This window comes from Oreochromis aureus, linkage group 7 (genome assembly GCF_013358895.1).
Source record: "Oreochromis aureus strain Israel breed Guangdong linkage group 7, ZZ_aureus, whole genome shotgun sequence".
NCBI classification, from domain to species: domain Eukaryota; kingdom Metazoa; phylum Chordata; class Actinopteri; order Cichliformes; family Cichlidae; genus Oreochromis; species Oreochromis aureus.
The window spans coordinates 5332392-5404093 of NC_052948.1; the positions used below are offsets into that span (position 1 = coordinate 5332392).

The window sequence follows — 71702 nt, forward strand, 5'->3', positions numbered from 1 at the left end:
TGCTCGGGTTTTGGAGGCGGGGGGTGATAGTGCTGGAGAGCAGGCTTTGAAGGAGGCTCCAATGACTCATTACCCAACAATCCACCCATCCTCTATGTCCTCTACACCCTCCAAACATCTCCATTCTCACCCCTGCCCCTGCTCCTTGTCCTCTGGCTCAGACAGTGGACACACAACTCCTTGCGAGCTACACACACATACATACTTGCTCGTTGATGATTGATAGAAGAAAAGAGAGACTGTGTGGCCTGAGTTCTTGTGAAAGACTCTACTGTGTGTTTGTGTGTGCGTGTATTCATGCATACTGCGATGCCACATGCACAACCTCCGCACTACATTTTCCAATATTTCGACATCATTTGGATCAAAATCAGTTTCATCTTGCATACTTAATACTTCAGCCTTTCATGTGTAAACCTGAAAATCTAACATCTGGCTCCATCTCTCCTGCTGGAGTAATTTCTTCATCTTTCCTCGGGGGTTGTGTAAACCTACGCCACCTACTCCTTGTTCCCACAGCTCATACAAGTCAAACTCCAAATTAAGGTTGTGTGAACACACACAGCTCAGTTCACCTCTTGGGAACAAAACCAGACATCTGCAGCCATGTTTTAGTCATTGCTTCAGAAGATGTGTATGTTTTTAACATACTGCTGTGTATATGTATACACTGTGCTCATTAAAGATGACATCCATAGGAGATGACATCATGGCGCTTCCTGTCTAAAGCGAAGGACACAAATGACATTTTCAAATAAAAACTGATTTACAAAAAGCCTGTGCAATTTTTCTTTACATAGGTGTGTCAGTAAGTAAGTCAGATGCAAAGTCTGTGCAGCACCTTTAAACTAAGTCAATATGACAGGTAAAGCAGGGTTAGGGAGAACAAAAGGAGTCAATGAGGATGCTGGCATAGAGGGGTACCACCATCCATGGTGTAAAAGAGAGAGATTCTTATACAAAATGTTTTCCAAAAGAATGGATAAATATACACGGATGTTTATTTTAAAACTACACTTACTTGAATTGAAATCCCAGTAAGTTCAAGAAGCAGAGATTATGTTACTTTCATGCAAAAAAAACGCTTTTTCATAGCTGAGGCCCGTTTTTTTCTGCAGCTGAGTCAGATTGACTCTGTAAATACCGTTGTTTACATTGTGCATTTTAAGTGTATAGTTGGTCTAGCATATATGGCAAAAGGTTGCCTCTGTGCTCAGTCTTGGTGCAGCATGTGAACAGAGAAGACCATTGTGCGTCTTGGGAAAGACCCTTGAGCCTCGAAAAACAGGACTTCCTCTTATTTCAAGCTTTGGTCTTTCCATTTCCTCTCTCTGTAGGGGAGTTATAAAACAGCCACTTATAGCTGTGTAATTTATGTTGTTACAAAAATTCAGCAGTCAGCGTTCAGTTTTTATGAGGCCACATTGTTATTCTGACTTATGCTCAACAAAGCTTGAGTTTTTATCAGAAATTTCCATCAACAGTTCAGGTTGTGAATCACATAATATAAGAAGATAATAACTACCCATGCGAATAAAACCAAGGGTGTTATTAAGCCCCATCTGTTTTGTTAATTTTAAGGTTTTAAAGTTTAAAGGCACTAGACAAGCTGCCTAAATTATTAAAGGTGCACTATGTAAAATACTTTTTTTCTAGCAGGATTTACAGTCCCGCTGGAGTGCTACTCTACTTGTAACTAGTTTTATTTTAATCAAAGCTGCTGGTATTTGATTCCAGCATGACCACACACTGTTAGAAATACTACAAATAACAAATAATCTTCATGATCGCCCTGTGATACCAGTGTTATGTTAGTAAGCGCCACGTGAAAAAGACAAGCCCTAGCCAGCTGGCCTCACTGTAAATTCTGCTTTACGCTGGCCACTTGCTAAAAGCTCAAAAGTACTGACCAGGATTAGCTATTCATTTAGACTTTCAAGTGTTTGTATTCCAGTTTTTATCCAGTGGAAAGATCTCATGATTCATTTAACAATACTATCTGTAACCACACCCTTCTACTCACAGGTCACTTCATTGAATACACCTGTTCAACTGCTTGTTAATGCAAGCATCTATTCAGCCAATCACATGGCCATGACTCAGTGCATTTAGTCATGTAGTAAGGGTGAAGACAATCTGCTGAGGTTCAAACTGAGAATCAGAACTGGGATGAAAGGTGATTTAATTGAATCAGTAAGACCTTTTTCTTAGCGGCAGATGTACTTGCTAGAGTATTTCACAATCTGCTAATCTACTGGGATTTTGCCATCTCTATGGTTTACAAAGAATAGTCAGAGATAGAGAAAATACTCAATAAGCAGCCACACAGATCCCAGTGGCCAAAGAAAAATTACTACTTTGACTTTATTAGAAGGTAATAGCAACTCAAATACCCACTCATAAAAACCAAGCTATGCAAAAGAGTATCTCTGAATGCACAACGTCTCACAGTCACCTTTTTCACTCACTGTGTGTTAATAGACCTCTCTGCATTAAATCGTACTTGTTATTAATCTCTCTCTCTCTTCCACAGCATGTCTTCTAACCTGTCTTTCTTCTCTCACCCCAACCGGTCACAGCAGATGGCCCCGCCCCTCCCTGAGCCTGGTTCTGCCGGAGGTTTCTTCCTGTTAAAAGTTTTTTCTTTTTCCTTCCCACTGTCACCAAAGTGCTTGCTCGTACAGGGTCATATAATTGTTGGGTTTTCACTCTGTATGTATTATTGTAGGGTGTACCTTAAAATATAAAGCTCCTTGAGGCAACTGTTGTTGTGATTTGACACTGTATAAATAATATTGAATTGAACTGAATAGGTAGTAGGGCCAGAATTTGATAAAAACTACATAAAAGCATGAATCCATCCTGCAATGTGTCAGTGTGGACCAGAATCACTGAGGAATGTTTACCGCACCTTATTAAATCTGTGCTATGAAAGACTGTGCAGTTCTGAAGGCAAAAGGGATCCAAACTGGTTCTTGTAATGTATACATAATGAAGTGGCACTTGACTGTATACTACCATAGTCATACATACAGAAATTAACTGATAACACTAAGACTAGACAAGAAAATCAAACTTCCAATAAAAGTTTAAATAGAATCCAATGACTTTGAGTAATACATAAGAGGTCACAACAGAATTACTGCGCTGCTAATTGTTTTGGTTTTATGGCTTATCTTTCTTTTTTTTGGTTCACTCTTACTGCTCAGCAATATGTTTATTGACCTCAACAGACATTACATATTGCTGATACATTTATTAAACACTCAACTCCAGTAGTAAAAAAAACAAATAAGGTTGGCAAAGTGAAAAAGCTGTATGTTTCCCTCTGGGCTTGATAATCACCAAAAACAGAACTGCAAGAAGATTAAGAGAAAGACTTGTTTGCTAAACTATGCGATTGCTGTTGTCTGCTAGATTTGTTTGCAAGTATTTTTAAACATGTCAGATAATAGGTTTATGTATCATTCACTAACAAAAACAGGATGTGCCACATATCATTTGTCAGATAATTCAATTAAAAATCATCTCAAAGGCACAGGCATGGTTGAGAGGTTGAGTTCAGTGATTCGAATTAGTCACTCCAGGAAGTTCAGTCTTTAACATACGCCATGGCTTCATTTGTCAGCCCTTGAGGTTGCTGCTTGGGTTTCCTCTAATAGGAAGAAACGAAATAAAAGGAACATGAGTAAGCTTGCAAAATATTGTGTCTTTCCATTAACTTCCTGGTCTGAATTTCTTCTTCTCATCTAATCCAGCCATTCATAGGGTAAAGGTATATCTGCATGGAAATAAGCCCCCTCAGGAGTGTCTTTCAGCAATGCACATCTGTTGTATTCAGCTATGAGTGATGGAATAATTTGCTGCTGTGTCTATACCGTACTGTTGAAGTGATCAGGGAGCGGGAGCCATGCAGCGAAACAATACAGAGGATCTGGGACCCCAGGAATGCATTGTGTGAAAACCTGTGCTCTTACTGTGGGACTTTCCAGCTTCCCCCGCCTGCATCTTGTCATCCCATCACACTGAGAAAGGCATTTTCAGAGCAAAATAGCCTTTTTTCTGTTTCACAGCTGCATATCCTGAAAATATCAAAATGGAACATCAAATGATGGTCAAATTACAAATTACAAAAATTATGCTATGTAATTCAAAAAAATATATTTAAAAATATCGTAGGCTTGAGATAAAAGAAGATGTTGCATATATGTTAGATCTTCTAATATGATACTAAATTACCTGGAAAGCTTATCTGTCTACATTATAGGTGTTGCTTGATTTCTTTAGAAAGACAGGGTGAAAGATTGATTGAAAATCATTTAGATGATTATGAGAAGGCTGCATTACTCCTGATATGTTACCAGCCCAATACATTGTTCCTGGCATGTTGTTAATTTTGGTGTGGCACAGGGGAATTCCTGTATTCATTTTTCGCCCCTCCAAGCAAACTCTTCTGCTGCTACCCGCGATATTATCAGTGCTGAAATGTTTCCCTCCCTCCCTTTATGTGTTCATTTATCTTTCTTTCATTCTCACTTGCTTTCCTCTTGTGTAATTTCTGCCGTAAACTAATTTCCTCGTCTCTGGGCCTGGGGTCATCATTACAGGTTATTGAAGCCATTCGTTTCACCTTCAGTTTCACGACAGGCAAAACCGATCACGTTGCTGGCTTATTTGTTGCACTGACAGTCAGATGCAACTCGCAGAAACATGTGAGCAATGGCATTTAGTGACACTTGAAAAGAATCACACGACTATGACTCTGTGTCACCTGCACCTTGCCCTCGTAGTTTTACTGCCACTCTTTCACCTTCTGACTTTGCATCTCCTTTCTTTATCTGCGCTGCTGTTATAAAGTTTGTTTTATAGATGATCGGTGTAAAGCGTGGGAAGAGTTGAGAAAAAAAGCTTTTATCAGACAAACAGAAAATCTCCACGCTTTTCTCCAGACATTGTAATAATGTCTTACACTAAACCCAATGAGAACATGTTTTCTGTGTTCTCTTCTTGGCCATCTCTTCACACACCCACACAGACAGGTGCTGGTAACTAAACCTCCCCTCAGGACCCGCAATAGTCTGTGATCAGACTTCAATTGTAGAGAGCAGCTCCAGACCTGCAGACCAGCTGCTCAGCTCCGCTGCTCTGAAACACATATCATTTAAATTAAATAGACAGAAGTTTCCAGCCAGACAGATAATGCTGTTCGTTTTGTGAAAAGGTGGATAAAACGTCTATGAGATTTCAGCCGCCACACACTAAAAGAAGTGGAGGGAAAGGTTTTTTCATCTGTTTTCCTCACAATATTGGAAAACAGATATTTCAGAAGCAATTTTTTTTACTTAATATTTTGGATGAATATGATGGGAAATATCTGAGCAGTAAAAAAGGGTCATTTCTGTTGCTGTGTATGGAGTTATTCTAGTTTTGTGGATCAGGAGGTGGCAGGATTGACATGAGTGCATCACTTTGCTCCAAATCAGAGACTGTGGATGAAAGATGAATGTACTTTCTGGGTCTGAATAATGAAGCCAGTGTGGAAATGACTAATGGGCAGGGCTGCCCATTAGAAAGTCTTATTGTATAGAAGTCTCTGAGAAAATGAATCTCCTGCCACTTGATGCAATGACTCAGTAAGCAGTTTCATAATGAGTTTATGGTCTCTGACAGGGTATAATCCAAGGTGTGGCTACCTTGAAGTTAATAAATTATAATGTCTTCATTTTCTTACTTAGATCCACCCATCACTTGAACGAATAATGACTTTGTGAATTCCTTCACAGTAATAAAAGTTGTAGGCCTCAGATTGGATTGAAGGCCTGATAGGCCTATCAGACTTTGATCAGGTGACATGAACCATCCCTTTGTTATGTTGCCCATAATGTACTGAGCATTTCTTTTTCACGTCACTTTCCTTGTTTCCATGTACCACTACTGTATTTTATCTTTAGTAACTACTAAACTCTGGGTGCCCTCCCTGAGCCTGGCTCTGCCGGAGGTTTCTTTCTGTTAAAAGGGAGTTTTACCTTCCCACTGTAGCCTGTAGTGCTTGCTCATAGGGGGTCTTCTAATTGTTGTGGCTGCTGTTTGTTTTTAATTTAATAATTTTAAATAAAATTTTAAATATTGTAAATCTACAGTATAAAGTGCCTTTTGTGAACTAGTGCTATTTAAATAAAATAGAATTGAATTGTAATTGAATCCATTTTTTATGATTTGTGGTGTGGACTGGAGAAGTTAAGCAGTTATTAGAGAGACTTCCCTAAATTTTGGTTCCCAGAGATTATATCCTACTGAATTTGGTTAACCTGTGACTTTTTCTTTTGTGCCCCCTCAGCAGTTCAAGGTTTTCACTAGTCCTGTAAAATATTTAAATATTCATGAGATAAACCACAAAGCACGGTGGTACGGTGGTTAGCACTGTTGCCTCACGAAGAGGATCCTGAGTTCAATTTCACCATCTTTCTGTGTGGAGTTTGCATGTTCTCCCCGTGCTTGCGTGGGTTCTCTCCAGGTACTCCGGCTTCCTCCCACAGTCCAAAGACATGCACTTAGTGGGGATAGATTAATTGGAAACTCTAAATTGCCCATAGGTGCGAATGGTTGTCTGTGCCTATGTGTTAGCCCTGTGACAAACTGGCGACCTGTCCAGGGCGTACCCTAACCCTAAGACAGCTGGGATAGGTCCCCCCCCCCACCCCCCACGCGACCCTGAAAAGAATAAGCAGAAGCAAATGGATGGATGGACGAGATAAACCAAAAAATGTCTTTATGCACAGTGCTTCTAACCAGCTTGGGTGAACCTCACCTAAGTACCGTTTGGTTTGAATGGCTCCACATTCATTAGATGAACTTGTTTGGTAAATGATAGACTAGTCCTCATGTATTGCTTTCCTGCTCTAATCTCTTGAGATCTGAGGATAAAAGGATTTTTTCAGTTTAACTTTTTTTGTGATTTTTGTGTCGACTACAGAGGACACAAATGCTTAGGCTGGGTCTCAGGAGGCTAACTGAGCACTCACAGTGTTACATCCAACAAGCCTCATTCACATATATATAAACTCAAAAATATACTCTATGCTTTTAAGCACTTTCTTGCTACCACATACAGTCACACTTTGATCCATCAAGAGCAATTTGGGGTTCATTATCTTGCCCAAAGACAGGAATGCAAACTGAAGGCACTGGGAATTAAACCACCAAACCCATGATTAGAAGATAACCCTCTCTACTTCTTGTGCTTCACCTTCCCACAAATACACGTTTGCTAATCTTTAGTATGTTAGGAATTTATTATTAAAGGAAATTAGCCTTTGTAGTGCTTGGTTTATTGAAAAAGATAATACCAGGACATGTGACGTTAACATTGTTGTCACAACAGCCTAATCAATATTTTTTAGTCCCAAAAGTTTAAAAAAGTCAAAATTAGAGACCGTTTCTGTTTTCAGGTTTAAGTTAAAGCTGAGACTGCTCTTTGTCTAAAGTTTAACGTCTGCACTGATACTAATCTTTCTGTTTCCTGCTTCCTCAAGAAACAGAAAGCATTCGGAGCTCTGTCATCCTCAGTTTTCCACCCACTCACTGCCTTGTAGACATTCCTAACAACGTCTCCTCTCTCTGCTTGAAGCTTCTCCTCCGGACAGCTGGGTCTTAAGCAACATGATCCCACCCTTCACCCGCGCAGGCCCTGCCAACACTTTGTCTGTATATATACAGCATGTGTGTGTAGTCTTGTATATCCAACACACGTGCATGTCATGGATATAAGAGGTGCCGAATTCATAAGATTCTCTCTGAAAAACAGGCTTACAGCGGGAGACATTTGCTGATTGTAGGACAATATCCCCCTTAATCCCACATATGTTGACAATGTTGAGGAAGCTTGTGGTTTCAGACTCTTTAAAAAAATAAATATTTTTGATAGCACATTTCGTCTGCATGTAGAAAGCTAGGTTGCATCAATGAGATGTCTCACAGATGAGTACCCTGCTCCCTCCTACTGTTTTGGTGTTACTGACTCCAATGAGTCCCGATTGCAGGTTTCAAAAGTTGTTCCTGTGAAACTCAATGTTTCTATTTATCTTGAGTTTGGTGTTCTTATTCTCAGTGTTATTGTAATTACTCATATTTATCCTTTATCACAATCACAGTCACAGGGTGGGCAGACAGAGCTGAAAATGCAACTCTGGGGAGTTCTTTTCCTGTGACTCAGCAGACAGTAATGGATACCCACTTAAAAACAAACACGGTCACCATAGTTGCACACAATTAGGAGAATGACGCCTTTATGGATAAGACGCGGGAGGATAGTTGTCCATTTTACCCACAAGACCAAATCTGGGAATCAGATGACCTTTAGTGTGATAAAGGAATGAGAAACAAAAAATGGCTTCACAATGCCTGAGACATGCCCCGAGGGCGTGTGGGTCTGTCTAGAGTTACTGAAGTATGTGCTCAGGTATTTTCTCACCTGAGTTATGCATCACAAAGACAAATTCCTAAAGAGGTTCCTTCCAGTAAAACAAGCCCGTCAATAGCATTTCTCTGAGATAATCCCATTCCTGTGAATTAACTAAGCAGAAGATCTCATACACTGCTGCCAGCTTTTTCTGATGGTTATAATATTTCAGGCTCATCAGAGAGCTGTTAATTCACTGTGGTCCAAAATAACTAGGCACTATTAGCGTGACACAAATCTTGGAGGTTGTTAGTAATCAAACCTTCTCCCATGGCCTTGCCTAACATCCTCTTCTGTTTGGGTTTGGGAAGTTTTTATTTATGTGAAGCACTAGTGTTGTGTCCTACTGGCGTCAGATTAGCCTCTGACGTGAAGAGCGAGTGGGCAAATGGCACAACAACTTAAGATGGAACAAAGACAGAGCTTTCTACAATACTATATCAGTTTACGGGAAGCGGAGTGAGCCTAATTCTTTGTAAAGCTATAGTGAGTCATGACGCACACCTGAGCAAACCTGTACTGTTAATGATGTAAAGTGGAGTGATCAACGTCACATCAAGTTCTTGATGAGCTCTAAGCCCACATGAGGTAATATTTGATGTAAAATTAGAATCATTGTTACAGCCTGAATCACGGCTTATCTATATTTAGCCTCTAAACTGTCAATCCAACACACATAAACCCTTTAATATTCCAGTAAAGACAAAGAAAATTTGATTTCTTGCTAGTCGATCCTTTTGCTATGTAATCACTTACATTGTATAGTGTTTAAAACTCAGGACGAACTTGCTCTTTTGCTCACAGCAGATGGCTACCCTTCCCTGTGCCTGGTTCTGTCTGAGGTTTCCTCCTCTTAAAAGAGAGATTTTCCTTCTCACTGTCACCAAGTGTTTGTTCAAATGGGGTCATCTGATTGTTCTTTACCCTACAATATATAAAGCACCTTTAAGTGACTGCTGAATGTGAATTAGAGCTACGTAAATAAAAATGAATTAAATTGATGCTGAAATGTGCTGTTAGGGAGGGCCAGCATGTCAACAACACCACAACAGGATCTAGAAATATAATTTAAAAAAACACCAAAACAAACCCGTCTGAAGAAAAAGAAAATTTCAAAGTTATTTATTTATACTTGTGTAAAATTTCCCCATTTCAAGTTTTACAATTAACCTTTAAAATGTACAATTTTAAAAAACAAAAACAACTTCTTTCTTTTTCAAAGTAGCACATACATCCTATCGACTCGTTTGATATCTAGTGTAACTTTACTGCTCCATGAAGTCTTCTCTCACATTCATTTATATTTTTGCTAATCCTTTGGCTTTCCCACAGACTGTGGTACTGTGGCCTCATATTGAGACACACTACTTCTCCCAGAGAATCAATGGGTTATTACTGGCAAGGATGTGAGAGGTGTTTGTGTAGCAGTGCTGTTAAGTTTATCTTTTTGACAAAATGGAGTGTTTCTTCCATGATTCTTCCTTCACCTTACAACGCATGGTCATCATCTTGCTTCTGGTGTTTATAATAAATGCCTCTGAATCACCGATTTTGTCCAGCTCAGTTTAGAAAAAATGAAGATGTAGGGCCTAGTGTACACGTGTCTCATTTCCTCTGTGTGCATGGAGAGCATAACAATGCACAGAGCGTTGCGCAGCCATGCTTCTCTCACATAATGACGAAGTCTGAGGGGATGACGCCAAGGCTACAAGTATGGCCTGAGTGTGTTCCAGTGCTGCATCAGAGGATGTTTACACAGCCCGAGGTCGGGTAGAAGACACAATGTGTGAGTCGCTCCGGTTGGTGGTGTGGGTCCAGAAGAAAACAAAATAATTTTACACCCTGTGGCCAGATGCAGAGCAGATGATGACGTCTGCTATCAGCTAATGGAATTAGGTGAACTTTTAGGAGTCACTTAAACACAGAAAGTTTAGAAAAAGCCACAGTTGGATGTTGGTGCTGTCTAAAATAAGTGACTGGTAGCCCTGGTGAAAAAAAACCAAACTGTCTGGCCTTTGGCTCGGGGGCCAAAGGTGTGTACGTGTGTGTGGTGTAAATTTGTGAAGAAGTATTTTTAGAGAAGATTGGCCGTCCACTTCTGTAATACTCCACAGATCAACCCTTTGATGTGTTCATTGTAGCATGATCCTACTTCAAAGCTGCACACATGGACGGGATGGTAGAGGGCGGGGTATGATTCCACGATACACTTCATTATTCCTGGTCAGAGAGTCAGCTTTCTGTCACCTCCGACCCCTGACCATTTGTGCTCATAACACACTTCCACTCTGTAAGATTCTCGACTGGAGATATTTATGTGCAGCGGGGACAGTGAACACTTTCAGTTTTATCCAGAGTACTGAAACAACTGCCCCTTCCTGTACATACTGACATTTCATTTCTGACTTCAGTGTTTTACAATTATTTCTTTGATGTTACTTCTCTATGGTTTCTCATTTATTTTTTTAGTAGACAATACTGCATTCTATGTGAACCTTATTCAGAAAGGTACTGTAGATATAAAAGATTTCTTCCATTATTCACTTTAAGTTTCTAAGCTGGATATCTTTAAAAGGCCTGGACCAGTTTTTAACTGTACAGCTGGATGCAGTTCCCACTGTTCTACCGTCTTCATAGACTGTCTATGAACATAAAAATACACTAGGAAAATTTGCATCACATATGACAGCTACATACCGATTTATTAGCTTTTTTCAGCTCTAAGTCTCACGGAAGGTTTTGAAAAATGCCCACCGACTTACCTCATGTCTTTATAGCGGTAATCAAATAGGTGTGTATCTAGCGTCACATTTCATGATAGCCTGGTATAAAGATCAAAGGGACCTGATAAAAATGGTGCAGAGGCGTATTTTATCAGAATATGGTTCCAAATCGGCCCTAGTATCATTTTAAAAAGATCAGCAGCGTGAAGCACATAAGCACAAGAGTCACCACTTAAAATAAATAAATTGTTGAGTTTTACATCTTCTGCGTTTCTATCTCAAGGGTTCCCACTGGGAACTGTGAACCTGCCACACCTTAGAAGCAGGTATGTTCAAACGTAGTTTAGTCTTTTAAGTGTCCCGTGCAGCTCTGCTTATCGGTTATGACTCAATCCTGTAACCCTACCCAGCAATAAAGCATCACATTCCACCTGACACCAAAGAGGAAAGGGACTTTCCTGTCCTCCACTCCCTTTTTACGGTTGCATGTCTGGTATTTACTCAGAAATGTTTCCGGTGAAAAGTGCGCCCGAGTGCCAAATATACTGTAACTGACTCCACAGTTTTGTAATGAAATACCAATGGATTAATGGATCTTAAAGACAAGTGACAAAATAAATGTCATTGATAAAAAATGACAGAAAAAACAACAACAGATGAGATCGTAGAAGTATGTCAAAAAGAAACTGATATTTATTCAAATAAATACACAGATGACACACACTGAAATAATTTAAATGACATGAGCAGTTTGCCAGTAACATCATACTCTGGAAACAAATAAATTAACATCGTGGTTTTAGGAGTCATTTCTCCCCGGAGAGCAAACATGAAATAGTTTTGACAGTTCGTGAGTTCAGTCCTGTGTGGTGGGGTCTGTAAAAGTGACGCTTTAGATCAGTTGCCCCGTTTCTCCGAGAACTTAATCCCGAACAATCCTTCATCTCTGGACCGGATGACCTCGTCTTCCTTTTGGTCCTCATATTATTTCTGTATGGTCCACAATGGCACTGTGGGAGATTAAAATCATGCCGTTAGTTTAAACTTAAAAATACTTTTGCTGATTAGTACCGCGGCCGATTTTATTTTTAGCATATATGACTCATATTTTTATTCATATATTGTGGCAGCCATGTTTCATAATGTGTCTCTCACCATATTAGGAGTAGTTCAGTGCCGGCGTTCCCATGGCGGCTCAGGGCGCTCTCGCCATGCGCCTTTCCTGCTGTCCCGGTGACGCGCTTTCGTTGTCCTGTCTCGTTTTAAAGTCCTGGATGGCTTTTCTGTTCTGGTAATCAATCAGGGCCATGGTGATCACTGCGTTCCAGCAGTTCTCCTCTCCGGAGCACCGGAAATCGATCTCTTTATTGTCTGTGGTCACGATGGTGAAATAGACGAACTTGCCGGTGCGCTCCACGCAGTCTACTTTCTTGATGGACTGCAGTTTGAGTTCCTTGCCCTTGGAACGCTTCTGCGTGTCAGGGTAAATGTTGAGACTGTCCGTGGTCAGGACGCACGTCTTCCTCTTCCAAAACTGGAGCAGGTTGTCGCTCCTCTTCTCCAGCTCTCCCTCCTTGAGAACCTGGCAGATCTCTGCCGCTGACATTTTCATCGTTTATGTTTGGCACGTTTGTGAACCCTCTGCTTTCCTACTGGGTCATCCAAGCCGCTTGTGGAAGGATCTTCTCTACAGATGCTTTGGTAATCCAGAGTGTGGTTGTGAATGAACCAAGCTACCAGAGGGCATTTATAGTAGCTCTGGCCTCAGCCCTTCCCTCTTGACGTCAGATTGTTGGAGAATGCATCAACAGTTGCCGCTGGAGTAATTCAAGGCTGTGTGTGGGTGGAAGCAGGGGCGCAGGAGGGGGGGGGGCAAAGAGGAAGTCCTAACTTGAACCTAATTACACTGGCAACACGTTAATTAGTAATCCACATCCTACTGCGGAGATTAGTTTGAGTATTTGCCCAGTCTGCACCGCGTGATTCAATCTTTTATTACCAGATGTGCACACAGAGTGACTCTGGGCCAGGCATAAGTCTGACCTCTAATATCAGCAGTAATTTCAGAGGAAGTTAAGTTCTCTGTTGAGATTTAAAAATCAGCCCTTTTCCTGACGACCTGGCACTTTATTCTCTTCATGTCCCTAAACTGTTTTCAAAAAGTATTACTTAGATTAAACGTGCTTCATGTGAACTTTGCTATTCCTGTCTGTGGATGTCAAAACAAAAAGCAAGTATTTTTACCTCAGTAGCGACACCAGTGAAACATTCTAGGATCAAACAAAAAGTGTGGTCTTTAAATGTAGAAACAGCAATTCAGTGTGAGGTGGTTAAGTTAAACTTGATCATCTCAAAAGTGTCTCACAAGTTTGAATCAAATGTTGGTGAGTTAGCCCACAGACAATTGGCTAACTGTTTTCACAGTTTAACTGAATATATATATATATTCAAAAAGTGTTATTATTAGCTCATAAAACTAACTGCACGCTATATTTGGATCTAAAAATAGACATTCTCTAGCTAGGGCCTGCTTTGGGAGGTGATTCATGGTTTTGATAGTTTCATCTTTGGATGCCAGTTACTAAAAATGAAAGCTGTACCGCATGACTGATGCAATTTGATAACGTTGCTAAGGTGTGTCGGCTCGGCTATCACCTTATCTCCTGCCACTCCCAAGTTGTGCTTCTTCACCAACCGACCAGTCACATGATTGACTCAGTCCTGTTTGTTCATGTCAAACGGATATTCGCAGACACTGGATACGTATCCCTGAACCCTTGGAGCCTGTGTGACTCAGCAGGAGGAGATGGTAAGGAGGCAGATGTCATCGACTGTTCCACGCAGCCTGTCCTGTCCCCCTGGGGCTTCAGCCACACCAACACAACACTGACCTCAGTTCATTCATCTCTGTGTGTGCGTGTGTGCATAACTGAAGAGATGCTTATAGCACCCACTTCAGGCTCTTCTGTGTTGACTTCTCTATCTGTCTTCCCTCAGAGACATTGTGGAAACATCTCCCCTAAAGATAAAAAATGTCATGTGTCATCACCCCTCATCACCGGGTCTCCAGTGTTGTGCAGTAAATAGTCGGGGGACCATATGGATATAAAAATGCTTTGTGTGGCCATGAGCCTACCAAAATAAAAAGGCCTCACACATCAACGTCACCACAATCATTCAGATCTGACAGCACCAAAGATGTAACTACGGCAAGTAATTTCAAACAGATCAACATCCAGTGTTTTTTTTACAATTCCTGCGTGAGTATGTGAGGATGTGGTGGTCAGTTTAATCCTCTGACCTCAAAGAAAACAAAACTACACGTGTACCGAGTTAGCCAGCTTCTGTTTAGTGAAAAGGTTCACCAACGCCTCTTCACTTCTTTGCCTCTTCCTTTGTTTCCAGGCCTTTGCTTTATGTCTCTGAAACATACATATATGTGGGCTTTTTGTTTGATGAAGTAAAGTGGTGGAGACTCACAGGCGTGCCCAGGCAGTGACTCAGGGAGCTGTGGAGCAGCTTACTTTGGAAGAGTTTGCTTGCCTAAGGTGGGCCGGGGGTTTGGGTGATTTTTTGTGGATGAGTGTGTTGTGTCAGTCTGTGTGTGTAAGGATGACTGTTTATTTTACAGCAGGGTTGGGGTATAATAAATTATGCTCAGCAGCATTATTGTAGAGTTTGTAAAGCTCTAAACTAAGTTTGAAGAAGAGGATTGAAGCAGATATGACCAGTGTCCGCAGCCTCGCTCTGTCAGTGCACAGGGTGGCTGTTTCTTGCCATCACAGTGTGTGAATGTGTGTGTGAATGGGTGATGACTGGATATGTAAAGCGCTTTGGGGTCCTTAGGGACTTGAAAAGCGCTATATAAATACAGACCATTTACCATACTTATGCGCTACACAGTGTTTTCATCACAGAAAGTGGGTTTGGTATCCATGCAATAAACTCTCCACACAATTACACACTGCGGAGACGAGTGAATACATTCAAAATTAACAAGCCACATACTGCCACTGCAATGCTCCAGCCCCAGCAAAACTCAAATGTGACACTGTGTTCCTTGTTTCTCAAGACTGTGGGAAAGTACAAGTATTTCTCGAGGGAGCTGAGGTTTGTGATGGATCTTTGCAGGTGTGTTGTGACAACCTCAGGTTCAAATCAGTGAACTCCGGTTCTCGCTGTCTCCGCAAAGACAAAACAAATCCCCCAGAGACAAATGGGGAGGAAGTCAGATAATGAGAAAACTACAACAAGGGAGGAGGGTATTTGTCACATAATCTGGGCAAGAAGGTTAAGAGAGCTTTAGGTTTATTGATCTTTTAACCTTGTTTACTTCAGTGTCATGCAGCCTTGTAGCCACCGGCGCATGGGTGTGACAAGACAGCAGGTGGAAGGACCAGAAAGACCCAGAGTTTGGTAGTCGTGTCAGAACATGAAGCTGCTGGGTTTACTGTGAGTCACAACACAATGAAATGAAAAAAAAAAAAATACAGACTAACTGAACCCTGCTGCAATTCATTTGGACTGAAAATAAATCAGCACATGTTTGATCTGAATTTCCAAGAGCTGAAGCTAAATGTATCAGGCATCAATTATTGGTGCTATTAGCAGTTATTAACACTAAGAACAAATGTTTAGAGAAGATGTAAAAAGTGTTTTATCAGTTATCTGACAAACTGTGCTTGGTCCAGTTTATCTGATGGACATGTTCTTTCCTTGCACTTGCCTGTTAACAGAAAATGATAGTTTACAAAGTCCTTTTTAAACATTTCTCCATATATTTGTACATCGGTAAAGGTAAATGAGTGTTCATGCATTGCATGTGTGCGCTAGCTTGTGAAAACCTCCAACGGATAGGGAACTATACATAGTCAGCCTAACAGTGGGAACCAGTATGGACGGCTGCTTACAAGTACAGCAGAGGCCACAGGTAACAGCTGCATACTGTGACACGCTGATGCTTTGGCCTGCCGCTCGCACACACACACACACACACACACACACACACACACACACACACACACACACACACACACATTCGCATACACATAGATGTACACATAATCATCCTCTTCTGCTCTTTGGTGACATGCCCTTCTGATGAGACTCCAGAGCTATTTGAGGCATTGTTCTGATAAGCCCTCTCTGTGTGTGCACGGCTATGCTGGCATTCAGCAGCGTGGGAAAAAGAACAAATGGTTGATGAGGGCAGCGTGCAGTCAAACACAATGTTGCACGAGCAGAACAATAAAAACAGACATGGCTGACTTTACGCTCTCCTTATGAACTGGACAGGGTCATGGCAAAGAGCCTCCAGCACTTTCTTCCACTTTTATTATTACAGCAAGAGACTCCTTTCTGTTATAGCGCCTTTAAATAAGATGACATTTGTTACGAGTTGAGGAATTTAATTGGTCTTTTTACTCCAGCAAATGTAAGATTCATCAGATTCATGAATGCCAAAAGGAGCAAAACACGTTGCACTAAATTTCCTGCTAACATATTTCAAGATAAACTGGCGTGAACAATGCAGCATAGGATAACCACATTTCCTTTATGCACATCTTATGAATGGATAAGTGTTATGAGATGCAATCTTAGGAGTCACTTCAAGAGTTCAACCCTTTATTCTTGCCAATTTTACTCCATGAAGAATGACAAGTATGCAGGTCTGCAATCCTTCTTTGTAGCAGGAGTCTAGCATTCGCTCAAAGCCTGCACAGCTTCACTGCAGTTTATATGATAAACCCAGAATCTAATCTGTGGTGGGAGCCGGATATGTGAACCAGACTTGAGAGTTAAACATTTATAACTTTTGGGTTTCTGGCCTAGTGCTAAATCTGACACACGACTTTGGTTTGTTTTAAAACTTCTGTTCTTCAGAAACAATTTGGGCTTGTTTTTCAAGGAAATGCCACAGTGTAACATAATCTGTGTAAAAGCATGAGAAAGGATGAGAAGATAATGAACAAGTGAGGAAATTCCATTTTAACTGGAACTAACTCATACCAAGAAATATTAGGGGATTATTCAGTGCAGAAGTTTTTATAGTAACAAAAAGCCAGTCACAGACGTTAACGTTTAAACCAAAACAAAAGCGAGCATGGGGCAGGATACAAATTTACATTCATTTAAATCAACCATACCTCCATTCCTTATGTAACTTAATACCTGTTCATGTTTCCCACGTCTGACTGACGGCTTTATCCGTGCACGGAAGTTAAGGAGCGTGATTCAGGTTACAAGTGCCACACCTAGCTCACCATTCATTCGACAACCCATTCACAAATCCCCACAGAGGTGTGCAGCCCTGTTGCTGTGCTGTAACTGGGCGTGAGGCTTTCTTTCCCAGACATACCAAGTAAAAATGTGATAATGCAATAAAAGCAAAGCAGATTAGCTTGGTTATAATGGCCATTGTTTGTAATCTAACTTAAGCACACACAGATAAATGTAATTATGCCTTTAATGTGAGAGATTGTGCAGAGCTTTCTGATAATCAGCTGCATTAAATTTGGTCCTTCACATTGTTTTTTCCCCTCCATTGTATCTGATGCTTCTTTGTTTTATTCTGTGTGGTCTTGCTTTGTGGTCAGCTTGGGTTTGTGTCCTTGCCGAGTCTTTTTTCTATCAGAGCTTCTCCCCACGCTGCCATTCTGCTTTTCCTCCCACATTGAGAGAGACACGCCAGTCAGGTACCGGACATGCTCAGTACTTGCTGAGATAAACTCCAAAATAAAACAAACCAAAAAAAAGAGAGAGAAAAATGGTTGTATTTTGGCCAACAGCTGTCAACCTCCTCCATAGTTCCATCACCTGACGCCCACATATGACACTCAAACACAAAGCAGCATTGTGAAGCCCAGGCTGATGTGTTAGTCACAGCCATGTTTAGTCTCGCTCTGGGAGGAGAGTGTGCCCCTCTCTGCCCCTTTTGGATGATGGCCTGCCTGAACAGAGTTTCCCATGAGTCCTCTGTGCAGTGTGTGTGGCAGGCCTTGATTCTGGATTGCAAGTGTTGTCGGTTGGCACTTTGCATGTTTTGTGTTCACTCATTTCCAGATCCTTGATTTGGTTTGCACACATTATTGCCCCTTAAGTTTCTGCCTTAAATTCTGTGTTTTCTTTCTCCCTCTACTTGTGATGACCATATAGAAGATTTATTCCTTGATGTCTCGTGTTTGATTGCAACCTCTATTTGATGTTATTGCTTTGTCTCAACCTCTGTAAGCTTTTGGATTTTTTTTTTTTTTTTTTTTGACTGCCACTCATTTTTGTGTTTTTCGCAACTCCTCATCTGTTCTAGTTGACCTTCTAAATACCTACCATGGTATGACCTGTGGTTGAGTTTTGAACTTTACATTTTTCCTGCACTGACTGCATTTTGTGATTGTCTGCCTTGACGACAAGATTGAATATCCACTATGTTTTATATTTCAGATCTTTTGCTGATGATTGAGCAAACATGATTAAGCCTTTTTGCTGCCAAATGCATAAGTTATCCATTGAAAAGCTGGTTTTGTAACACTGGGTGTATTTGAAGTTGCAGGGTTACTGTGTAAACCCGTAAGGTGATTTCCATTCAGAAGATTGAATGTCACAAAAGGTATAATGTCACAATGTTAGCTTAGCAACCTAATAGTCACTATTTACCACTACCATCCACGATCATCCAGTAGCAAGGACAAAAGGTTAAATGAGAGTTCCACAGATAGGATTAAAATGTCTCAAATTATATCTTTGTCTGTACTGAGAGTGTGCAACACCATCAGTAACATCAGATCTAAGAGGAAATGGGCTCTTTTATCAAGGCTCCAGTTAAGCTCATTCATTTTTGAACACCAACCCAGCATCACCAGCATAAAGTCCCTTTCTATTCCCTTGTCTCACTCTCTCTCTGAAACTCAGGCTGGCTCACATCACTTCCGGATAAGAGGGGATGACACAGAACACTCCACACAGACAACCTTGTTCAGGCACACTTGTATGTGTGCTCACGTACACGTAGGAACGCTGCCAGTACTACCTTGGGGCCAAGAGTGGGACATTAGGTGCAGCTGCAGCCCTGAGTCAGACTGGAAGAGGACTGCACCCTTTTCCCTTCTGCTAGATGATGAGGACACAACGGCAGGAGGTGTCAGAATAATCTGAATGCTGCTCTTTGTTCCACCCCTCTCCTTTTTGTTTTGCTGCTATAAACATGCACAACTATCCATCTCCCTCAGAGCTCTGTAAAAGGATTTCACTGTATTTGTTTGTTGTTAAGAAGCTAACCATCCTCTCAGTCAACCCATCAATGTACTGTATGAATATGTGATTAAACATTAAACAGCAAAGCTGCAGTAAGAGAGCACAGCTGATAAACCTTCACTGTAGCTCGAAAAGCTACATTTACGTGGCTACCATTTTTAGATTCAAAAGTTACTTTTTATTGTTATATGATACTGATTACTAAGGGACATGATATCATTTTCTAGTGGAAAGAATCTGCAGCCATCATGACTCCACTGTGGAGTTCCACCTCCCTGGCCTAGTTCATGAAAATGCAGACACAAATGGACTCCTTGTTACAGTGAGGCGATCCTCAAACCCCCACGCAGCAGTCTCAGTATGAATAATGTCTTGTTCTCAGGTCTTTAGAGCAAAATCCCCAAAGTTACAGTAGAGACTTCAGTCTGTGGATTGTCTGCTTTGAAGGATGGAGAGATCTGAATTCACATCTTATTCCCTTCATGTATTTTATTAGCATCTTTTTGTATGCCAACACATCTTGGTGTAATCCAAAACATTGTTTTCCTGTTGTCTCAGTTGTCGCTTTTATGCCCCCATGAAGAGAGGCATAAACGTACATAGCTGTAAGTGTTGCTGGATGAGTTGACAGGATAAGAAAGCACCCATGTCAGCACCATGTTGATATTCTCCTCCAGAAACTTCAGAGTCCTCAGCCATTATCACCCACAATACATCACAAGGGTTTCTCAAAGGAGCGTGCATGCTTTCTCTATCTGCAAGAGAGAAATCCACACCAACTGGTTGCCTTTCTTGAGGTTGGACAGACTGAAACCAAAATTCCTGCACCCTGGATACCAAACTGCTCTAACATTGTCACAATGGTGTTCGTGATGGACAAAAGGCGCAGCGGATTTGCTCATATCGAGACTGCAACTGCATGCGCTGCTCAGAGCTTTAGTCAATCATTTGCAAATCATCACCTGATGTGTTTTCCACAGCATGTGCATTCACCTGAGAAAAAATACCAGAGCATATAAATCACTCCACAGCAACACCGGGTTGGTCAATGTTAATGACATACAACAGAGCAGCTTCAGTAGCAGGAGACAAAGTGCTTTGCTCTCCAGGGACATTTTCAATATGTCACAAGGAACCTAGGTACACGGGTGTCCACAGCTGTATGTCAAATTTAGGACAGTCGGTCACATTATTATCAAGGAATTTTGCACCACTCTTCTTTATAGTGTTTCAGCTCATTTAGTTTTGTGGAGATTTAGTTATGCACAGCATTACAGTTGGGTTGAGTTCTGGACTTTGGGCCATTGGAACACCTTGATTCTTTGCTTTTTCAGCTACGCAGTTGTAGATTTGCCAATATGATCGGGATTATGCAAAGCTTTACTGTTAAACAGATGGCCTTACCTTTGACTCAAAAGGTTGACGCGACTGCAAAGTGTCAAGAGCCTGTGGCTTTAAAACAAACCCAAATCATCACCCGTCCAACAGCATGTTGATATAACATTTAGCTTTCCCCAAAGGTAGCGCTGTGTATTGTCTCATCTGTTCTATCACTTCAGAAGGGTGTCATGCTGTAGAGAGAAGATTTCTCATGGTAATTCTCCTAACAAGCCATACTTGATCAGTCTTTTTCTGACTGTATTATAATATGCTTGTAAAGGCCTGTAGAGTCTAAGATGTAGCTGTTGAGGTTTTTGAACTTTCTCTGAGCACTGCATGGTTTGACCTTGCAGTTAATCTAAAAAGGCAAGCCTTAAATGCTTTCCACATGTGAATAATCTTTTGCACCGTGAACTTTCCAAATTGTTTGCAAATGGCTTGATAATCATTTCCAGATTGATGGACAGAAATATATTGTCGATGTCTGTCCTCCTGATCGGTAAACATCACAATCTTCCACATGAGCAAACCCCCAAACACTTGCTTATAACTCAAAGTGCATTTGATTATCAGCACCTGATTCTCTTAATTCCTATACAGGTAGTAACAATGTATCTAGTCACTCCACACATTTCTTCTGCATTTAACCTTTGTTAAATAATTGCAGGACCAGATGATTTTTATTCACATGCTTATATACAAAAACTTACAATTCAATTTTATATTCTCTCCCCCCCAAAATTAAGTGGGTTACCTGTGTTCCTGGCTAAACCAACACAAGATACAAACACACAAAGGACAACGAATTTGCATTTCAATGTCGCACAACTTTAATAGAATATTTTAACTAACTGTACAAATTGAAAAGAAATATTGCGCAAGTAACAAATTGTGAATAAGAACCAGTTAAGGCCATTGCTAGCACACGGTCCAATGCGGTAGATTTGAAGACGTCAACCGTGGCTCTGAGATCTGTCCGACAAGATCAACAATCTTTTTTTTTTTTCTTTTTTTTTTTAAAAGAGAGGGGTGGATAATATTTTGCTGCCAAGTCCTTTGATGATCAGTCATCAGGCACAAGCGCCCAAAACAAATGGCCAAAATCCCAGTGAAGTATATAAAATACATTGGCACCTTCTCCCATTTGTTTTCCCACTTTCTACCGATTCAATAAGTAGACAATGACAAATACTTATATATTCTGAAACAACTTTAAATGCTGAATTAGATTACACTGTGTTAACGACAATTGGCAAACAATTTAATGAACCAGAACGGCGTCTTTCATTTTGGCTTCTTGGCAACAGAATTTACATTTTATCCACACTTTGTGTTCCAACATTGACTCTAAATGACACTTGTTTAGCGCTAGATGCATACCAGAAGTGCTATCTTATAAACAGCCACAAAAAGCCCAGGGGTTGGCCATTGCTTAAATCTGTCATCTGTGCGGAGAATATTCAGACTGGATGTGAGGCCTGGGCTGGGGGAAATTCAAGATTCAAGTTTTGTCTTTCATATCAAACATTGTAATTTAAAAAAGTACTCTCACCAAGCTTGTTAAAACAAGAGGAAGGAGCATTTCAGGGGTGACTGAGGAAAATGGAAATATATAACCACGTGCTTGTCTCGTGATTGTAGTTAGTGTGCTCAGTGTAAATGCTTGTTTACCCCACTACATCCGAACAGAAGAGAGCACTATCAATACAGAACATGAATCTTCAGTCTGAACATGTTTTTAAAATAAAAAAAACAACCCCAAAACAAACAAACAAACAACAAAACAAACAAAAAAAATTGGCAGTATTCACGTTTTTGTTAACCTGCTATGCTCAAATAAGCTTCGAGCCTATAACTGCAGATGGGCCTTAAAGCGTTCCCCAAAATGCACCGTATCATATAGCTGCATGACACCAGAATAAATAGTCCAATGACATGACAATGAACATTCAAAAAAGTAAATTAAATTGTATGTCTCTTAAAAAACACTAAACAAATGATAACAACCCCAGTGAAAGATTAAGTCAAACTTGTTCAGCAGTTTCCTGGTAAACTCACATCGTGTTGGTGTTTAAAAAACCCTGAGTAACTGACCGATTTCCATGAAAACTAAAGTTTGGGATCCAATCCTTTTTTTCTTATTTTTAAACTCTTTTATCTAATAATGCTCTGAGTTTGGCAGAAGTAACCTACTCAACATTATTAAAGACAACTGTTCCTATATGATGCCATGGCAATTTACATAGTCAAGTCACTTCCTGCTTTGGGCTGAAATGAAGCCAAATAAACGGGGCGAGATGGGCGCAAGACAAAAGAAAAAGAAGTCATGCACATAGTAAAAAACGCAGTTTGGTTTGCGTTCTATTGCGTTCAGGTAAGAGTTTGTAAAAAGGCGGAGCCTGTACAAGTAGTAGGACTTGCTGATTGGTTAACAACTGATTTGATGGACAACAGGTCTCCACCTCCCCTGATCACCAAGGTTACTGCTGTTTGCACTCAGCCGGCTGGGGCTGTTCTTTCTGCAAGGAACAAAGAGGAAAAAGGAAAAAAAAAAATGAAACAAGACAGGCAATGAAACTGCTCAACATCAGCTAGCTAGAAAACAACTGCTCAAGAAAGAAAGCACCTTGTTTGGTACAGCAAAGGGAGCAATGTTAGAAACCTGGAATGGGTCTAAAGCAAGAAATTTAAATAGATGGAAACCAACACGACTAAGAACAGAAGCAATCTACCCAATATGTAAACCGGGGGTCCTAAAGAAGTGGGAATGTTAACAAAAATTAAAGAGGTAAAGAAGAAAAGGAAATCAAGAATAAACCAAAGCCACTGGATGAGCGAGTGTGATGTATGTGGGACGCCATCCTAATTTCTCCCTTACCTAGAAATGCATGGGGTGAGAATGTTTGATTATGCCTGTAAGGGAGGGGGGGGTAATCCAGGGGAGGGAGAGACAACAGTATGAATAAGTTAAAACATCAGATTAAAAAATAAATGACAAAAAAAGCACAGTGAAACATTGCTATTAATGAGCACCATGAAGCAAAAAACAATGGGTGATGAGATGGTAGAAGGGTATGGCAGAAAATAAAATAAAATTTAAAGAAAAATTTATAAAAAGTAACACTACTAACAATCAGCTTATTACATGTTTTCAGGACACATTGTTTATGTGTTTATGTGATAGTCCAATGTGATGGAGGAAGTATGGAGTATAGTGATCTCAACTACACCATCTGCTAATAAACAATTATCTCACCATCTGTTATCACATGATTTTTTTTTTTAATTTAAATCCGATTTCCTGAAAGAAATGAGATGTAACCTGTATGAACAGGTCACACAACTACCAGAATCATGGTAGTCTGTCACACAATCAGTAGTTTTCCAACACGGGACATTATACAACTGCACTGCAGTGAACAGATGACTCAAGAGAAAGTAATGGTCTCCTAAAACAGCTACTTGAAATATTGAGATCTTGAGGCTCTGGTGATAATATATAACCAGTGTCTCCTAGATAACCAGAGCTTCCCCAAAGCAGTCTAACAACATTGAGATTGTTAGGGCTTGAAATTTAAGCCAAATCCTGACAGTCAGGTTTGTGCAGCCTGTGCAGGTAGCATTTTCAAGAGAAAATTAGAAACCAAAGTCAAGGAACTGTCATATTGATTTTTAAGGCAACTGTTTACATAACAGGTAACTGACACGCTGCTACAGTAATTCTCAGCAGGACTGCAACACAGCTACAGATGGAAAAAGGATCCAAAGAACTCTGCTTTCTTCACTTAGTAAAAATGCTAAAAACATCATCAGAAAAAAGCTGAAACTTTTGAAGGTGCTCACTGCTTTGCTATTGTGTGCATTACTAATTGGAGGCACAAAATTAGAGGTTCCTTTAATCCTGCAGGAGTTTGCGGACTCTCATTAAGAACAGAGTAAACGACACTCCTTTACATGAACATAACAGTGATCAAGCTGGTGCAAATCCCACACATAAGCTTGTTTCTACCACTGACAAAACATTTTTACCATCCATATGCCTAACTTATGGGATATATCAAAACTTTGACTTACTAAATTAAACTTCTGAGGACCTAATGGTTCAAATTGTGATACTTTATAACAATAGGGAAGGAAGTTCAGGGTGTAAACTGACCTTGGGATCAAAGTCTCCCTCATCATCATCGTCATCACCTTCCTCATCTTGTTCCTAAGACACAAACAGAAAAATGACACTTAAACATGCAAGGAATACTTAAGAAAATTTCACATTTATAGTAACTAGTATAATTTAAATGTTTTGAGGTGGTACACTTGTAATCCCCTGTGTGAAAGTCAGTGGCATTTCTTAAGATTTCAAATGTTTGTCAGTGAACAAATAATTACCTCCTCTTCTCCCTCCTCCAGCTCCTCCTCTTCAAACTGCAAAAACAAAGAAGGGGAAAAAAACCAAAGCCAACAAAAGTCAGTCTGCAAATATCCAACTTGTGGCTTAAGCATTTTATATGGTCGTGTCTCAAAGTGCATCCGTCTGAGGCAAAAACTCACGCTCTCGTCATCTTCCAGGGCCTCTCCAGTGAAATACAGCACTGCTCTGGGAACTATTCTTTCACGGAAGAAATGACCAATCTCAAAGTCTGTGGCTAGGGTGAACTCAGAGTCTTCATCCTATAAAACAAGAATAGAATAGAGTGTTATCACACAAATCTGACAGATTGAACAGAATGTAATACCTAAGAAATGGTGCAATAATGCCTTTATGAAGAACATTTCAGCAACATTATACTCACCATTTCTCCATCTGGTGGGGCTGCAAAGAAAAAAAAAAAAATATTAACACACTGAATCAAAGCGATGACAGAAAGGATTTAAACGGGGCGAGAGGGTAAAAATAAGATTCATTAAAACAAAGGCCAATATCAATGGAAAGATTTATGCGATTAGCTGAATTTTACATATGGTATGAAAACCCAGTAGGTTATCAATGACATCACAAAGCGAGGTTATCATACACAGGAAGTGACAGCCCATGAGCAAACACTTGTGCTCCACCACGCTGACTAAAAGCAACATCATCCGATCCTTCCCGTTCTTTGAAGAATGCTGTATTAGAGGAAACTGAGACGTTAGACTTATGAGGCTGTGCCCACACCAGTCAGTGTTATATACATCTGAGTGGTCAAGTTTTATGGTACATTATTTGCAAATTTTGTACCTGTCAGGTCAATATTATCATGTTTACATGACAGATGATTTTTACAAGTTTAACAGCAGAACCCCAACAGTCTTACACTTTAAGATTTACAACCAGCAGTGCTGGTCTTGGAAGGAAAATAGAAATTTATCCAGAGATTTTTAGTGAAGCACGCGGTTTTAGCGCAACAGTATTTTTGCTATATAAGACTATGCATGTAGGGCTGCAATGAATCATCAAGTAATTTGATTAAAATAAAAAATTGACACAAATTCTTTCCTTCGATGTTTCATTTAATGCACAGCTCTGTAGGCGCCGATGTGTTAAACGTAAAGCTTTTTGCCAACATTTACAACTAAAAAACAAACCTGCAATACAAACAGGAGGAGCAGCGTGAATAAAAAAAAACAAAAAAAAACTTTTACAACATTAGGTCAAACAACCTCCAGTTTTTAACAAAAATACCAATCACACAACATCAGCAGTGATGATGACATTGACCCAGCTCTTTGCATACACAATGCAAAGAGGCAGAGCCGCTACAGAGACGGTGAACTCAGGGTGAGCGAAAGAAAATGTGTTTCTAGCGTCCAAAACAGCAGCGGCGTTTCTGTGATCACCATTAAAAGCGGTACTAGGAAAAAACGCTAGAGGGAGTCCATCATCAAAGCACCTGATCAACAAACTCTGATGTGAAGAAAGGCAAACTTTGTAGTTGTTCCACCCACCACCATCTGTTTAACACAGTGAGAAATCCACAGTAAGCCTCCAGGAGTTGTATTAAAATTTGCAGATTAACTATTTTATTTGACTTTGACTGTTTGAGATTATTTATATATTTTTTTGTATTTATTTTTCTTTAAAAAATACAATTTCTGTATAGCATGTATACAATCAAAGGGTTTAGTTGTTCTTATTGACCTGTGTTTTATCTCTTTATTATAATATTTATTTTTGCTCATTAATGAGACAAAAGTATAGAGATTGAAAATGTGACGTCATTCTGGGGTAAAACCGCAAAGGATTCTGGGAACGAATGGCAAGCGGTACTAGCGCACGCAGGCTTTCACATGAAAACAGTCACACAGCGATAAAAAGAAACAAAAAAAATGGCAAGAAGGTGTTGTATTATCAACTGCAATAGCCGGTCGCATGACAGCCACGGGAAGTTGACGGGTAAAGAGATCGTTTTTTTTAATCAGATTACGTCGTGGAAGAGAAATTGTTCAAGCCATGTTTCCGAAGTAACAAAGAGCCGACCAATGGCCTGGATTGCAGCCATTCAAAGACCAAATATAACGTCCCAGAACACTCCAGCTCACATGTTAGTCTGCTCCAAGCATTTCCACAAAGGTAAGTCTTCTGTTGTAGTTATTACGTAATTTATCATAATATAATTGTTGATGTAGGTTACAAATAAGTCTTGTATTGATTTGGATTGAATTCGTTGCGCTATGCTGCTTTGTTCACTGTGGCTTTCCAGGCTAATGTTTGTTGTGTTTTGTAGGAAAACCAGCCTACAAAATGCTGGAATGCGATCCAGACTGGGCACCCTGTATCAACCTGGGTCGTACAGAGTTTAAAGCTGCTACCACAGCGAGATTTGATCGGTTAAGAGAGAGTGATATCAAAACAACCACGAAACGTCCCTCATATATGTGCCCAAGTGTTGTATTGAAGCAATCAAGTGATGAATAACTGTTTTCCAGTATGTTGTTTTGCAATGGGTTTTTTTTTTTTTTTCCATTGTTGATTTGTTTTTCACCGAAGCAGCTAATAAAGCATAATGGAATACAATTTTGCCTCTTTAATGTAAGATTCTATAATAGAATGAAACAATAATGCCAGTTACAAATAAAGACAATAAATTGAATGAATTACGAAACACTCACTTTTTTTTCTATTAGATCTGAAAATGTTATGTAATACTACAACCTGAAACGACAAATAGATTGCGTTGGCCTGTACAGGAGATAAAGGAAAAAAAATTAACAACAGCTGTGAAATGGAATAGTCCAAATCACCAAAGTAAACTGGACATGGGCTTGTTGCAGGGATCTGAAGTTAATAAACATCTTGTGAGTGTATGCACTCACACTTAGGACCATATAATAATAAATATGTGCGTGATGAAAGTTGGGCAGCACGCTAACGTCCTTACTCCACTCTGTATGCTCGTATGGGTCTAACCCTTTCACTCCTTTGATTTTTTTCCTCGTACTTTTTTTTTTGCCTTTTCGTCAAGTCTGACTTTGTACGGACCTGCCGTGTTCTCCGTCGTTTTGTACATAACTGTTTTTGGGGCAAATAAAATGCAATGACACTTAGCATAGTTCATAGTTATAAAGAAGACCCATACACGCACGCACACAAAAAAGACAGTGTAACTACTGAGAATGAGCTTCCTCCTAGGGCAGATGGAGATATCAAGCTTTATATTAAAAGTTGTATTCATTTCATGCTGAAAAACAACATGTATAGTCAAAAGCCAACGTTTTCTCTACCAACTATTTACCAATAAAAGTTATCAAGATTTTGATTTATTGAAAAGTCAATGGGGTGCAAAGCAGGTAAGTCACATGCAGCACTTGTGCATGTTCACATGAGCTTTGAATGATAGCCTATCCACTAATGGCCATTATGGCCAAAGAGCTGCACACCCAAGCACACTTGACAAGGAGGTATTTATATCCACTAGTCATACACCAAGACTATGACTGAACCAGTAGGGCAAACATTGGTGCAGCCAATGAGTAATCAGGTCACCTCCTCAAAGTCAGAATAAGTTCGGGCATGTCAGACAGGTAAGCTGTCTATACAGGAAAGACGACACAGTCATTGAAGGTGTATCCTGCCCTGACTTAATGATCTTTTGAATAAGAATGATTAAATTCAAGATTTGCCTAACTGACACTTTATTATTCACCTGATGTTTATTCAACTGAGACTGACCTGCCTCATTTTTAAATGAGGCAACTGTTTCAATAAGGTTGCCTAATATTAGAACGGTTTGATTTGTTCATTTAAATTAAATTAACACCAAATTAATTTAAACTCAGCAAGCTAAATGCCTTAAAAAAGAACCTATGGTACTTGGAATACAGTTAATATAGTTTAAAGAACCCAGAGTGCCAGCTCTGTTAAAATTAGTTATAAATAATAACATCAATAAACTACATGATGTCATTAAAAGGTGGTGGTTACCTTAAACCCTAAAAATTTTAGTTCTCTTTATCAGTCATTTAAGTCACTGTTTAGCAACACAGTAACAAGCCTTTCAAGCTGGAAAATAATGGTAAAACCAAAGTCCCAAAGCTGACTAATGAACAAAGTTCAGCTTCAGCAGCAACAGCTACACTGACTGATACACCTACTCATGGCACTGTCTGAACAATTTAAAAAAAGTGAGTCTGCTGCCACCTGCTGTTCACTTTAGTTGAGTACATGATTAACAGCTCATATTATACGCTTACATATTGTTAAACTACCTGCATGTAAACAGATGTTACCAGCCCATTAAGTGTACCCATTTCTTGCAACATAAGCAAATTTCTGAGTGGAGGTTTGGCAGATCTGTACAAAGTTCTCAACTTGTGTTTTGTTTTGTGTAAAGAGAGAAGTATCTTTGAGAGTTCCTGAGAAATCCCAAACATTATGTGTGTCTGTGTGCTCTTACCTTTAACAGGATTAAAGAAGTTGAAGAAGGAGTCATTGGGGACCTGTTTGGTAACAGTGCGGACCGTGCCACGCCCTTTATGCTTCTGCTTCTTCTTAATGGTTTTCACTGTCACGTCCTTCCCCTTGTGCCAATCTATCTGACAGCTAGAGAGAGGAAGTATAAAAAAAAGTGAGAGGCGGCAAAAAGAAAATATGCAAGAAAAAGGCAGAAGTTGGAAGGCCTGCCAAGAAGAGGTTGATATGTGGGATGCAGAATCAAGAGATTTATATAGAAAATACGAACCCCCCCCAAAAATACTGCACAAACCACACATCTATTTCTGAGTTAAAACTTAACATCACGTGTTTACCACAGTTTGACAAGCATATGTATTAAGCTCTGGTTCTCACCCCTCACAGTCAATGATCTCTGGTCCTTCAAATGAGAAAGGATCTGAGGGATCAGGCTCTGACTTCATCTTGTAGACCTTAGTGAGAACTGCATTGTTGAAGTAACCATTGGGCTCAAAGTGGAACTCTAATGTAAAACTCTAAGAAGGAACAAAAGGATAATTTAAACACACCAACTTAAATCTTGCCTAAGTAACTAATGATAATCGACCATAATTGCAGTCACTGGCAGACACTGACCATTGGCTCTCCTGGCTCAGAAAACTTGACTTGAATATCTTTCAGGTGTTTAAGGATGGGCTCATCATGCTCCTGTCAAGATTAACAGACAAGTCAAGTACTATTCATAAAATAAGTGAAAAGGGAGAAGAGGATCATCAGCCACTGAAATGTACCTGTAGCATGTCACTAAGCATGTCCACACTCTTGAATATAGTGAGCCAAAACTCAGGGATGCCTTTTGGGTCTTCCTCTGGTGTGGCTTCCTCTTTCTTTGCATCCTCAATAGCAGCTTTTTCCTTTACTTCCTCCTGTAAGGAGTGGACAGAGAGATTATCAACACTCACTGTTCACAAAAATCTATATTTAGTCGCACCAAGATCATGATTTATTACCAAATTATCAGATAGTTCATACTACAGCACGATTACATTAGAAGCAAATTCCTAAAGCCTTGTTTTACTTCCACTTGTGCAACCCAACAACTGTCAATTCCAGCCTCTTATTAGTCTTGAGTGACTATTATATTCCTTTTTTTTTCCAGACAACTTATTGTAGAGAAGCCAATCTCAGCAAACTCACAACATTATAACCAAACCTGAATTTCTATACAAGTCAAGAAAAAAATTTTTTCAGGTTCTAAAAGAAAATCAAATTTGTACTTACAGCTAGCTCCTCCTCTTCATCTCTGTCACTGTGCCACTCACACTCCTCATCTGTGGGTTCCACTGTTCCTGTGACGATATCGCGTCTCTGTGATAGACATTATGGTGAAGTTAAACATTTTTAAAAGAATTTTCGATATATTATATAACTATGCCGGCAAACGTTCATATGGCAAGAGTAGCTTATTTTCAGCTCGCAGACTGACACCAACACCATTTGAGAGAGAGACTGACACACACTCACACGACATGCACACAGGACAGGTGCAGCCGGATTACAGCTGCCAGTCTCCAGTGTGATTAAGAATGGCAGACTTCTTGTCACTATCTCTGGAAATAGCCTTGACTGACAAAGGACAGTCGACTACTTGCTGCAGCAGTTTTCAATTTACCGCCATGGATGCAGCCTTGCTGACCTCTGATTAGGCCAGAGACATATTTACACACCCATTAGTTTAGAAAACACCACAGGTGATCCTTAGAGATTTGTTCAGTTTTATATTTAAAGCTACCATTTACTCTGTTTGCATTAACAAATAAAGAGTAAAGGAAAATATCTGCCTAGTGTTAAGTAAAATAGCTAAGTGAAATGTGTTATTAAAAACACATTTTTACCTTGTCAAACAGTGGCTGATAGAGAGCGGCATACTTCCTCTCAAGCTCATGAACCTCCTCATAGAATTTAGCCTCTATGTTAGCACATTGCACCTGTAGTCTTTTCAAGGCATGCACTCGCCTCTTCACTGCTTTGGGAAGCATGCTATAAGGGAAGAGAAACATAACAAAGGCTCATTTAAAAGTGATGAAGGAAAATGTCTTACAAGAAAAACTGTAATCCTAAACCATTTGTTGAGAGTCCACAACGAACTAAATAATTTTTTTTTGGTTTTTAGGAGATTAAACAGTGATTTTATTTATATGTACGGCATAAAAACCCCTGAAACGACCCCTATCAGCTGTAGGAAATTACTCAATAGTGTCAGTTATCAAATTCATCTGCTGAGTCGAGCAAGCCAACAACCCAAAAACTGGTTTTGTTCTACATATGAAAAGTTTTGTTTTATGCCTAACATAACAGCAGACTAGTTCACTGTACTGGACCACTACTGAATAATTTCATATGATTTTACATTAGTGATTCTGCATTTTTGAGCATGCTGTCCAAGTGGAAATGTAAGTAATTTGCAATCTTTTGGCTCCTTAGTGTCAGAATCCCTGTAAAAATTATGATTATGATTGCTTCTCCATTTTCATCCACCTGTTATACCTACACAAGCTTTAAATCCTATCAAATGCAAAGATAAATGTCAATGAGATATGTTCTGTGCCACACAAAGGTCAAAGCAAGGGGGAAATAAATCTTCAAGAATGATTTAGTTACAATTAGCCTTAATATGTTTAAAAAGTTGCAATTCTCTTGAATTGAGATCTACAGCGCTCAATGATGAGAACAATAAATTGTAACCATGAGTGTTTTCATTTTTAGCATATCTAAAAAAGTAATCGAATCACAGTTCAGCTGCACTGACCTTTCCAAGAAGTGGAAGCTGACAGGTCTGTCCACCTGCCCACTTGGATTTTGCATCCCTTGATCCCCTTTACCTGTCAAACCAACATACAACATTAGTAGAGATGTTCATCTCACACTGTGATAACAAAAATGTGTATTAAATGTAATTGCATGTAATATTAGTTTAATATTTAGCCAATTGCAACCTTGTTGTACACAATATAAGGTAAACCAATCAATAAAACATAAGCCAACAAATATTGTTTCATGAAATAATTGACTAGTTAACATCTCTAGCCTTTTCTTAGAATAAAGTAGTTACTAGCAATATAAAACCATGTTTGATATGGTTTTACAGTAACACCTCAAAGCCAGAGATATTAGCCAAAACCTTAAGCCTGTTAAGTGAAATGTTATAGTCAATGGTAATAAAGACAGAACAGAGGTCAGACAATGAAAACAATGCCCTACATTAGATCCCATTAGAAGATCATTTTAGATCTTTGAAGGGGAAATCTTACTGGAGTGCTGATTTGGAAAAAGCTCATGAAAAGGAAATTTGTAATGTGCATAATGAGGATCTGAATTCATTTTTCACAACTTTTTCTAACAATCTGCTAATAAATTGCATATTTGAAATAATAATTGCTGGAAGAACTGGCATTAAGAGTTTTTTTTCCATTGAGTAATAGAAAAACTTACTAAGCATACATACCTTTAACAACCAACAGGTACAGAGTCAAATCAAGTAAACAAATCTCATCAGACGCATTACTTTAACGTGGCAAGCGAAAAAAAAAAAAATTATTTTTACCTTTATTGGCTTCCATGACCAAGTGTCAGCTCCTCCCTCTGTTTAGAAGTATATGAGATTATATAAGCCATGTAAACATCATCAGAAATTAAAGTGAGTAACTAACTTATGGAAGTAACACCAAAGTGAATGATGAATACTGTCAATTGTATCTCATCAGTGAGTCCTTGTAAATTAGAGAAGCTACTGAACTGCCAAAAATAACCTGCGCTGAAGGCTCATAATTAAAACCGATGCAGAAGAGTGACAGGCAGACCAGCTGAGCTAACTTTCACCGATCTACAGCAACAGCAGTGTTGAGCAAGCGCAGGCCGATGACGCATTGACATGCTAACAGCAGCTGAGCTAAGCTATGTCAACCAAAGTTAGCATCTCTCCATTTTCAGCAAGTGTAAAATGACCAGCGCTGGTTACGGCAGTCAGGGAACCTCTGGGCGACATCTAATGAATGTGGACGCTAACATCACCTCACGTACAAACACATAGGTGTAATCACTTAGTATGGGCGTGCCAAAGACCTGACAGCAGCTAACCGGGTTAGCCAGCTAGGTAGCAAGAAACTACAAGCCAGCGTGCTAAGAACAATGCTTGGGCGAGGACAAAGTGTGAGGGTTACCATTTTAGACTGTCGCCAGTTGGCTCAAGACAATCAGAATGGAGAGGCAGCGCAGCAGTGCTGTAAAATTCCATTATGTATCTCGACGGATAACGGTACAACAGCTAGCCACTACCGACCGCATTGAAAAGCTAATACCAGCTAGCTTCGGCTAGCTCGCGCGTGAATTAAAAACACCACAGTCAGACAAAAGTGCCGTGAAGACAGTTTACCGGCGGTCCGCCGGACTCATTAGATAACTCCAGCTGCAAAAGTAGTACCCCAACATGGAAACATATGCTAAAATTAATGACAAATCTTTGCTTACTGACTGTTTCAGCAGTCTTACCTCTATATGAGCGGAATCTCGCCAGGCGCGTCGCTCACGCGTATTCGCTTCAATCCGCACGCCCGTGCGACACACACGCTCCAGCTTCTTGGATTCTGATTGGACAGCCGGCGAGAGCGAGCTTGGTGCTGCATTTGAGCACTGCGTTGCGAAAATGTCATTTTTTGATAACACCGATCACTTATCTACCTTCACTTGTGCTTCAGTCATCCAGCGTTTCTTAAACAGAGAAGTGTTTTCATGATTAATATCTAATCTAATTCAGGGTTTGATTAAAAAAACAAACAAACAAAAAAAAGAGCATTTTTTGAGAGTACATCTTGTGTACGTGCAACACAAACGCACAGAAGATAATCATTTCATACCAAAAGTCTTGTTTTCTTGTCAGAACAGTGTCATCATCTTCTGTGCACATTTGTATGTATGTATGGGGAAGTTAAGCATGCTCACAGGATCATTACTTATTTGCACCCAGAAATGGAACAATGAATAAATGCATGAAAACTCCTATACATAATTTGCAGCCTGCAGATGTTTAATTAGACAAGACAAATACTCTCTTGATAAATGCTTTCTGATATGATCATAATGTCTCACAAGAGGCAATTAAAAATCACACATTGGTGTCTGGCCTGGCCTGAGTTTTATTTTATGGATATTTGGAACCATTTCAGCCTTCATCTACACATCACACAGCATCATGCAACCACAGTTTTGAAAATTTAAGGTAGCATGTATTTTAGAAATCTATGTTTTAAATAGTCCAGCATATTTATGATTGTATATTTCAAAGCTGGTTATCAGTTTTGGTGAGCATGTAATTAATAATGAGTACATCTTAGGGCACTTTAAGTCTTACACAATTAAATCTAGGACTTTGCAATAGGAGAAATGCAAATGTTTTGGCATAAGAGACAAGCAAATTCAATTGAATTCTAGTGAGTGTTGTGAGTGATTGGCCAGATCATGTGTAGACCACAAGAGGGCTTCATTTACTCATTTTGTCAGAGACAGTGACTTTTGGTATTTACCCACAGAAAGAGACTCTAATTTTGTATAAATATACTAATAAGCCACTAAAAGATTATTAATGATGAGTGTTTTCCATTCCAAATAACATTTGTGAAACACCTCATTGTTTTCATTATACTCAGGAAAACATCTGAAAGAATTTAAATTTAAAAAAAAAAAGAGCAAATGAAGCTAATAATAATGAAATAAACACATGTAATAGCTCTGAGTGTTTTTTTGGATGTTATAGACAGGTTGAAATGTGACAGCAATAAGCCAATTTTAAATCTAATTACTAAAACGTAACATTAATTCTTCTTATGCAGTAGTAAAAGCCCATTGTCACCAAAGCATCTCTAGTATTTGGCTGTGGCTGATCTCCTTGCATCCTCACCATTGTTCACGTTGACCTGTGGGATAGCAGATAGCCGCTTGCCTTCTGGTAGTGTCATCCTTTTAATCTCGATCATCTTCCCCATCTTTGCTGCCATGTGGCCATGCTTTTGCACTCTAAATGACATCCCTGTTTTTGCTGCAGATCCTACTGAGTTGGGTTAATGAGCTGATGTCATGCTTGCCCTTGGCATACAGTTTCATCTTATCCATTAGGACAAAAGGTAACATTTACCTGTTTTGTCAGAGATCATCATTGTCTTTACTGGAACCAGGAAATGACATGAGAGGAAATTTTAAACATGTGTAGCTTGGATTGGCACACCCATCTCATCCTGATATCATCATTCTTAATAAATCACTTGTCTTAAATTTTTTAGAAATAACTAGTTCAATTCAATCTTTTCTTTTACGAGTTCACAGAACAGGTCATGAGACTAAACTGGTAGCAATCATAGAGACTACTTATATGCCACATCCCGCTGTTATAACATTAAGGGTTTTTTTTTTCTCTGTTTGAAATTTACGGAAATAGTGCAATAGACATAAAATCACTGAAATCTGGTCTTCTTTCTGTTCACTATCAACCACAGTGTAGTCTACGCACTTGAAAGGAAGTGACAGCACTGGGGCCCCTAAGGGTAGGATTGTTGTGACCAGACTTTGTGCCTGTCACATTGTGACATTTACCAGCAGGGTCTGTACTTACAGAAGAAATCAAATGTGATTGTATAGCATTTGGGAAGAGCCAGGGGTCTAGAAACAACTGTATAATAACTGCCAATTTAAACTATAAATGTATAGACAAACACATTGCGCACTACCAACCAATGTAATGTAGATATTTGAGTTAGCCATAAAAAAGGGGGGAAATATATTTATCTGAAAGCTTGCAATATTATTGCAACCACTTTGAAATCTCAGACAAAGTCACATTTTTAGACAATAATAACACCTGCAGGGCAAGAAGTAGGGTGTCCTTCACAGCCAATTGTCAAGTAATAACTCACAGATTTCATCTTATCTCAGTTTTCTTTCTCCTGTCCTCCCACTCAGGAAGCAGAGGCACACATCAGGTGTTACATGCAGTGGTCCCTCTTTATTGTTCAGCTGTGTGTTCACACATTTCATTATGTGATACAAGATTTTACTGTGTACATGTGAAGAATGCAGGAAAAACTCTTGTAAGCAAGTCAGACCTGAAAGTATAGACAAAGAGTGTGTGGGCCACTTTGGCACATACATAGATACCTGGCAATACTTAGCGATCGGTAAAACTGGAAACATCCCTCATTTCTTTAGATTTTTGTCTCCCAGTGAATCAGACTTTCTAATTTTTTTAAATGGTCTTGAGGAATAGTTGTCCAGGCTTTCTTTCCTTTGGACAATGGCTGCTTTTCCACTTTTTTAGTCTAGGCCTTGTACCTGAACATTTGCAGAGAAATGGCTTGATAGATTCTTCATCATTCAGATAAGGAATTCCCAAAAAGTTGATTCTGTTCATCTTAACATACCGGAAAATGCCTGTTTGATTAGCAAATAAGACATTTTAAATTTCCCTGTTATAGAAACACACAATTTATGCCCATTTCTTTAGTTGAGTCTACAAAAAATTGCCAAAGATAACACAGTTTTTCAGGCATAACATAATAATTTTACATGAACCAGATAATTCACTGAAAACTGGCAATTTGTCCTTAAAAAAACAGGATAAGTATAGGACAAAGAAGTAGAGCCAGATCAAATAGACTATATGATGCACAGTTCTGTACATGCCCATATGGAAAAGATATATATAAATCTTATAAAGTTTGTATGTGTCTTGTGTGAAACGTCTATGAAAAGCATACAAGAGTGAAAACAGATATAAGATCCCTTGAAAAATTATATAAATGAAACTTGTATATTTTGGATACTTCCTAAAACAATGTATGAAAGTAATGAAAAAGTGGCCACTTTCATGAGTAAATCATATAAGCCTTATATGATTCACTATATGAAGCAGGGGACATCTTATGCAAGTCTTTTATAAGTTTTTACTATTTCTTTTCCATATGGGTGTAATTGTATGCACTTTATTTGCTGTTTGCACTGAAGAATGTGCCTTGTAGCAAGGATAAAAATAGTATAGACTGCCTTCGCCCATTCTTCTTGCGGTGTTTCTTTTTGTCAGAAGAACCTCCTTAAGGAGTGACCAGTGAAGCCTGTTTTATTTAAGCCTCTGGCTTACATAGTCAAATGTTTTTGTTGATATTAAGGTGTGTTATGGGTGTTTTTAAGTCTGTTAAGTGATTATGAAAGCAAATAATGCACATAACGCACATATGCTGAGCACAGTATAAGGCAGAATTTGCGCAATATGTAGTGTGTGCTTGGTTTGAGTGTATTTAGTTGTTTCCAGTCTCTGTACAGTCATAATTAAAGCTCAGTTTACATTAATAGCCACGCATCAGATTCATTCCTAATGGGTGGTGTCCTCCAAGGCTGTCCTTTGTCACCTATTCTATTCATAGTATTTATGGACAAGATTTCTAGGTGCAGCCAGTGGGTGGATTGTGGAGTGTTAGTTGATCCTTGTTTCTTCTTGAGTCTGCTTTTCACAGATGATGTGGTTCTGTTGACTTACCATCAATCTACATTCCTACCTATGTCACGAGCTGTGGGTAGTGACTGAAAGAATAAATTAATGGATATAAGAGGTGCACCTGAGCTTCCGGTGAAGGGTGTCTTGGCTCAGGCTCAGAGATAGGTTGAGGAGCTTGATCATTAAGGAGTGGATCAGAGTAGAATCGCTACTCCTCCACATCAAAAGGAGCCAGGTGAGGTAGTATGTGCATCTGATTATAATGCCTCCTGGGTACCTCCTAAGTTATGTGTTTTGGGCTTGTACTACTGGAAGGAGGCATTGAGGCATAATGGAGAGATTCCATATCTGGGCTGGTTGTGTGTTTATTTTAATTTCTTTATACTGCGGTCAAAGTGACCCTGATATATTTTAATTTTATGATTTAAAAACAGGTAAATAATGGTCATTTAGAATTACTGAAAACTAAGTGATCATTGAGCATTGAAGCAATACAAAATTGTTCTCGGGATGAAAGCCGCATGTTTCATTAAAGTATAGAAATATCAGCAAAATAATAATATAATTATTCTAGACTTTTTCTTTAGTTAATATTCATTAGTTAATCAATATTAGCTTGTGGCTCCATTATATAATAGTTAATGTATTTCCTTTGCAAGCAAAAGTCACAGGTGAGGTGTCACAGGCTTCCAGCTAAGGCCACAAATCCCCTTTGGGGAAGCATCTGGCATAAACCTCTGACAAATGAATTCAAATCAATTCAGTTATTCACATATCACAACAACAGTTGCCTCAAGGTGCTTTATATTTTAAGGTAGACCCTAAAATAATACATACAGAGAAAAACCCAATAATCATATGACCCCCTATGAGCAAGCAGTTTGGCAACAGTGGGAAGGAAAAACTCTTTTAACCCTTTTAACAGGAAGAAACCTCCGGCAGAACCAGGCTCAGGGAGGGGCGGCCATCTGCCGTGACCGGATGGACTATGAGAGGGAAGACAGGATAAAAGAGATGCCGTGGAAGAGAGCCAGAGATTAATAACAAGTATGATTAAATGCAGAAAGGCCTATTAACAGATAGTGAGTGAGAAAGGTGACTGAAGAAGAAATACTCAATGCATCATGGGTAGGATTCAGGTCACCTGGTCCAGCCCTAACTATATGCTTTGGCAAAAAGGAATGTCTTAAGCCTAATCTTAAATGTAGAAATATTGTCTGTTTCCTGAATCCAAACTGGAAGCTGGTTCCACAGAAGAGGGGCCTGAAAACTGAAGGCTCTGCCTCCCATTCTACTTTTAAATGCTCTAGGAACAACAAGTAAGCCTGCAGTGTGAGAGCGAAGTGCTCTAATGGGGTGATATGGTACTACAAGGTCATTAAGATAAGATGGGGCCTGATTATTTAAAACCTTGTATGTGAGGAGCAGGATTTTGAATTCAATCCTGGATTTAACAGGGAGCCAATGAAGGGAAACCAATATAGGAAAATATGCACTCTCTTTCTAGTCCCTGTCAGTACTCTTGCAAAAATGTTGAGCTACCCACTGTGACCCCTCATGCCAAGGGAGCAGCTGAAAGTAAGTTTTAGGCGATCAATATCCTAAGACCAGTGGAGTAATTGTTTTTTGTTTTGTTTTTTTCCACAGAAGTAATCTTGTTTATTAAATGTTTGAAAAAGCTCTGATTTTGTTCAATAATACCAAATTACATGTAGGTATTAAATGCAAAAAGTATCCACCATGTGTAATTTTGTCATTTTCGATGACTTGACTCACCTTGGCTGGTGTCAGATTTTTTTTAATCCAGTCATGATTTACTGATTTCTGTTTTTCTCAGTGACTGTCATATGCTGCATTTTCCTAAAGACAAAAATAGAAATCTTGCAGTCTGTAAACGTTTCTAATCAATTCTGGCTTTGTAGCTCAATTTGACAGAACCGAATGTGAAGGTGGTATTTGGCGTTAAGCGGTGACATGATGGCAAAGTTGTCTTGTTACCCTCTACTAGATTACATACTTCGAGAACCTCAATACTCTGTGACCCTGAATGAAATGAATCACTGAACCTCACATTTTCCCAGATTGGCTTGTCAATTTCTCTGCCCTTATTGGTTAAATTTGAAAATTTATGCTACACATAGATTTGCAATAATATCTTTGCATTATTTAAAAGCTCCATAATAAATATTGTGTTGCGTCTATTGATCTCAGTTTGCAATAAGATTGTTTTAGACCCAGCAAAGCTGCTCAAAGCCTCTGTTGTTCATGTTGCACTTAAACACACAAACCTATCCACATCCACACAAGAGAGGAAAAGAATCATCGGTGAAAGTGGATGTCATGATTGACTTTGTCTTTTTCTCTTGATTGAACACTGCATTCACTGGGCCACCTCATCCCAATGGGGTATTGGTTTTGTGAATGAAGTGGCCAAACTCCCAGATGACAGTATTGATATGGCCTGGAAGACAGGACAATATTTACGAGCTATCCTGCCCTTGCATCCTGTGTTGTCCATTAAGCCCCTCTACTCGTAACGCGTGGGTAATGGCCTATCTGTACACCATAATCAGACAGACACACACATCCCCACTGACTGTAAAAAAGCCATCAAAATAAGACACACAAACAAGCGCACACATGGCTAGCTGCTGCATTGACACAGCTGCAGTCATTATTCACCGGAGGGGGTCTTGAGTGAATGTGTGTGTGTTTGTGAGGATGGTAGGGGGATGAAAAAAATGGCAAGCAGAACTACTATATCTCCTGTGAGTCAGCTGCGTCAGAAGGATGTGCATGTAAAACAAATTCAGGAGAGCCGTCAATCCAACTTAGGGCAGCTCACGCTTTCCACACTTTGAGTGCAATTTACTTTAATTTGCACCAATAAGCAATTTCAATCATGACATCTTGTTTGTTTGTTTTTTTGTGCCCGTTGTCCTCCATCAGTCTAATTCTGCAGCGACAGCTAAACCTTTTAGTTAGCAGCAAAAAATGTCCATAACACCTGCTATCACATGAGCAGACACCCACAATGGCAGATTTAGTGCTTTTGTTCTACTTCACTATAATTTTAACATCAAAACGTTGACGACAAAACTGCCTTCGTTCAAATTTGGACAGCCAAGGATATTCTGTCAAGGGCACACTTACTTTCATTTCTGATGATTTTCATTTTCATTATCAGTATTAGTGTGCCAATATAGAAATATCTTAAAAAAATAAAGCTAATAATTAGGTTTTATGTCCTTAAGTACAGGTAACTCTTTCCTGTGAATGTCAGTAGGCCAAGCATTTATGTAACCCCTGAAACCTTGAATGGTTTTTCTCTTTTGCCAACCAGATCTGTGTTGGCAGACTGTTATTTTAGAGTAGAAATTTTTCCTGGAACTTACCCGGATGTACATATTTTCATTGTTTGCAGCAAGTTTCAGTTTTTACTCCTAACTTGCCATGCTATTACATTCTTGTTTCACGTAAACAGAAAGTTGTTTCACTCTCAGTAGAATAGGATACTTTAAACAAAAGAGGATAAGCAGAAGGACATTATTATTTAGTGACAAGAAACTCCCAACATGCTGTGAGCCTGGTTCTGCCATAGCGCTCTTCCCACTAAGAACAAGACTGAGACTGAGATTCTTTTACTTATATTTTAGGATGAGAGGACTGCAAATAAAACTGAACTGAATTTAATTTAAAAATGCCTGTTTCATCAGGTCAAGATGAAGAAATACAAGTGATCCCCGAAAAACACAAAGTGTTCTTTGCAACTTATAAATTTGACATCTGATACTAATGTGAAAAATAATGAGCACAGTACTTCAAATTGTTGGAAAAATGGTGCTTGTGTTTTCAATTCAAGTCTAATGTCAGGATCCATATGTATTTAAATCTGTGCAGTTACAGTTTGCTGTCAATAGTAAAGCTCAGTGCAGGATTACACAATCCATGTTATCCATAATATCCATTGATGCGTCGAGCATATCGGGATGATCATAATGCTCAACTGAATCCTACCTTAAGTTGCCACCATATTTTTTCCCCTAAAGATAACAATGCAAATCCCCATCATCTAGAAATAACTATGGTAATTTTTGTGTGATAACCAAGAATCATGGCTGCAAAATGTTCTGAACTGTATGCAAAAATGTGTGACTTAGTACACTGATTAAGATGGGCCTGAAAGCTGAATCTGATTATTAATTTAAATGCTAATGTTCCACTTTTGTTTCCTTTCATAGGTCTTAAAGTGTGATAGGAGCATGCTTATGGAGCCAGAGTACTGTGTAAAGTGGCTGTATGACAGAAAAGGCAAACATAGCACTAGGTTTAGCTGAGGCTCCAGCTTGTTGATTTTCATCATGGGCTGCAGAAGCTTGGCCCCTCCAGGCTACTAGAGGACATGGGCCCATTTAGGAAAGGTAAATTTAATTAGGAGTCTCTCCAGCTACAAAGCTCTGTGTCACTGCTGGAGGGGAAATGGGTGAAGCTACAGCATCACCGAGTTGCTTCTATGACCCTGGCACTGGCTAGTGAAAAAGTACCTACAGAGAGTGTCGTATTTGTATACATCAGTCTGGGATTAAAAAAATGCAGAGTCATGAGTGAGGTTTCTCTCTAACTTTAAATGAGGTGCGTGAAATGCAATTCAGGTCAGTGGATTTAACAAATCAACATGTATTATGTAAATCTAAGGAGAAAAAAGGAAACTACAAATTATTTTATATTGCTATAAATCCTGGAATCAAAATATTCATTTTCCTTTATTCCAAGCTGCCAGTAAACAAAAAAATAAACTTATTTGTGACCAGGTCTCCGACCACTTATAGTGATTGATGGAAATCAATCACCACAAGTGGTCTCAGAACTCTTTGTGAAAATTTGTCCTGCTGAGCATATCTAATATGACAAACACAATAGATATTTGAATGCATCCGGACCACAGTCAGACTTATCAGATATGACATTTAGAAAAGCACAGGATGCTTTCAAAAAAAAAAAAAGACCAAGAAAGACGTAAAACACGTGTACCCTTGAGCACTGATATGTATGGCAGAGAATAATCAACAAACACTTTAAAAGGTTAAAGCCCCTCTTTGCTTTGAAATAAGCTATTGAGAGTTTCTCTCAACATCCTTCCTTACCATCATAACCTGCCGTTCCTCTTCTAAATGGCCATTGAGAATCATTTGACACGTGTAATGTGTCTTTTTCTAATGAAAACTGTGATTAGTTTAGTCTTTGTGCCTGATTTAGAAACCTTCAATCACCTTACTGTACTCAGTCATAAACATGAAATTACATTTGCATATTGTGCGAATGTGTGTACACTGTAAAAAAAAATCCTAATATAAAAGTATTTTACTGTGTATTTTACAGTTTTGTTCTGTTCTTCTAGAATATCATTAAATTTATATAAATAGACTGTGATTTCACATTTCAAATGTAAATTAACGTAAAATCTGTAATGTAATAAAACATAATAAAACATAATTTTAGATTGTTTTTAAATGTATTTGTCCTGAAAGACTACATATGCATATTTAGATTGTTAAAATACATTCACAGGCCAGGGTCTTTCTGTGTGGAAATGTATCATGATTTCCCACCACCAAAGACAAATATTTGTCCGTTATTTGAAAGATTGAACTGTTAAATTCAAATGTAATGCAATATGGGCGGATGGATGGATGGATGGATTTTAACATCAAATAATTACTTTTTACTATTATTACTATTATTGCTATTTAGGGTGATCGTGGCTCAAGAGTTGGAAGTTCGCCTTGTAATCAGAAGGTTGCGGTTCGAGCCCGGCTCGGACACTCTCGATCGTTGTGTCCTTGGTCAAGACACTTCACCTATCGCCTACTGGTGATGGCCAGAGGGGCCGATGGTGCGATATGGCAGCCTCGCCTCTGTCAGTCTGTCCCAGGGCATGCAATCCATCATTATTTAAACCAACTGTTAACTGTATATTTCTGTACATTTAAGTATTATTATTCATATTGCCACATTCATTGACCTTGTTTATAGGTAATTTCATTATTTAATCACATTAACATGTTCCCAATTTAATGTTTAAAAGCACTTGAAAAAGGCAAAATCCCATGTAAAATTAGGGCAACAAACTGTATTGTCATTACTGAAAATAACCGTATTTTTATGAGAAAGTTATTTTCTGTTATTTTCTGGTATTATTTTGGCGCCCCAGCTGCCGGAATATTACTGTTTTTCTAGGATTTTTTTTTTAACAGTGTACCTCTGCAAGAACAAACTGAGGCCAACAGGCTAGATGACTTAAAAACTAGAATGAACTAAAGTGTGATTGGAAAGACTCCAATAATCATAATGGGGTTACAGCAGCCTGCTGGTAGTGTGGGTAATGCATACGGTTATGTCGCTGCCACAGCTGTAATTATCGGCCACCATGGCACCAACGTGATGACGTCAGTCAACATGAACCATTGAGCTCCGCTTTTTCAACCTCACCCCCACCCCAAGAACATTCTGTGTCATTGCTGTCATTACACATGCAGAAAGAGGTAATAGAGAAGCACTCTGGGTGATTACTCATTCCACTTGGCAGCTGTATTTTAATACATGGAAGGACAATAACAGTCATCACCAGTCATACATTCTCTTTAAAAAACAAGGGGTAAAAAGTGTGTTTGATTCATTAAATATAAACTATGAATTAGTTAAATCATGCTTCCTTTGCAAAATATTAACTTTTTGGAGTTTTAAGTTAATGCCATTGCTATAAATATTGCATTTTGTCTCCTTATTTTTGGTGTCACAAATTGCAAACTTGACCTACTATAGATATCTTTAGGTTATCACTGGGAAAAGGCCAGACTGTAGTACAATAAAATGTACTTATTCAATAGTAATATGCATTGACATGTGTATCAGAGTTAAATGCTCATGAACTGAAAGTGTGGGTGTCGTACCAAAAAAGGTCATCTGCTGAAAAGTGTTTTCTGGTATTTAGCAAAAAGAGATTGTTAAAAATGACTTTTTGGCTTATAATCCGTCAAACATATCTCAAAAATATGTCCCATGAAAGACACTGGGTCATTTTGAACCTTTCTGGCACAACGTAGAAGTTGCAATAAGTTTATGGAAATGTTACTTTTATATATCCTTTATTTACAAAAGTGTCATTGACAATAAAAATGTCTTTGTCAAGAGAATTTAGCCCAAGAGGGTAACAGAAATGACAACAAATGTAACATGACAGTTCCAAACTAAAAATCTACTTCAAGGGGTCAAAAAGGACTAGATTGAAAACAGAGCAGGCACAATAACACAGTCGTAAAGATTCTGGTTGTTTCTTTATTTTTTATACAACGTCTTCATAAATCCTGTTGACTACAGCCAAAAATAAGCAAATATATCAGCCGTAAAAGACACATGGAAGATCAGCAATCTTTTTTTGGACTGGAAGGTCATCCTAAATTGTTCTAGCTCACTTCAACCCATCCATCCATCCATCCATCCATCCATCCATCCATCCATCCATCCATCCATCCATCCATCCATCCATCCATCCATCCATCCGATTGTCTAACATTTCAATCCAAAATCTCTCATAAGAATTGATTTAGTTCTACCTGACTCTCGTAATACAGGGGTGGGCAATTGAGGGCGGTGTCCCTGCAGGTTTTAGATCTCACCTGGGTCAACACTGAATCACATGAAGGTTACCAGGCCTCTGGAGAACATCAGGACATGTTGAGGAGATAATTTAGCCATTTAAATCAGCTGTGTTGGTTCAAGGACACATGTAAAACCTGCAGGGACACCGGCCCTCGGTGCCCACCCCTGCCGTAATACAATACCATAATAATAATACTATATAGGTATTTACATAGGTTTGTGGGTGAGATTGGGAATGGTGAGATGAGGTGGTGGGATACTGGCTTGCACTCACAGCAAGAATATCCTGTGTTCAGAGCCACTTGTTGGCACGTTCTCCCCAGGGCTGCACAGTGTTCCTCACACAGTCCAAAGACATGCAGGTTAGCTTAAGTAGTGATTTTTAAATTGGGTGTGAGTGTAACCTTGAGTGGATGTTTCTATATGTGTTAGCGTTGTGACAGACTGGTGACCTTGCTCAAGGTGTATTCTGCCATTTGCCCTGTGACTTCTGGTATCAGATAAGCAAAATGCACTTTGAAAAATGCAGCAGTGTCAGCAAAGCTGTAAAAAAGCGCCTATGTGAACAGTACGGGTTCAAAATGGTTTATATATCTTTTATAAAAGCAGTCTAGCACATTGGTAGGCTTTAAATTTAGCAGCATTCAAGTGCTTTGGTGAGTAACAGTAAGCGAAACTTTTTGTCCACAAGAACTTCACAGAACAATTTCCTTACAAACAACTTTTTGAGGAACTGCAAGTCACAAAATGTATTTGTGATTTCTTTTAATTATTATTTTAAGTTTCAGTTCAGTCACACTACTTTCCAACTGCAAATACCACCTGTAATATTTGAAAGCAAGGAGGGCAAGAGGGTCTCTTTTTGAAGAAATTTGATTTTAGTGAAATATTGTATAAAATATGATAGACTTGGTGTTTCACTGTTATTGATTTATCTAATAAGTGAAAGATCTGTAGTTCTGGGCTGTGAGGAGATACAAATCCCTTTGAGGCAGCATAAGGAAAGGCATCATGTTTAAAAAATCTGCCAAATCAAATATGCAGAGCTACCTGCTGTGGTGACCCCTTGGGCATAGCTGAAAGCAGCTTTTCTTAATACTAATTTTCAAACTGTGGGGCAGGTGCTACTGATGGTATCAGTCTTACTCTAATGAATACTGTATATGTAGAAGATGAGAAATAAATTTAAAAGGAAAAAAAAATGTAATCCTGAGAGGCACTTACTGTAGCTTCGGTCAGTTGCAAAGTTCTTGTTGCACTTTTGTCATTTTTAAGGTTTGGAAACATTAAATCACCCATTTGTTTTCTGGGTGGACTCATATACCATACACCTGCCAAATTGGATTTGAATACACATCATATAAATCAAATGAATACACATACTTAAATGCAAGTTCATAAGGGTCTCACTGGCTACAAAGGAAGCACTACAAGCTGATGGCCTCATTTTGAGGTTGTTTACCCAACAATATTACAATTAATAGGACATTTATTTTGTTTCTGTTCTCTTCATCAACTAGATGAGTCCATTGACCCCCACACAGGTGACCAGCATTGTTTAGCAGAGAGAGAGAGAAAAGAAATGTGGAGGATGATGAATAATAGCCCAGCTGGTTGTGTTAGCTGCAATTAGCCCGTCTGAAGTCCCACAATTATACAGCTGACACTCACAAAGCCACAATGCTGCAGCTGAATCAATACATAATTGTAATAATTATCATCCTGATGTCATTTGTGGACACATCCAACACACATCCACAGAGGTAGTGGCTCTTCAAGTGCAATGTTTCTAACAAAAGGTACCTCGATACCTGGTATTCAACTCAGCAGTGAAGATGAGTCAGCCCAGCTAAATGCTGCCAGAAAGGACTTTCTTTGCTGTTGAGCTACTGTACACAGTGAACAGGTGTGAGCCAAAAAGAGGAAAGAATATCACAATCAACAAAACCTCAAAGTCAGATCATTTACAAAGTTTTTCCAAACAATTTCCAAAACACTCTAATACCCTGATATTTACTCATTTGTGCCCTGCTTGATAAGTACATACTGCACATGGCCAATAGGAATTTCTAGAAACCCCCATAATCATTTAATGAATTTAAATGTAGTATTTTGTAATTTAGAGTTTCCGTTTTCTTTGTTTTAGTGTTGAAATACTCAAGACTACAAAACTTAATAATCAAGAGCCCATGTTTGATGACTGTGTCATATCAAACATGTGGCTGCCCTTTAATTTAGATACAGATTTAATCAACTTTAATTAATTTGATTTGAAAATGGAAACAATGCCATCATTGTAAAAAAAGAAAAAAAAGGAGGAAATGTTTACATTTCAACAAATTTTACCTTGATACTGTAAGAACCCTAACTTTTCATATGACTCGTGGTCCCTCCAGTTGGGTACCCGTAGGCTACTGATGACAATAAGACCCTATCCTTGCTTTGGTCAGTGTCGAATCCAATTCTATGTCTGAGACAAGTGCAGTTCCTTTTTGCCTCCTTTTAATTCAGTTTTAAATTTGTGGTTGACCAGTGACTCTGCTGTTCCAGAATTGGTGTCTAACACTGTTTGCCTTGTTCCTGAGTTAAAACTGACAAAAGCGAAGACTATTCCTGACTCAGGCATTGGGTGTCATCCATTGTACCCTCTTTTAGTATAGGATACACTGGACCATCCTTTATAACAGAAAAAGAGCTATGGCTGTTTCATAATTCCTGGCAACGTATTATAAGACTGTCATAAAAAGCTGTTAACATAACATAACCAGACCCTGTGAACAAGACCCTTTTTGCCAGGAACTGCTTCAGTGGTCTTTCCCATAATCCACGAGTTTCTTGGTGCACAGTTATCCACAAGAAGAATCTCCTTCTGCAACGTTTCTTGATGCCGTGGCCCACCACTGATGTTCCTGGAGTTGAGGTAGGTACTTTAGTCCATGCTTTTCCAGAATAGGTTGGACATATATTGCACCTGTTTCCATCCACATTGCGAGTAGAGGTTATCTTGGTCAAACAATCCTGGAGGGAATAATGGTTTTTTTTTCAACAACAGGAGATGTTTAGGTATTACAGGCTCTAAATCACTGGAGATCTCGGTGAGCCTCTAAATCACCTCTGTGTTTTTTCGGTTGTTGATGATCGACTCTGCCTCATGTATGAAGGCATTCTTCATCAACAATCTGCTCTCTTACAGTGGAGCTCCACCATGATGCGAAACAATGGGAGGGTTCAATGTCCACTTTATCCTGTGTTGGTGGAACAGATTTTGAAAGTCCAGTCAACAATGGCTGCCTTCAGGTCACTGACCCATTTCTGTATAGCTTAGTGGAATGTTAGGCCAAAATTCTACTGGAGTGCAAAGAAAATCATGACCCAAGTCATGTTTCTCCTAAATTCACCTACTCTTTTACCTTTTGAGGCACAGTCAGCCTGATTCTTGTCTGTACTGATTTCTCTCTACACATCCACGCCAGAGCTTTTCAGGATAGCTGAAACTCTGTTTGCCACAAATGTACAGAAATGTGTGTGTGTGGCCTCATTTTGGAGATACTCGAGTACCACCATACTGTCCGTCCAAAATATGGATTGTGCAAGGTTATCTTCTTGCTCTCTTCTCAGGACACCATCCATCTTAACGGCTACTGTAGCAGCAGTCAGTTCCTGATGGGGTATGGTTGGAGGTCTGGGAGGCGTCACTCTGGACTTGCCCATCATGAATGTACATTGTGTTTGGATTTGTGGGTCCTTGTATGATGTAGCTGTATAGACACTTCAAATAACAGGCTAACTTCTTAAAAGACAGAAAAGACAGAGGCTACCCAGGTCAGAGCTCTTCCCCTTAATCATCCCAAAGTATAATGAATTTTGTATTTGTCTTTGGAAAAATGTTAGAAGCCTCTGATTAAATGTCATCTCACACTAGCAAAGAAATACAAGACACTTGGCAAAATTCAGAGGGATAGGTTCAAGATCAGGAACAAAAAATGGTCTGGCTGGATAAATGGGTGGTGGAAGAGGAGAAGGAGCAAGGGGATGGCAAGATGGAGGACGAGAAGCTTCATTAAAGTTGTGGCTGGGAGGGAGATGAGGGCAGGTTTAATGTGAGCTAAGCAGTGAACACGGCAGGTTGGCAAATAGCTACTAGTTAGTAAGGAATAGACTAAATCTAATAACTGGACAGTTGGCAGGTGGACACAGAGTAGTTATGAGCTTGGTGAGGCTCACAATTAGTGGGCAAAGCATGTATTAGATCAGAGATGTAGTGAAACAAGGATTACTCAGCTGGCTGAGTCAGCTTGACTGGGTTAGATTTGCCTGTAGCATTAGTATCACTTATGCTAACTGAAAGATCTGGTAAAGACAGTGAAGTTAGTGCATATGTGCACAGGGACTTGATTAGTGGCTGTAATTATGTAAGTTGACTGGATGAGCTGTAACAATTGTAGTGTCCTGTTAGAAAGAGACAAAAGAGGGGAACAAGAGTTATCGGGGAAGGGAAAACTGTAGAAAACAATAAGAACAAGAGGAATCTACAGCCATCGGCATGGAAATGGCTAGACTACACATTACTTCAAAATTAATGGCTAGAAATAATGCATACTATATGTCATAGCCAGGCTTTCTGTTACATAAATAGCAGGGGAAATCAAGAGTGCTTTCTCTCTATGTGATGTCCAGTGGGCTATGGTCTTGATAAATTGGGCTGACACAGGAAGCAGACATTTGGAGGGAGGAAAGGCATGGATATCAGCTTATCTTCATCCTGATTCAGCCTCTAGCTCTGCTGTCCTTCCCCAGACACACTGAATTTGGTTGTACTTAAATAATCTTGGGTTTTATCTCTAGTATTTTGGAATACAATTCTTCTCCAGAACACTCTTCTCTATTTCAAGCACCATACTTCATTCTCTGAGCTACCGAATTCTTTTTTTACACTGACATGTACTCCAAATGTTTTTTGTTTGCTTGCAATTTTAACACATTTCTTTCTTCACTTTTTTTTAGAATACTCACAACTTTTAATCAATATCACATCAATTAATCTTTTTTGCAACTCTTATAATTTACAGTTATGTCTGGAATTATGTAGACAGTGATGCTCTTAATGAGTTTGGCTTTGTATGTCACCAGAACAGATTTCAAAAGAAACAACTGAGATGTAGATGAAATGCAGAATTTCTGCATTAATTAAACAGGCTGAACAAAAATATATCGAAGATTTAGGAACAACAATTCTTATACAGATATGTCTGTTAGCACTTCAAATATAATTGAACAAACCATCATATATTAATATAAATTGTGTTTTAAATACTTTAAATTTTTGCAAACAATGAATTTCTAAAGTCTGAATCCAACTCAGATAACCAAAGAAATGTGTTTCACCTCCTTTCTCTAAATTTGATCCTTCCTCTCATTCCAGTAAAGATTGAACTTAGTTTCTGCTATCCAGTATATTCTCTTTCAGAGTTAGCCTGAGTTTTTATTTATTTATTTTTTATTACTGAAAAAGCTTAATTGATTTCTGTTCTTGAGAGAGATCACTGATCATTGGTTTGCCTCTTCTGCTGAGGCCTCTGTATTTACTTTAGTGAAGTCAGTACTTGAATGATGATACACCATCCTCTTGAAAGTATTCTTTACTTGAATTAATGTAAGGTAGTTTTCACTACCATGGAAGTGATCATGTGACCATACACCACTGCTTTTTTGTGCTAAATCCATATCATTTTGTGTAGCCTAACTCACCAGTGTTTTCTGCTTTTCACAGGATGTACCAGACTGTTAATTTCAACACTTCTAATGTCCCAGCTATCTCTCTGTTGGATTTTTTCTCACATGCAGTATAAATATTGCCTATTTCAGTTGCTTTGAGGGGTATTTGAGGATTCAAGGCAAAGGTTTCAGAATACAATCCTTGCAATCATTTCCTGACCTTTTACCTGCTTAATTTGTAAATTATTAATGAATAAATAATTTATATGTGTACATGAAACAACTTTAAGGTCATTTGTTCAACTACTTTTGGCCCCTTGCAAGTGTAATTTGCCTGAAGAAAGAACTAAACTACATGAAAGACATGGATGGAAAAAATAGCATAAAATTATTCCTATCTCTGGATAAATGTCAACCTTATGTCTATTGCCAAGTCTTTTGTGTCATGCCACGTTCTAAAAAGGTCATGATACAGAGAAAAAAATACATAACTAGCTTCTTAAAATAAAAAAAAAAAGATACACCAATTTACTGTTTCCATGCAGAATTGTAGGCTCACAAAAAGGGAATGGTAGTATCTATCGTACTGTCTGTTTGTTTCAGGTTTCTTTACTTCTTTAGACTAGCTCTCCTTCAGTTAAGGAAGCAACCCGTATTTTATGCGCCCAGGGCAACATCAGTGCTCTTTAGCATTTTGAGCCTGTGTGTTCGGGTTTAAGTAAGAGTCACACTGGGGCCCCACCTGCCTCCTCTGCAGCCTTGTATGGTTGCTGCTGTGAGAGCAAGTGGCAAAAGGTCCACAAATAATCATTTTACCTCTTCTTGCCTCTGGGCATTGTACATCACTCACAATCATGTTAACCCCTAAAGTCGTCAGGCAAAAGCGGTACAAATTCACTTGATATGGTTTTTGCTGAGGTAAGAAACAGAGCAGGCAAAACAGGAAAACAATGCGTTGTTCTTTTTCTCTTCTGTCTGTGCATGTGTTTCTTTTTCCTTTTTTCCCAAATGAAATCTAATTTGTGAGGAGCTGTGGAGATTGGATTGAGCTGATAAAGTGACTTAATTTTCCACAGTTGACTTTTCTCTGGTCTAACCTTTACGTAAAGCCCTGAGGTCGAAGCTTTAATTATGGTCTAAAAATGACTACAGTGTATCCAACTGCTGCTTGAATACAACACACAGCTTCACCTTACTTATTTAAATTTTAATGACGTAAACAACTTAATTAAGAAAACAGTATATTAATTTATTCATACAGTATACTAAAGCACATTACATTTTGCAGTTCACTTACTTCTAATTTTACCCTAATAACTTGAAACATGTTTGCATTTTTTACCTGCTAAATTTCGAAAATATAAGTGCATTATAAAGGCCAATGAGAATGTGCCAAACATTTGCAAAAAAGAGCGCTGTCTCAAACTATACAGCACGCTCCAAATTGGGATGAGACTGATAGATTCTGCACATTGATTGATTAGATTGAGATTAGCGTGTTTGACGTCAGAAACGGCAAACAAATGATCCCATAAAAAGGGGAAACCTGCGTGGTGAAAAAAAAAAAAAAGAAAAACTGTGGGCACACAGCACCAACTGACAGGTTTAGAGAGCGCCAAAACCATACTACCACTTCTGTCACAGAAGCTAAGTCAATACAGACTTTCGAGCTTGAAGATGCCGCTTTCAACCAGCTCCACATCCTCCACAAAGAGCGTCCGCAGAGCAGCGTCCGAGCTGGAGAGATCTGATTCCATCACGGTAAGAAATAATTTAGAAAACACGTTTGTTTTAAATTACAAACAGAAATCTGTGATTGTCTGTGGAGTGATATGTTAAAAAAATACTTTCAATGAATCACGGAAACTGTTGTATGGCACAAAGAAAACTTGGCAAGATGTTCATTACGCAGCGTCGCTGTCTGGCGCATATCTCAAACGAACAGCTTTTTAAAAAGCCCCGCAGGAAAGAAAGACAAATCCTGCCGTTTCAATTTTACAGTTGAAATTTGCTAAAATGTGTGCTGTGGTCGCTATTTGCTCTTAGATGTGTCGTACGGTTTACCTTGATTGCATTGCCGATCTAATGCGCATTTGGAGATGTAAAGCGCACCCATCAAATATCAAGGGAGACATCCAAGAAGTAAGCAAAGCCCATCAGTTACGTCTATGTGGTGTCGTGTCTGTCTTTTCTTACTGTCTTACAGTTAAATGGTAACAAGCAGAACTTTAATTTCTCTTTTTAAAACAGTCTCCAAGATTCGTCGGTAGACGGCAGAGCTTGATCGAGGACGCGCGCAAGGAGAGGGAAGCAGCCGCTGCAGCGGCAGAGGCTGCAGAGGCCAGTGAACAGATAGTGTTTGAGGAGGACGACGGAAAAGCACTCCTCAACATTTTCTTTACTTTAAGAAACTCCAAGACACCTGCGCTGTCGCGGACACTCAAGGTTTTCGAGGTAATCAATCACAATTTATTCTATTAGAGTTTTAAGGGGTAACTAAAAATTTAAAGATTTATTTTGATTTATATGTGACTATTTATTTTGTTTGTTAATAATTAATTTATGGATGCTTTATAAATTCACACCAAGCTACTGGATTTGCTGTTTTGCAAAGATTCCCATTGGTCGGTATTTGTGTCTGGTCGGTAATAATACAGTTATCAACATTTGCACTCTAATATTGTAGCTATGACCCATTTTCTGGTGAGACAACAGGGTTGCAATAAGTGTGGGAAAATTAAAACCGGTTTTATAGCAGGTAAGTAGTCAAGGGGAACGTTCACAACAAGGTAATTGTAAAATGTTTTTTATGTTAGTGGAATATAGTGGATATGTAAAGGTTGAATAATATTTTATTGGCTATTGTTGAAGTTGGTTACACATTTTAGTCACACAGAAGTACCTAAAAAGGTTATGGAAGAAAACTATTTGGAAAAAAAATTCTATGTGTTGTGCCTTTTATCGGTGTTTTGTTGTGAGTGCATGATTTGTTTTGGAATTTAAAAAAAGAAAGGGGGATGGGGGTATTCCATGTTTTGAACAGGAAAGTGTGCATCCAGAATCAGTTATTGTGCTTCACAAATACACACTCAGCTTGCTGACTGTATTTCAGACATTTGAAGCTAAGATTCACCATCTGGAGACGCGACCATGCCGGAAGCTCAAAGACAGCCTTGAGGGCCTGGAGTACTTTGTCCGCTGTGAGGTGCACCTCTCAGATGTCAGTACCCTGATCAGCTCCATAAAGAGGAATGCAGAGGATGTCAAAACCACCAAAGAAGTCAAATGTAACTGATAAAATAACTGTGAAACATTTTACATAGTCTGTAGAAGTGAGCAAAAAACAGAACAGTTTATTTTTTTCTCCCTGTTTTCTCAACTAGTCCACTGGTTCCCAAAGAAAATTGCAGATTTGGATAGGTGTCATCATCTGGTCACCAAATTTGATCCAGACTTAGACCATGACCACCCAGTAAGTAATGACATTGCCAAGAAGAAGAAATAATTGAATAGAAATAACTGTCATTACTGGGCTTGTTATTTAGTTGGACCGATACAGAAAATGTGATCTGTGTTTGGTATATTTGATTTAAACAGGGCTACACAGATCCTGCCTACAGACAGAGGAGGAGAATGATTGGTGACATTGCCTTCAGATACAGATAGTGAGATGGGCCTTTTCCTAAATACTGCGCACACAACCATAAAAAATAGACATAAAAGTGAAATGTAATAATTGTGTGCATATGTTTGTCCTCAGTGGGCAGTCGATCCCCAGAGTGGAATACACAGAGGAGGAGATCGGCACATGGTAAGGGGCTCTTTCACGTTACTTTTTAATATTGATAATATATGACATGAAAAGTTAAGTCTGAAGTAGCAGTGAGAATAAAATCATAATTTACAATCAACACAAAATGTTTTTATCTATTAAAATAGGTTTCATTGTTATTTTGTTTTACTGTGAACACATTGTGCTCAACCCAGCAACCAATGAGTCATTTGCATATGATTGGTCTTTTATGGATGCTTTGGTAAATTAACTTCAGATGGAGGGTGTCACTAGAATAAACTCGAGGTGACAGCTCGAGCTTGTCTGAATGAAAAACATATCCATAGCCTGAGAACAAAGTGTTGTTTGCAATTCAATAGATGTTTATAATTTTATTTGAACAGTTTAGGACAAAAAAAAGGACACTAATGAATGAATTTAGTCACCAGACCAAGTAGAAAAATTATAGCAAAGTGCTTTTTCATAAGATTTATACGATACAAGAAAAACACAGCATAATAAATAGTTAAACATTGCAGGATAAATCCAATTTAAACACTGTTAATTAGGAGGCGCATAACACTAACCATAACTCTAAAACTACAGTGCAATTTTACTTATTTCCAAAGTTTTTCCAAGATTTTGATTTTAATAAATGAAACCTCAATTTTTATGTAATTAAATACTGATTTAGGCGAGAAGTATATTCAACCCTGAGGGACTTGTACACCACCCATGCCTGCAGTGAATACCTTGAGGCTTTTCGTCTCCTAGAAAGGCATTGTGGGTACAGCCCAGACAACATTCCCCAGCTGGAAGATGTGTCACGCTTCCTCAAAGGTAAAAATGGGATAAGACAAAATGAAAAAAGAAAAGATACCTAAATACAGACGCTTAGCAAATGTAGACTCCACCTATCAGGGTTTGATTCTCTCTCTCTCTCTCTTGCTTACTGTCGCTTCACCACCATCCCCCTGAACACACATGCAGAGCGCACAGGATTTCAGCTGCGTCCAGTGGCGGGCCTGCTCTCAGCCAGAGATTTTCTGGCCAGTTTGGCATTCCGAGTGTTCCAGTGCACCCAGTACATCCGACATGCTTCCTCCCCCATGCACTCCCCAGAACCGTGAGTACTACTGTGACTCTTTTGGCTTTGTGCTTCAACTAATTATAAAGTATACAATCAGAAATAGCTCCATGAAAACAAAAGCAAGTGAAATTACACATAGCATCTGCTAATAGCAACAACAATTCATATTAAAAAGCTGCCGTATGCAAAAGCTGTTGTGTTTATGTAATTATTTTAAGATTCAATATGTTTTTCTTTAGAGAACAGGCTTGCTTTCATTCTGTTACTGTTATGTAATCAGATTGAATTTCCAGTTTGTGATCATAAAGTCTGCATCCAATCAAACTGAACTGTGTGGTGTTTTTCATTTAAGATCAAACATTGTCGTGAATTAAAATAACTGTTGCTTTCTCTTCAGTGACTGCGTCCATGAATTACTGGGCCACGTACCCATGCTGGCTGATCGCACTTTTGCCCAGTTTTCACAGGTTAGTGCTGAAACGATTAGCAGCCTTACAGATCATTCAGTTCTTTTGTGCTATTTAGCAAGAATTGATCTATTATTTTCCACAGAACCTTGGTTTGGCTTCACTGGGGGCTTCGGATGAAGATATTGAGAAACTGTCCACAGTAAGACTTTTGTCTTCGAACACAAACAACACATGCAAACTGTATAAAAATTACTGCGGTGAAGTTTGGGGTTGAACCTCTTGTTGCCAGCCCATCCCCCAACAGAGACACACACACACACACAAACACACACACGCTCCCACGCTTCTTAGCCTGGGCTTCAAGCACGAACTGAGATACATATCCCATATAGTAAACAATAGAATTAACTATTGCTAAAATATCTTTCAAAATACATTACTTTGGACAGCCTTGTCTAAAATCTAACATGTAACTAATGCACTGATTGTCCATACTTCTTCTCAGTCACCTCCTTTCTGTTTTTCCATCAGCTGTACTGGTTCACGGTCGAGTATGGCTTATGTAAACAAAATGGTGAGGTGAGGGCTTATGGAGCTGGGCTGCTTTCCTCTTATGGTGAACTTGTGGTAGGTTCACACATTTTTTTTTTCTTCTTTAATGCAGCACACACAGACAGCTGTGAGCTAATTCTCCATTTTTTTAAACTTCCAGCACTCTCTGTCTGATGAACCAGAGACGAGAGAGTTTGATCCAGAGGCTGCAGCAGTGCAGCCCTATCAAGACCAGACGTACCAGCCTGTTTACTTTATTTCTGAGAGTTTTTCAGATGCCAAGGAGAAATTCAGGTACTGCTCTTTATCGTACCAGACATACACATACATAAGAACATACAGAACTGATAAAAAAAAAATGTAAAAAAAAAACAACAACAAAAAACAAAAAAGAGAGGGGTTATGTGAGGACGAGGTCAGAGAACAGCCAGCCAACCCCCGAGGCCACAAACTATTGTAGGTCAGCCATAGCAGCCAGAAGACAGCTGTTCCTAATGTAGTCTTCCTTACCAAGGCAAAACTCTGGAGTTTTATTTGGCAAACAGATCAAATGCTGCCCTGCAAAACAAGTAGCTTAAGTGAGTGTTTTCACAATATTCAGCCTCTAGTAGAATGCAGCACATGACATCCCGGACACACTGGATGAGAAAATACCCGCACTGGAATGTTTGAAAGAGCACAGAGAACATTGTGAGCATCAATACATAGGAGTATTTTCTTTATGTTGTGGAATCCACAGTCTCAATAACTTGCATGCATGTGCAACATGGCAAATTATAACACAAGGACAATTTGCAGGCATGGTTGCTTTAGTCCATACTTTCAGTTGGAGCATAAAGACAGCCCCATTTGAGATCTTTAAGTTTCTGACTTCTTTACATCTTTACAATTTTGACCAGGGCTTATGTAGCTGGCATCAAGCGTCCCTTCTCAGTCAGATTTGATCCATATACCAGCAGTGTTGAAGTACTGGACAACCCAGTGAAGATCCAAGGAGGCCTGGAAGGTGTGAAGGATGAGCTTAAAGTGCTGACAGACGCCCTAAGTGTGCTATCGTGATGATGCGCTGTCTTTCACCATCCGCCTGTTGTTTGCTTTTCTCTCCGCTGAGTCCACGCTGTCAAAGATCGCCAATGTGTTCATATTTCTGTGCCGTACCTGCTGTATGAATCTGAGTTTTGCTTGTTGTGGTTGGCTGGTTGGCCAGCAAGGTTGCAACCATTAAAACTTCAAAACTCAGCGCTGACAAAGTATCCAAAGATCTTAAATGCTTGCATTTGTGAAATGATGGGGTTTTACTGACTGGACCATTCATGCTTTTAAAGTTTGTTGTTCTATCCCATGTGTCAAATCTAGAGTCACATCAAAGGGAACTCTGATAATGAATGTATTAAAAGAAGACTATATAAGTATGGTATAGATATTTTGAAATTAAAGAATTATAATGGTGTATATTTGGATCATTTATTTTATTTAGAAAAAAATCTGTAACTGCTCTGTCAAAAGCTTTATTTTCCAAATATGTGAATTTAGCTTTTGAGTAATTAAATCCATAGCTTTCATATGCTGTTCTTGTCTTGCATTGTGTATTTTATGCTGGTTTCGTCTTGCAGTGTAAATGCATAATAAAAAAAAGGGGGGGGGGGAGAAAACATAGTTCCTATGTAATAAACTATTGACTACAAACTATCAGATAATAAAGAACTGCAAATTAACATTTCACTATCGTTTCTGTGATTTATCAAGTTTTTATTCCTACAGTTAAACTAAAAATATAAATAATAGCATTATATTTGATAGGTTTTGGCTCTTATCGCTGATGGGAAAACCTAGAAATACTTTCACATGAATTATTAGTTAACGACACCTGGCTGCTTCTTGCTTTACATTTGTCTATCGCAAGAGGGAGCTGTCTAGCTGTTTTAGCCTGCCTCGTCATAAAATCACAGCATATTTATTGAATTTTTTTTTGAGAGAATAAATGCCATACTCTTCCTGTCACCAATCTCTGTTTTGAGTTAAAAACAAGCTAAAGCTCACAAACAACCTGAAGATATTTTAATGACACTAAATGCACTATAGAAACGCTATTTAATATGCTGTATTGAAAATAAATAAATAAATCAGAAATCAGCCGTTTTTGAAACTGTTATTCTGCATAATCATCGTTTAACTGAGTAGAAAAGATAATATATAAATTACGTTTCATTAAAGGATCTACTTTTTACAGCGCGTGCTGTTTTGAAATAACCCCGAGAAAAGCTGTGCATAAGAGAGAAAAGTTAAGCTGTGAAAGAGAACACGAGTTTGCTGGGACACGCTTCCTTCTGTTCAGGTAAGAAGATGCGATCAAATCCAGGATTCAACATTCCAGGACAAAAGCTGGAAAGCCCAAAGCTGGAGGACAAACAAACGGAGGTACCGTAACCAGACCAGCAGGTGTCAGTATGAGTCTGAAGACACGTTCAGATCTTTAACTTCACCAGAGCACACACCGAAATAAGGGGGCCCTCGAGTTTCATAAAGCATAACGTGAATGTGCGTGTTTATATGTTAAAATCAGATTTTCAAAGTATGGATCACTCTTTGTATACTCTGACGGTACCTATTCCATATCTGCAATGAAGTAGTGCTGCTGGACTGTACGATGCATATTTGTCATAATGTGCATACTAATGCATTAGTAAAGCTTTTTAAAAAATCTCCACATTTGTCTCACTGCTGACTCTCCATCATATGACCATCCATAATATCTGTGGCTTGAGACATGCCTGCATCTACTTTCCCACTTGGTGTCCCGCTGCATCCGCTTTCCACTGCATCAACCCCGTTTACTATCTCCCCTTCACTGTCAGGCACCTTTGACCCCAGTGCCTGCATCTACACAGTCTGAGGAAAGCCGCAAACCTTGGCCACAGTGATTCCACTGAATGTTAATCTTAATTACAGCAGGGCGGAGACATTGACATTTTTCTTGGAGTCGAAGGAATTACCCCTATTCTTGTTCAGTCTGCGTCCTGTGTGTAAACATTGTGATTGTAGGTTACAGTGCGTAAACGTGGAAAATGCCCATGGAAGTGTTCCATATTTTGTGACTCTCACCCTCTTATTCTCCCTTCAACCACTTTCATAAAACGTCTCTGGGCCTTTTTTTTTTTCATGGGCGAAGAGGAGGAGCAAGGGGTGGGGTGGGTGTAAGGGGCGTGCTTTAGTATATAATACCTCTCCCTGAGAAGTTTTGCCTGTCGCCTAGTCTTTGGGACAGCTTCTCACTCACCATCTCTATAGTTTAACCAACTGGGAAACTAACTCACCTGCAATCTCTCCAACCAAATAATTCCCAACATTTTGACTACTGCCATCTGACATGGAAACCCAGCAAAGATACGGACATCACTCACTTTGCCACACCTGCCGGAGAACGCAGAACAGCAGAATGAAGGTAACCAAAGAACAAGCAAATTGTTTTATACTCTCCGGCTCTGCCGTGTGCGTAATGAAAGACGTCTGACAGGGTTATAGCGGTGTTGTCTTGGTTTTATAAGTAGGAAAACCAGTTCGGGTTCTGTAGATGCAGTGCTCGCATCAGTTTTGTGCAGTATGAGAACCGGGACATCTTTTGATTTGTATGCAGCAGAGAAAGTTCAAGATGCATAAACGGCGAGGAGAAGCTTTGCGGCATTTGGGATAGAAAAAGAACAAGTAATTTTAGTCTTCTCGCGCCTGGATGGTGTCGTGGACACGGAGCAAACAGCTGATTTTTTACCGGCAGATAGGGGGCGGCAGGTTTGAGGGTCAGTGAGCTCATTCCGGGGTGAGCAAAGGGAAAATATATGCTGAGTTTGGTGTTTTCGGCTAGTTAACTATCGAGCAGCCGGCCTTGCAACTTCAGGAGGGTTGTGTAAGAGTGGAAAGCTGGTGATACTGGCGACTTGGTTTTTTTCCTCCAGAATAAGCACTTCTTCAGGTGCGACAGACATGACAGCAGCTGATAATAGCGGGCGGGGAAGGTGAAGAGCGGGTCTGCACATTGTGACTTGATTTGAGATGATTTTCTTTTTCTGAATTTCTACTTTGTCGAACATTTGAGCACGTACACCGTACACACCGGGAGCCTGTGATGAAGACTGTACCCTCTTCGTCTGAAAAAAAAAAAAAAAACCTCTGGCTGATTTTGATTAAAAAAAAATGGTATTTAACTGTCATTAACTGTTATTTTGTTAACGATTTCTGTATGCCACAACTTTCTGTATGTCATGGCTACATTTGGTGACCCCCATGCTTCATTCCGCAGGTCAAGAGGATGTCTTCGACGAGTCGGGCGCTGCTCTTTGCACTGGCCCTGACGCTCTACGTAGTGGAAATGGCCTCGGCGGAGACGCTGTGTGGGGGAGAACTGGTGGATGCGCTGCAGTTTGTCTGTGAAGACAGAGGCTTTTATTTCAGTAGGTTTCAAAGCATTACAAGTTTTCACGATGGGCTGCGTGATTGCTCATTTGCCTGTTGAATCTCTCTGTTGTTCGCTTGCACACATCTGTTTGGAGCAGAGGTGGGAAGTAACGCAGTACAAATACTTCGTTACTGTACTCAAGTATAGTTTTCAGTTAGAGTTTTTGCTCCCTACATTTTTAAACAGATATCTGTACTTTCTACTCCTTACATTTTCAAAACAAGCTAGCGACTTTTGCTTTAATCCATTTGAGGGTGGTTATTATTTCACGTCATTGCGAGCCTTCAAACATCAAACCGATTTGAGCGTTAACAGGCAATCACGTTTGCGTATTAATCACCAGTGGATGTCGCACAAAAAGAGACGACAGAGGCAAAACCGAGTACCATAGTCAGTGGTTAAAGTTGGAAGGTTTTTTTTTAAAATTTGTTTCTTTTTTTAACCTGTTTAGGACAAACAGGTGAGTTTGCTGTACTGTGATGGATTTTAAGTTAAGAACAATGTGTGACTGGTACACAGTGGCTGTGTGCTCATGGTCAGAGGAAGGTTACATCAAATGTAGCTGATGTTGCTTGGATTTATTCACTGAATTCTACCTTCATACCAACTGTATATTGTCTAATATAAGGACAGCATAAACAGTGGATGAAAATCAGCGAGGACAATTTATGCAACATCTGCTGACATCTTGTTGAATTCAGCAAAGAGCAGTAAACCTCAGAGCAGCAGCAGCAGTACAGATCAGCTGATCACAGCCTTTACACAAAGAAAATCTACTGGAGCTCTCAATAGAAATTCTTGTGAGTTGTGACTCTTTCCCCTACACTGAGCCATTACAGCTGATTTTAGGGTCCCCCACCTGCTGAATCCCACTTTAACCTCTTCCCTACTCATTTTCCTGTTTAAAACCCTCTACAATGTAAGCAACAGAAAATAGAGAGACTTTTTATTTTCCCCCTTTTTCTCTAAAATTCAGACTGAAATTCTGCATTCCTATTTACCAATATTATTTAATTATTACATTAGTATCACACAAGGTTCAGTGAGCTTTGCACAAAAATAACTGGTAGAAATATTCCTCAAAGAGCTACTTTTACTTTCTTACTTTGAGAACATTTCAGAGCCTGTACTTTTTCACTTTTACTTGAGTAAAGAAGTTGCTTCAGTACTTCAACTTTTACTGGAGTATTTTTAACACTAGTATCTGTACTTCTACTTAAGTACAGAATGTCTGTACTTTTGCCACCTCTGGTTTGGAGAGCTGAGACTGTGCTGTGGTTGTGTGGTATGCGTGTTTGCTATTTTTCTTTCTCACGCACTCACTCACACTAGCGCGTGCGCATACACACAGGGGGAGATTATAGCCAGCTGTGTGTCTCAAGACCTGGTCCAGGCTTCTCTCTCTGCTGAGTCTGCTTACAGCCCATACCTCTCATTGCATATGAAAGACTGGTGAACTGCAAAGGCACACACGACTGGCAACACAATGGGCTGCTTGTTTACCAGTAAAGTAATAGCACCCCATGAGGCATACCAGTCACCTCAGCAATAGTGTTCCCAGGCCAGGAGACCACACTGATGAGTTGGTTGAGGTGGGGGGTTGTTGATGTCAGGCTAAGAGGAGAGATCATCAATTCTAATCATTGCTTCCATGAAGATGGAGTAATTGTAAAGCATTGTGTGAGGAAGCATTGTGGTGGCTGTTAATCCTAAACTGCAAAAGCTTCTGTTCGCACAGTCTGCACTGTTTGTGACACACATAACTTCACCTTCCTCTCAATAATCTGATTTCAAACACTTCAGCTGAAAAAAAACAAACAATTTTAGCTGTTGCTTTGAAAAGCAAGGTGTTTTCTTGTGTGCTGCTTGCCACAGCAGCTTCTTTACCAATCAGGAAGATCGTTATCCAATTTGGGCCAACATAGATGTGCTCCCTTCTCTTTGTCCCCCCACCCCCTGCATCACATTCTGGTTTTCTTCTGCTATCAAATCTGGCCATCCCATGAGATTTCTCAGACATTGTGTGGGTCACAGGACAGCAAACAAGGCCTTTATTCATTGTGGATAATGTTCTCCTGTGCAACATGCTAACCATCCAACCCTTTTTTTTACACCTTTCTCTCTCTTGCTTTAGCCCTCTTTTGTTATGCATTCTTTACCTCTGTTTTGACCCTCATATTCCCTCCCTGCACCCATCCCCTTTCTCCTGGTATCTCTACTTTCCTACTCTTCCTCTCTCACTCCTCAGCGTCTTTATCTCTGCTGACTTGGCAGAGAACAAGGTCACAGAAGAGTTTTCCATTTTATGTATTTTGCTATGCCTAATATACCCGAGAACTTAGATGTCTTTGCTGCTCCCGTTTGGTCTCTACAGCACAGGGTGTTTACTTGTGTATTCACTCATTTAAGGACTTCCAGATAGCCCTAATCAGATTATCCTCTACAAACAAAAAGATTTGTTGCAGTTGGCCATAGAGTTCCTTTTATCCTCTTTGCTCCAAGGGCTGCTATGACTGTCGAAGTAATCCTGCAAAAACAACCTTGGTTCATTACTGATGTTGTGTTTGCAGTCCCTAACCTCTACGTCTTCATTCCTTTTTGTATTTTTCCTCAGGTAGGCCAACCAGCAGGGGTAACAACCGACGCCCCCAGACCCGTGGGATCGTAGAGGAGTGTTGTTTCCGTAGCTGTGACCTCAACCTACTGGAGCAGTACTGTGCCAAACCTGCCAAGTCCGAAAGGGACGTGTCAGCCACCTCTCTACAGGTCATACCGGTGATGCCCGCACTAAAACAGGTACGTCTAAGCAACAACAACAACAGGCCAGTATGGGAAATAGTGCTAATCCCAGCTCTATCTGTCCTCCCATCTCCTGTGCCCCCATTCACCTCTGAGGCTAGCCCCTATGTCACTGACTCTTGAGTAGAGTGTACCCACGCTAACGCAGTTATATCTAGTTAATTGGCCAATGGAAAGCACTCAACTTACAAAGAAAGTGCTGACAGTCATGGAAAACATCACAAAAGTCACAACACGTTATATTCAGGAAAAGGGAGTGTGTTAAGTGCGTATATGAGGAATGGAGTCTGTAAGATGGTGGACAAAATGTATTTGTGCCTGTCCCGAACCACCACAGCTCTTCTGAAATATGTCACAGACATGCAGAAGAGTTTCAGATCTTTTTAATGGATTCACAAGAGGAATTGCTTGCCAGACCTCTTAAATCCAGTTAAACTTTTAAGCAAGCATAAAAAAGATGTTTTTGCTTTGACTTCCCATAAAATCAGTACTGGTGGCATGACACTGCTAAAAATGTATAGATATAAATACCGTTACTGAGGAAAGTAATAGGCATTTGAAAGAAAGAAAGAAAGAAAGAAAGAAAGAAAGAAAGAAAGAAAGAAAGAAAGAAAGAAAGAAAGAAAGAAAGAAAGAAAGAAAGAAAGAAAGAAAGAAAATAAAAGGCTGTTAGGGACTTAGTTTGGACATGTCTCTAGTTTTTCTGTGTTGGGAGAGTTGATGGGTACAGCCTGCTCTGAGGGCCAGCTGTTCTTGGGCTATTGAGAAGGCCTGGAGTGAATGAAGGGGGATAAACACTCTTCAAGTGGCAGGACCAAAACAAGCCATTCAGATCTAGCACTGGCTACTCACGCATAAATTCTAGCTTCACTGCGACCCCTCCCGCTTTGTCCCTGGTGCTCAAGACAACACCTAGCATTGTTTAAAGGAGTCTTCTATGTAAGAATTGAAGTTTGTGAATTGTGTTTGTGTGCCTTTCTATTATTTCTGTGAAGGCTACAAAGTTCAATGAGTGGCTGAGTGAGTGCCAGCTCCTCATATGTATATGAGACAAGTGACCGCCCTTCCCTTTGACATTATGTTAAAGAGATTGAACTAGGCGCTTGTTGACAGCTTCTCCCAGTTAAGGAAACTAAAACAAGGACAAGGCGAATCTGTTATGACGTTCAGCACTCTAAGAATGACATTTGATTTCCGTTTCACTGGCCCAAAAATGACTAAATGTTTTCACATAATAAACAAGGCTTTCCTCCATTGTAATAAGCACTTGAACAATATCTTATCACCCTAATGAACTGACTCCCTCTTTTCCCTTTTCTCCTCTATTTTCACCCGCACGCCACAATAGGAAGTTCCGAAGAAGCAACATGTGACCGTGAAGTATTCCAAATACGAGGTGTGGCAGAGGAAGGCGGCCCAGCGGCTCCGGAGGGGTGTCCCCGCCATTCTGAGGGCCAGAAAGTATAAGAGGCACGCGGAGAAGATTAAAGCCAAGGAGCAGGCTATCTTCCACAGGCCCCTGATCAGCCTTCCTAGCAAGCTGCCTCCCGTGTTGCTCACCACGGACAACTTTGTCAGTCACAAATGAGCCCGCTGCCAGCCCTTTGCACAGACAAGAGTTTTGAGGGTGAAAAAAAGACTAGGGGATTATAGCTTTGTCTCTGACGTCATTTCTGTGGCAGTCCTCTTTGACCTCCCCTGCCCTGTCCGAGCTCACCAATCCCTCCCCCTGCACATATCCACTACGTCTTGAACCCCTGGCCCTTTTCTAATGCCCCCCCTTCCCCCCGAACTCCCCCCTCCCCACCAACCCACCCTCCTCTGGCACACAGACATGCCTTCACATTCTTCCTGTCTGAACTCTTTCTCTCCCACTCTCTTTCAGTCACTGATACAAAAGGCACAAACACAAATGTCGAACAAAAAGTTAACAATTTGGCTGAATGCGGTTCAGGTGGATCCTTAAGCAAAAGACAAAAAGAGAAGGGAAAAAGAAGATGAAAGAGATCTGTCGTTTGCAAGTGTCAAGAGGACACCTAGCGGAATGTTTTTTGTCCTTGTGGAAGACAACTGAAAGTGAAGAGCTGCTTGCATGAAAGAATCCATTCCACCTCATTTTTCCTGAGGCGAAAAGAAAATCTCTGTTAGTTCTTTAGTTTGCACCTCTACCTGTAATGGGACTTCCACACTGTAAGGAATTATTTTGTAAAATTAGATTCCTGTTCCAGCACCTTTTGATCACAAACAAAAAGCAGAAAAGAGTCTGCAAAATTGCACATTGCCACGGATTACGTCAAAGTAAAGAAAAAAATGGCACTATTTTTTTATGAACAATGAACGTGTAGCTTAAAAAAATGTCATGGTGCTAGCTTTGGGAATGGACTCAAAGAAGAGGTGGAAAAGCACGTTTTTTTTTCTTTGAATTAATAATTAAAGCTTTCCGTTTTAAGGAAAGTGTGACTTTTTAAAAAAAGGAAAATAAAGGATATGGGGGAGCTCCTGGCAGTGGCAATGTCAAGGGGGAAGAGTCACTGAGGAAAAATATGGGCTGTGTTGGCATCTAGGCTCATGGTGAGTGCTAGCGGCTGCTATTTACTAGTTTGCCAGCATAAGCAGCAAGGGATGACCCGAGACCTAGTCCCTGTTCCTCCTGTCCCTCTGAGGCTGCTGGACACATGGAGCACTATGGGGACACATACGGGACACCATGGACCACCTGGATTGGGACAGTACTATAGTTCGGGGACAGTACTTCCTGTTTGCCATGGCTTTGCGGACTGTTCTGGCAGGAAGTAACATGGCATGGACTAAGAACGAGTGGGATAATGATGATTATATTTTATTTTTTGTCTTTTTTCATATCAATGTTTCAATGAAAAAAAAAAGGAAAACCCTGTCAGTTTCTGGTACCGTGACATTCCTGTTTTTCCAAGTTAGGCTTTTTTTTATTGTTATGATGTTATTTTACAGTTATAAAGAAAGGGAAAAAACAGCAATAATGTCAACTAACATTTTATTTTTATTGTATATCAGTAGTATTCACATGCTTTTGCCTGAAAACAAATACTTGAAAATATATATATATATATATATATATATATATATATATGCGATCTATATATATATATATATATATATATACACGTCTACATGTATATATATATATATATATATATATATATATATATATATATATATATATATATATATATATATATATATATATATATATATATATATATATATATATATGTATATATATATATATATATATATATATATATATATATATATATATATGTGTGTGTGTGTATATATATATATATACATATATATGTGTGCATATATATAGATATATATATAGACATTCATATATATATATATATATATATATGTGTATATATATATATACATATATATGTGTGCATATATATAGATATATATATAGACATTCATATATATATATATATATATATATATATATATATAGATAGATATATAGATATACTATTAGTTTCCAGGGACATTGTGTTATTTTCCTTTAGTCTGAGCTGTACCTTGCGTAATGAGCCGCCAAGCTTTTTTGTTTGTTTGTTGAAATACAAATAAGGGCACTGTATAAAGGCATTATTTATTTTGTTATAAAATATATTTGAAAAATTGGTCCAAATAATATACGTAGCACTGATGCTCAACTGCTAGATTTATTTTGTATGATCTCTGTTTTCCAATTGGAGTTGTAAGGCTTTTTTTTGTAGATGCTTTGTACCAAAAATGTTGTTTTTTTCCTGTTTCATTTGCCATAGTCCTTTAAATTAATATTTTAACAGCAGCATAGCCTGGATTGCTTAGGCATGTTATGTCACAAAAATAGGCACATACTCCTAATCTGTCGGTCTGCATGGATTTCCAGAAGCCTGTCAGGGTTGTCTGAGAAAATGAAAGCATCAATGAGTAACTCTTTCATTGCTGAAAAAAATGAGAAATAACTGTTCAACATGGATATTACTCAAACCCACTATGTTTTTTTAAGCCACTTTAGTATTGATGGCAGGGGAGGGGGAATGACGAGTCCTTCATTAAACTGTGTCTTTATAAGTGTGCATGGTGTCCTATGATCTTCTAAGGAACATCTAATGCAGTGTCAGTCCCACTGATACTCTTGGTCGGGTCATGAGGCCATAAATGTCCACTCAGCTGTGGAGTTGTGGGTTTGCATTACACATGACCTAACCAAGTCATCCTATTCATGCCGACGTTGGTGTGATGCTAGCAAACATCAAAGGTCATTTGAAAGTCACTGTCTGTCAAAGAGAGACTGATGATCTATCTATCTATCTATCTATCTATCTATCTATCTATCTATCTATCTATCTATCTATCTATCTATCTATCTATCTATCTATCTATCTATCTATCTATCTATCTATCTATCTATCTATCTATCTAAGTCTCTTTTTGGTATAGCACAGTGACTCTGTGCATCATCAACATATCTTGAGCTTGTGCATCATCAATATGCATCTGTATTTGCATTGGGTTTGGGGTTCGGCATTCATCCCTCGCAATCTTCCACTAATGCATCCATTATGCATTTAATGAAGGGCTATCATGCTGAAACATTTCTGAAGCACTCAGGAAAAAAAAATGTGCTCTCTAAGGGAGAAGTGGAATCGTTGCTGAGTTTAGGAGATAATCTTGTTGTGGAAGGTGAGCTGAGGTTGTTACCCATACCTGGCCACAATAATATAGTTCTCTGTAACAAACCACTGAAGCCCATGTCAGAAGCAAGGTCATCCTGTGCCACATTGTCACAGTTTCCTCCTCTGTTGTGTCATGCATCACCCCATGAAACGGTGACTCAATGGATAGTTGCCATATTGTGGTGTAGAGTCGAGAGAACACTTTGTCTTTTTTCTGTCAGAGAGATCTCAATTATCAAGGCTGCATCTTGTCTCTAATTATATTCTACTTCAGTTGTGCAACAAAGCAGGCAGTGCAATTATTATTATTATTAATATTATTATAATATTTTATATTTTATTTTATATTTTCCTGCTAGGACTGCATTCATTCACTATTGTAATGTTCAAACAGGCTACTCTAGTGTTCTTATGAATGGCGTGGAAGACAACCACTTCTTTTCGCTGAATATGAAGAAATATCTTGCTGAGCAAAGGCAACTTCTTCTGTGTCAGTAGATCACTCAGCCTGTGTGTATTTTATTGATTTAACCTCTGCACGCTAGGACGTCCGAAATGCACAATTCATGTACTTTCATTTTTAATATCAATAAAAAAACATTTTATCAAACATTCAATGCTGATTTATTACTTTGTTCAGCACATTTGCCTGCCTTGGATGTGTGCTTACATTTTTCTTTATGTGTGCATTTTTGAAATCCCTTTATATCGGTTAAACCTTATGTACCCTATAAATGATTTATTACGTCTTCAGGCCTTGCAAAAAATCTCCAGCTGCTTTTAGCACCCACTCTCTTCCTCTCACTCACAGCCTTTTTCTTCTCTCTGTCTCTCTCTCTCTCAATCTGCCTGCCTCCACAGCTGTCTGTCTGTCTCTGTGATAGGGCACGTGTACCAAAGTGGAAATCAGTACTCAAATGGTGACATGCAGGAAACAGGCTTGCCACAACTCTTCAGACCTTCTCCTTCTGCATGCCACACTAAACCTGACCTGTTCTCACTGCCTTTGGCACACCCATCTGTACATCTATCCATCCATCCTCCAGTGGCTTGCCAACTACCGGAGTAATCTCCCCTTCAGGGGCCTATTTTAGTAACCAACATGTCTCAAATTATCACATGCATATTCTGTAAATGGCCCAACCTTTCATTGTTGACATGCATACACACACCCACCCATGAGATGTCTGTTGCCAGGCAGATTTACAACATGCTATATTTGTTCCCAGAATGGAAGGGGTTATCTTTGTTCAACAGTTTATTGAAGTTCTTTGCAGTGTTTTAGGCTGGAATCAAAGACTTTGAATTTTACAACCATAGGTGGAGGATCTATTTTTCTTTGGCTTTGGTGCAAAGTTTTGTCTTACAATGATGGGATGCACATGTGTTGCTTCTGGCAAAGTGGAGAAGCTGGTGGACTAATGTAGAGGAGCTCATGTTCTATGTTTTATGGTCATAAATCGCACTATTAAATCACCTTTGCCTGTCTCATGAAACCTTATTGCCCCACTAAGGAGTCTGTTCCCCCACAAAAACAGGGGAAAACACTGGAAACATATACTATCAAAAATGTTTTGTTTCTGAAGTGAGGCTCGTTGTGACGATGTGAGCATGTGTGCTTTGCTCCATACTTGTTCCCTGCAGCCAGGATGACTCTTTACAGTTATAGTTAAATATTAAAGTAGGAACTGTGCTCCTTAGCATCCAAAGCAACACAAGATACCAGTCAAACCAAAAAATCTAAGGCTAAGGTGTCAAGTTTATTCAAGGCTATATTGCAGTAGTAGTAGTAGTGTAGCACAGTCTAGAAAGAGAAATTGCAGTAGAGCTGAAAGAAATTGCATTTTCATTAATGATTCCAATATTGAGTATTAATCCCTTTTACATAGAACAGAACAAAGCTTTTCTTCCCATCTGTCCGAGGTATGCATGTGATTTCAGCTAGGGCATTTTTAACTTCTTAAATTTAAACGTACCATTGTGTCTAAATCTGGAGCCAGGACATATTGCCACTATAAAATTATCCTAAATAAGTAAACAATAGAGAGAGCACAAAAATTGCCACCTCAACATAAAAGTGGTGGAGACAAATATGCCATAAACGCAAACCCACGTATCCATCCCCAACAGAGAGGCCTCCTGAACTGTGGAGTGGAGTGGAGATGTGGGTGGCACAACTCTCCCAGGCCTGACATTGGAAACTGCCAAAGAGCACACTAGAGTTAGTTGTGGTTGGCCGGATGCACGGGATGCATGTAAGGCCAGGCCAACTATTGAGGCACAGGGTTTGGCAAGCCCAGACCATCACAGCCCAGCGTGGCTACACAGGCCAATTAAGA

General features: G+C 39.3%; 4 protein-coding genes across 8 annotated transcripts; 2 read left to right on the forward strand and 2 right to left on the reverse strand.

The window, feature by feature from the left end:
- Positions 1–11849: 11849 nt before the first annotated feature.
- Positions 11850–12930, reverse strand: phlda2 (pleckstrin homology-like domain, family A, member 2). Its single transcript, XM_031750830.2, has 2 exons — positions 12337–12930; positions 11850–12191 (listed from the first exon to the last, which is right to left on the reverse strand). Exon 1 carries the CDS (start codon positions 12791–12793, stop codon positions 12377–12379), a length of 417 nt encoding a protein of 138 aa, XP_031606690.1. The 5' UTR covers positions 12794–12930; the 3' UTR covers positions 11850–12191; positions 12337–12376.
- Positions 12931–21617: 8687 nt separating this feature from the next.
- On the reverse strand, positions 21618–34369 carry nap1l4a (nucleosome assembly protein 1-like 4a). 4 transcript variants are annotated; one of them, XM_031750828.2, is made up of 15 exons: positions 34226–34369; positions 33282–33319; positions 32487–32559; positions 31573–31717; positions 30959–31045; positions 30469–30603; positions 30314–30385; positions 30074–30213; positions 29682–29827; positions 25602–25621; positions 25360–25479; positions 25198–25233; positions 24968–25021; positions 23690–23724; positions 21618–23330 (listed from the first exon to the last, which is right to left on the reverse strand). In XM_031750828.2, exons 2-14 carry the CDS (start codon positions 33295–33297, stop codon positions 23719–23721), a joined length of 1050 nt encoding a protein of 349 aa, XP_031606688.2. In that variant the 5' UTR covers positions 33298–33319; positions 34226–34369; the 3' UTR covers positions 21618–23330; positions 23690–23718. The 4 variants fall into 4 exon arrangements, with proteins under 4 accessions (XP_031606688.2, XP_031606687.2, XP_039471137.1 ...); XM_031750827.2 differs by lacking the exon at positions 23690–23724; XM_039615203.1 differs by lacking the exons at positions 23690–23724; positions 34226–34369 and adding an exon at positions 34110–34216.
- An 18807-nt stretch (positions 34370–53176) lies between these two features.
- On the forward strand, positions 53177–58953 carry th (tyrosine hydroxylase). Of its 2 annotated transcripts, XM_039615480.1 has the most exons (14): positions 53177–53348; positions 53634–53729; positions 53838–54041; positions 54700–54874; positions 54971–55059; positions 55185–55252; positions 55348–55398; positions 56054–56199; positions 56350–56485; positions 56847–56916; positions 57002–57058; positions 57391–57486; positions 57572–57705; positions 58311–58953. In XM_039615480.1, the coding sequence occupies exons 1-14, from the start codon at positions 53265–53267 to the stop codon at positions 58468–58470; spliced, it is 1566 nt and encodes a 521-aa protein (XP_039471414.1). In that variant the 5' UTR covers positions 53177–53264; the 3' UTR covers positions 58471–58953. The 2 variants fall into 2 exon arrangements, with proteins under 2 accessions (XP_039471414.1, XP_031606689.2); XM_031750829.2 differs by lacking the exon at positions 53634–53729.
- A 1718-nt stretch (positions 58954–60671) lies between these two features.
- On the forward strand, positions 60672–67643 carry igf2b (insulin-like growth factor 2b). The gene is made up of 4 exons (XM_031750824.2): positions 60672–60853; positions 61706–61856; positions 64476–64657; positions 66009–67643. The coding sequence occupies exons 1-4, from the start codon at positions 60779–60781 to the stop codon at positions 66246–66248; spliced, it is 648 nt and encodes a 215-aa protein (XP_031606684.2). The 5' UTR covers positions 60672–60778; the 3' UTR covers positions 66249–67643.
- The last annotated feature ends 4059 nt before the right edge of the window (positions 67644–71702 follow it).

Excerpts from the sequence above, each read along its gene's own strand:
- phlda2 (XM_031750830.2), bottom strand. The coding sequence starts at position 12,793 with ATGAAAATGTCAGCGGCAGAGATCTGCCAGGTTCTCAAGGAGGGAGAG.
- nap1l4a (XM_031750827.2), bottom strand. Across the intron at positions 30,214-30,313 it reads CTGAGCCAGGAGAGCCAATG|AGTTTTACATTAGAGTTCCA; the intron begins GTCAGTGTCTGC and ends GTTCCTTCTTAG. Across the intron at positions 25,480-25,601 it reads CCCCACCAGATGGAGAAATG|GATGAAGACTCTGAGTTCAC; the intron begins GTGAGTATAATG and ends CTTGTTTTATAG.
- th (XM_039615480.1), top strand. The coding sequence starts at position 53,265 with ATGCCGCTTTCAACCAGCTCCACATCCTCCACAAAGAGCGTCCGCAGA. Across the intron at positions 54,042-54,699 it reads GGACACTCAAGGTTTTCGAG|ACATTTGAAGCTAAGATTCA; the intron begins GTAATCAATCAC and ends ACTGTATTTCAG. Across the intron at positions 55,060-55,184 it reads ACTTAGACCATGACCACCCA|GGCTACACAGATCCTGCCTA; the intron begins GTAAGTAATGAC and ends TGATTTAAACAG.
- igf2b (XM_031750824.2), top strand. The coding sequence starts at position 60,779 with ATGGAAACCCAGCAAAGATACGGACATCACTCACTTTGCCACACCTGC. Across the intron at positions 60,854-61,705 it reads CGCAGAACAGCAGAATGAAG|GTCAAGAGGATGTCTTCGAC; the intron begins GTAACCAAAGAA and ends TTCATTCCGCAG. Across the intron at positions 64,658-66,008 it reads TGATGCCCGCACTAAAACAG|GAAGTTCCGAAGAAGCAACA; the intron begins GTACGTCTAAGC and ends ACGCCACAATAG.